Below are 72,089 nucleotides of genomic sequence, written 5' to 3'. Positions count from 1 at the left end.
AAATAGCCAAAGCAATCTTGAAAAAGAAAACCAAAGCAGGAGGCATCACAATCCCAGACTTCAAGCTATACTACAAAGTTGTAATCATCAAGACAGTATGGAACTGGCACAAAAACAGACACTCAGATCATTGGAATAGAATAGAGAACCCAGAAATGGACCCACAAACGTATGGCCAACTAATCTTTGACAAAGCAGAAAAGAATATCCAATGGAATAAAGACAGTCTCTTCAGCAAGTGGTGCTGGGAAAACTGGACAGCGGCATGCAGAAGAATGAACCTGGACCACTTTCTTACACCAGACACAAAAATAAACTCAAAATGGATGAAAGACTTCAATGTAAGACAGGAAGCCATCAAAATCCTCGAGGAAAAAGCAGGCAAAATCCTCTTTGATCTTGCTCGCAGCCACTTCCTACCCAACACATCTCCAGAGGCAAGGGAAACAAAAGCAAAAATGAACTCCTGGGACCTCATCAATATAAAAAGCTTCTGCACAGCAAAGGAAACAACCAGCAAAACTAAAAGGCAACAGACAGAATGGGAAAAGATATTTGCAAATGACATATCAGATAAAGTGTTAGTATCCAAAATCTATAAAGAACTTATCAAACTTATCAAACACCCAGTAAACAAATAATCCAGTGAAGAAATGGTCAAAAGTCATGAATAGACACTTCTCCAAGGAAGACATCCGGATGGCCAACCGACACATGAAAAAATGCTCAACATCTCTCATCATTAGGGAAATACAAATCAAAACCCAATGAGCTACCACCTTACACCTGTCAGAATGGCTAACATTAACAACTCAAGCAAAAACAGATGTTGGCAAGGAAGTGGAGAAAGAGGATCTCTTTTGCATTGTTGGTGGGAATGCAAGCTGGTGCAGCCACTCTGGAAAACAGTATGGAGGTTCCTCAAAAAACTAAAAATAGAACTACCCTACGACCCAGCAATTGCACTACTAGGCATTTATCCACAGGATGCAGGTGCTCTGTTTCGAAGGGATGCATGCACCCCCATGTTTACAGCAGCACTATCAACAATAGCCAAAATATGGAAAGAGCCCAAATGTGCATCGATGGATGAATGGATAAAGAAGATGTGGTATATATATATATATATATATATATATATATATATATATGCATATATATATATATATATATACACATATATACACACACACACAACGGAGTATTACTTGGCAATCAAAAAGAATGAAATCTTGCCATTTGCAACTATGTGGATGGAACTGGAGGGTATTATGCAAAGTGAAATTAGTCACAGAAAGACAAAAATCATATGACTTCACTCATATGATGACTTTAAGAGACAAAACAGATGAACATAAGGGAAGCAAAACAAAAATAATATAAAAACAGGGAGGGGGACAAAACAGGAGAGACTCATAAATATGGAGAACAAACAGAGGGTTACTGGTGGCATTGTGGGAGGGGGGATTGGCTAAATGGGTAAGGGGCATTAAGGAACCTACTCCTGAAATCATTGTTGCACTATATGCTAACTAATTGGGATGTAAATTTTTAAAAATAAAAAATAAAATTAAAAAAAAGGAAAATAAACAAACCTGCACTTACCTTTGAAAACCTTCATGGCTGGTGTGAGGGAGACAAGAGAGAGGAGGGTTATTGTGCAGGACGACTTTCACTATCACTAATGGAATCACTGCTGTCTAGTGGCTAATGGAATCTTTTTCTTTTCATGCAACTTTAACAAGGAGTCTATCCATTGACCTAGAATGAATCAAAGCATCCCTAAGCTTACTCTTATATGGAAAAGCAAAGGACTGTCAATAGGTGCTTTGAAGTGACCAAAAAAAAAAAAAAATACATCAGTGCCAGTTGTGGGCACCCTCCAATGTTCTGAAAAATTACTGATTTGTGCCAAACACCATGACCTGAGACTGAGCATCCAAAAAGGAGATGATAACCCGTAATCCAGCAGCGAGAGGCAGAGAGAGAGAGAGAGAAAGACAGAGAGAGAGGTAAGGAGGCAGAGAGAGAAAAGAGCTCAGTTGTGATCATGTGACATTTGGCATTATGTACTACTTGTATTGAAAGACATCGCTCGTTTATCAAGTTAAAATTTAGGAGAAATATTTGCTCATCTTGCAGAACCCTTGCAGAATAAGTTGTATGCAATCCAAGAAAAAATTCTATTGTTAAAAAAGACAAACACAAATGGTATAATGGTAAAGACAGAAAGGGTAGGTTCTACACAAAATTCAGGTTTGCAGTTTCCTCTGAAAGGAGAACAGGTATGTGATGAGGGGATACATATAGTGGGTTTCAAAAGCATTAGGTGATGGTATGTAGGCATCTTTATTGTTATTTTATATAATGTGTGTATTTTTAAAATTAATTTATTCAAATTTAATATAAACATTAAAAAGAAATTGAATGTGCAAATGACTTAATTGTATACCATCTTGCATTGGAAATCATTCACTTATTTTTCCTTTTATGAAGTATTGTAGCTAATGATATTCATAACTAATACTTAATAAACCCTTACTACATGTGAGGCGCTGAATAACTACTTTATATTTATTATGTCACTCAATTTTCTCAGACCTTTTAATCTTTAGGTCAGTAATGTAGATAAGTAGACTAAAGCACAAAGGCGTTAAGTATAGTCCCAAGGTTTCATAAATACTGAAGTGGCCCATGTTGGCTTCCTTGAGTTCACCATGCCCTAGTTTTCAGTATCCTGTGCAATTTCTAGCTGCTGAATACATATTCAGTAGTCAATGGACTAGCAGTATGGTTCCTATTGCTAAGAAAGTTGGGTAGTCTGACCCAATGATCTTCTGAAATGACCTTTAAGAGTATGACTCTTCCAAGTAGAGACTGATAACTAGTGAAATTCAATAGGAAAGATGTCAACCATCTTGGACACTATAAATAAGTCAATTCATAGAGTGAATCCAAAACAATACAGAAATGCATGGGTTTGTTTTCTAATAGGATTCTTGAAAAACACCCAAGCCTGCTGATCAAAGGAAGAATCAGAGGGAACCCCCAAGTATGGAGCAGTCCTTCCAGGTGATATTCTGTTTCTTTGAGCTCCCTCGTTTTATTTTCACATCCATTCTGCCATGGGAGTATTTTATTTTCTTTTATAGATGAGAAAACTGACACTTAGGCATACTTTCTGCCTCACCCATAGGGTGCCCCCTTAGCAATGAAGAGATGTGCATTAGAATTCAGGCCTGTCTGTCTCCACAGCATCTTTCCTCTGCAAGATCATATCAAGAAGGAAATACTTGGGGCATCTGGGTGGCTCAGTCAGTTAAGTGTCCGACTCTTGATTTCGACTCAGGTTGATATCAGGGTCATGAGATCAAGCCTGTGTCAAGCTCTGCACTGAACACAGAGCCTGCCTAAGATTCTCTCTCTCCTTCTCTTTCTGCCCCTCCCCTACTTGTGCATGCAGATGTACTCTCTCTCTCTCTCTCTCTCTTAAAAAATATATAGAAGGATGGGAGCCTGATTAAGTGTTCGACTTTGGCTCAGGTCATGATCTCATGGTTCATGAGCCTGAGGCCTGCATCGGGCCCTGTGCTGACAGCTCAGAGCCTGGAGCCTGCTTCAGATTCTGTGTCTCCCTCTCTCTCTACCCCTCCCCTGCTTGCGCTCTGTGGCTCTCTCTCCCAAAAAAATAAACGTTACAATTTTTTTTAATTAACAAAAAAGAAGGAAACACTATCAAGCCACTGCTATGTGTCAGTGTGTCCAATGGGTACAAAGTGGATTATCCTGGGACATCCCATGCCATCAGCTTTGGTGTCAAATGATATATTCGGGTTTGAATACAGAATTTACATGAACCACGATCTTTATAATTCTCATCTGGAAAATTGTAATAATTAACCGTTATAATAATAATAACAACAACCTTACAAAATTGTCATAGTGATTACAAAAACTATTACATATAAAATGTTTGACATCTAGTAGACGTTTATAGGGGTTTATGCTCTTACTCATTCTGCTATTCTCTGGGTAGGAAATTGGTCAACTGGGCTTGGATTTTCCACCAAATAGCTGAGAGGGCTTGATGAATTCATTCCCCTCCTCTAGGGATTCGTCATCAGCCCTAGGTGGTAGACCAGATGACATTAGGAAGATCAATCCCCAAGAGCCTCAGTGGACTAATAAAGTTTCAAACATGAGATGGCAGAGAGGGGAGAAAATGAATCCCAATCTATTCTCTTCTGATACAGCAGGAAACCTAACCCTCACCACCCACCTCGCTGGGATCTGGGAAGGATTAATGAGACATAATGCTCAGTGCTCTGCCGGGAGCTTTACTGCCTTACAGAGGGAAAAATCCCATTGTTGCCAGCAAACAAGACTGACAATTTGATGAGGTGTGAATATTTTTAGTGTAACAGTATGTAAACACGGCTTTTTTCATCTAAGTCATCACTCTGTGCACACACCCTTATGCATTTTTATGAGGCCATTTCTCCATGGCTGTAAATATTCTTTGCTTGCCCTTTTCTGGGAGCTTGAAGAATGTGCTGACCAGGGGCCCCCGCTGAACCTCTGAGCTGATTCCTAAGGCTCACCACATTCTCTGAGAGAAATGTTAATAGGCATATTCACATTTCATGCCAATGTGTATGCCTTCCCTCTGGCCAATACAAAGTGCATCGTGCAAGGTCAGGCACAAAAGGAGGCCTCTGTTGGAGAAGGTTCAACCATCCTACAGTGATGAATATGGGGCAGCAACACGATCGCCAAGATATAAATGTGGAAAAAAGGCACGATGCCTGATTCCAAATTGTGTCCCTGCCACATTGCTTAATACAGCAGAAAAGCACCAACTCTTCAAACCAATACCTTTTCAATAAGCAATCACACATTCACTCGTGTGCATGAAATTCATTCATTTCCGTGTTACCAGGCAGTAAGTGGCAGATGCTATGCCACTTACTAGGATGTGAAAGTGAATATGAGCCAGCTCCAGGCTTCACAGCGATCATATTTTAGTAAAGGACTTGACAAATAAACAAAGACAGCTCAGAAAGAAGCGCTTAGCGCATAGGTTCTCTTCCATGCCTTCCCTTGGGTCATCTCACCCCTAGTGGCATCTTCTTCTACAATGTCTTGGAAAGAAGTAGTTTGTCTCCTGTCTTCCTCAAAGGGGTACCCTTGGCAACTGTTTCCCACCTGATATTTTCTCCCCAATTCTCACGCTGTGGCTAGTTACATCTCAGGCTCTAGGTCCATCCATGGCTGTCTGTACTGTTGATGGGTTCAGGCACTGGGTGAATGAAGGGCAGGTCAGCTTTTGCCTCAACACCATATTCCCTACAGTACCACTGCACAAAGCCATATGCACCTATCTAATGTCACTGAAGGGTAGCATGCATGGAAATAAAAATACAAAACTTGATACTAAAAGCAGCAAATCCAGCCACGTCCACCCCCAAAACACCCCGAAACCAACCACTTCTCCTCACTGCCAATGAAATCGCCCTAATCCCAGCAATTCACAATTGCTTTTAATTTGACTAATTCAATAGACTCCTGATTTCTCAGATTCTACTCTTTGTCTTCCTACCCCCAAAATCTATTCCCCCTTAACAGTCAGAACAACTTTTAAAAATATAAATTAGAACAATAAATTATGTATTGCATAAACTTGCCAATATTTCTATGACACTTAAGGGTCACAATCTTCACTGTGGTCTTCAAGATCTGGCTCCTGCTGTCCTCTTCCAATCTCTCCCTGACTTCCCCCCACCCTTTACTCTTTAGATCCAAGCCACACGTTGTTTCCTATTGCTTGAAGATGCTCAGCTTATTATCCTGCACCCCATGGGGTGCTCCATAACAGTATCCACTTATATTTCTTGCATAGCTGTCATTAAGACCTGATTGCATCTTGTATATTTCTTTTCTTTTTTTTTTTTTTTTGTATTTACTATATGGTATGTCTTGCCCCACCATGTTTCTAAGTCTATCAGGAAATGCATTCTGCTGCCTACATTCTCTGTATCTCTAGCACAGAATACCTAACAAAAATCAGTGACTCAATTAATAAGTGAATATCCTTGGGGCACCTGAGTGGCCCTGTTGGTTGAGTGTCTGATTCTTAGTTTCAGATCAGGTCATGAAATCTGAGTTCAAGCTCCACATCAGGCTCTGTTATGACAGTGCAGTCAGCCTGGGGTCTCTCTCTCTCTCTCTCTCTCTCTGTCTCTCTCTCTCTCTCTCTCTCTCTCTCCCTCCTCCTCTTCTCTCTCAAAATAAATGAATACATTTTAAAAATAAGTGAATATCCTTATAATGCAAAGGAAAACTATAAGCAAAGTTGAAGTGTTAATATTTCTCAGACTACTCACCAAATTGTGGTTCAGAATACCATATTCTTTAAGCCTTCAGTGCCAATTCCTGACCCTTACCCACAAGGGTTGGTCTGTACATAGAATTTATGCCCTGCTAAGTGCCTGATCTTTTACTCTACCCCCAGGAGCTCTAGGACACACAAGCATCACACAGCAGTACATTTTCCAAAGTCTGAATTCTTGTGTCCAAAGTTGCAGCAAGATACTCCAAGATGAGCTCTGGCCTTCAACATTTATCATAATAGTTCAGCCCCCTCAAATTCTCTTTTCCTGAGTGAGGTACAGAAAAGTCCCCCTCATTCTTCATAATCATCAAATGAAAGACACTAATTAGACCAAGGAAATAAATACACATTTTCTAGGGGTAAGCATTAATTTCCAAACATAATGCTATCTGAATTCATCTTAAGTAAGGGGGACATTTTCCTAACAGGAGTGACATCTGCATAATTGGTATTGCCCATTAGTTAGAGCACCTTCCAATATTATGGAGAGCAATGGCCACTTGCCTTCAGACAATGTCCTGGGTCCTTTGTGATTTATGAGAATAAGGCTCCATATAGAACCATCTGTTCCCCTTGACCACCTCTTAATTACCAATAAGCAAGTAGAATTTTTGAAGCTATTTTAATTTTTTTTTTTTATTTCTTGCTCCTTGATCCAGAGCATTTCTTTGGTAGACTGTTTTCTTGTTGTCTCAGAACACAGAAGGCTATGTAAGAATCTATATATCTGCAGAAGTTGGTGGAAGGGGGCTGGGCTATTGACCCTATTTTGTTTGAACCATTTTTCTTTTTTTTTTTTTTTAATGCCGCCTACAAGAAAACCACTTTATTTATTTATTTATTTATTTATTTATTATTAATTAATTATTTAATTAATTACTTTTTAAAAGATGATTTATTGTCAAGTTGACTAACATACAGAGTACACAGTGCGCTCTTGGTTTTGGGTGTAGATTTCTGTGATTCATCACTTACATATAACACCCAGTGCTCATCCCATTTTTTCTATATTTGACTTAAAATTATATTGTTTTCATGATATTTTAAAAATATTTAGCCCAATGTTCATTAAAAACATATATTATGAAAAAGAAGAAGGAGGATGGGGTGCCTGGGTCGCTCAGTTGGTTAAGCATCTAACTCCAACTCAGGTCATAATTTCACAGTTTGTGGGTTCGAGCCCCACAATGGGTTTCATGCTGACAGTGTGGAGACTGCTTGGGATTCTCTCTCTCTGTGCCCCTACCCTACTCATACTTTCTTTATCTCTGAAAGAAAGAAAGAAAGAAAGAAAGAAAGAAAGAAAGAAAGAAAGAAAGAAAGAAAGAAAAGAAGGGAGGGAGGGAGGGAGGGAGGGAGGAAGAAGAGGGGAAAGAATCTGTTGTCCAAGATAGAGAGAAAGACTATTTTCCCAGGAAGGAGTTGTTCTTCTAAGTACAGATGACAGGGGTAAACCCTGAGTGTTTTGACAACTTGGAGGGGAGGCCATTGGCACAGCTCAGGAGTGACAGCTGGGTGTGGCAGAAATTGGAGTAGAAGGTTAGAGAAGGATTCCCAGGCAGGCGGTAGTGGTCCAGCCCTAAATAGTGAGTAGTTTGTAGGCATGGAAGAAAGAAGAGAATTTCATATAGAATCTTGCATGGGCAAAATCCTGAAGGCAAGTGAGAGCATGACACATGCTGAGAATCAGGGACTTCACGCAGCCAACGTACAGGGAGGCAGAAGCAATGACAACAGATGTGTCAGGAGAAGTGAGAAAAGCTCCTCTCATGACTAACCCAGTGACTACTAATAAGGCTGAATACTTCTGTGAAAGCCAAAGCATAAGAGTGAAAGGCTTTTAAGCAGAGGAGAGTGGAGTTTGGATTTCAAGATTTCATTTTGGCACTAGAGCTTGCTAAGACAACACCTGCCCCTCCTCTGCTGGTGGGTGTCATGCCAAGCCCTGTTCTCTGCCTTGTTGCCCTATACCTGAGCACTGACTCATCACCAGGTACTAGGATTTCTAAGAACATCAACCACAAGCCATTACCTGAGAAACAGGTTTGTGTTCATCACCATGGAAGAGACCTAATTGAAGTTCACAGTAATTAAAATAAGCAAATGTTACTTATATAATGGATTATTAATTAGACTGCTTGTATTTCCGAATGTCTTGTTGAAAAAGACCTTGATATTTAGAGGGGATTTTCAATGTCAGAGGTGTCTTTCTTGTGCCTTATGCGAGACTGTTGATCCTTATCCAAAACAAATTGAGGTCTGCTGGCTAATATTTATGCAATACACCTGACATTTTCATTCCTAAGGTTATTAATCAGTGGCTGTATACCAATTCAGGTTCATGTAAAAAAAAAAAAAGCCTAACATATTATCCACATGTATTTTTCAAGCCTTCTAAATATTGTGTGTGTGTTTAACCAGTATCCTTCTGCATAATGTTCCCAGCAAGCCAAGTAAAGAAAAGATTGGTGCTTTTTGTTGTGCTAATCTGTCTACACTCACCACACAATTAAAATATAGCTTTATCGTACAAATGGGAAAAAGAGTGATACACAGTAATTACAATATCAGGTGCTGAACTTTAGAGGCCCTGCCTGTTAGAAGAATAAGCATTAAGCCAGGGATCAAAGGCCTCCATTTTCACCAAAGCTTTCCTCCTGGGTTATTTTGTTACCTTGAATAAACTCCTTAGCAAAATGGGCAGCACGAATGGGGTCATCGAGGGAAGCTCCCCATCACGGTTGAGAGCAGATGTCCTAATGAGGAAAAAGTGCTTGTCATCACCACCATTACGCTACTGGATTTTTTAAGATGATTATTGGAGGCCAATTTTTTATAGTGTTTTCATTTGCCATAAGCAGGAATTCAGGGTTTGTTTCATTTTGCCTTTGACAGGAAAGAACACTGTATTGGGAGCCAGACAGAATGAGGCCCACACTCACCAGCTGTGTGTCCCCAGCAAAGTTAAGTAATCTCTTGTAGCCTCTATTTTCTCCTAAGCATGATATCCTCTACCCCGAAGAACTGTTATACTGATGAAAGACACCTCTGCACAGGGCTTGGCGTGTGCTAATGCTTAGTCTCTGTGTCCTATGGAAAAGCTCTACTGCAATTTGCCACTGGAACAAGCTAGTTGCCTTCAAGAAAGGCAACAGAATCAGGAAAGATGAGGAATACCTCTCTCTGGAGGCCTTCCTGGACCCTCCATCTGTCCTCTTAAGTGTTGCCTCTGGACACTGAGCTTCCCTTAGTATAAGGCTAGTCATATCATGTTGTAGTCTACTGTTTATCAGGTCATCTCCTCAACTGGACTAATAGTGCTCTAAGCAACTGTAAAGTAGCTGTATTTTTGTCACCATTGTCCCCTCAGGACCTTACACATTGTCTAACATGTTTATAATAGTATTGCCTGAAGATAACATAAAAGAAAAGCACTAAAATTCCTATGATGGCAAATTGCTGAGCAAGAGACTCAGTGGGTTGTGAAAACACACTTCCCAGGCCCTCACCAGGCAACCCCTCTCAGGAGCAACCATTGCTTACGACAGCTCACTTTCATGACTTGGGAGCCGTTGATTCACTGGGAGTGTCTCTTTGATTTCTCTTTCTTTTAGTAGATAAGCCGACCTACATTTTCATCCCATTTGATGGTTACTGTTAGCCACCTGGAATTCAGTCAAGGCCTAATACTTAAATAAAAAGTGAATTAGAACTGGGGGTACCTGTTAAGCGTAGTCAGTTAAGCATCCAACTTTGATGTCAGCTCATGTCATGATATCGAGGTCATGAGATCGAGCCATGTATTGGGCTCCACACTGAATGTAGAGCTTACTTGGGATATTCTCTCTCCCTCTCTTTTTGTCCCTCCCAATCTCACTCTCTCTCTCACTCTCACTCTCTCTCTCTAAATAAACTTAAAAAATATATTAGAACTAAAAATAATTCAAATAAACCATCCACTCCACAAAAAAAGAAACCTTTCCCTACGTGATAACCATAGACTTCTGCCATCATCTCTCCCTACTTCCTTCTGTCAGAATGGCTAAAATTAACAACTCGGGAAACAACAGATATTGGCGAGGATGCAGAGAAAGGGGAACACTTTGGCACTGCTGGTGGGAATGCAAACTGGTGCAACCACTCTGGAAAACATTATGGAGGTTCTTCAAAAAATTAAAAATAGAACTACCCTACGACCCAGCAATTGCACTACTAGGTATTTATCTGAGGGATACAGGTGTGCTGATTCAAAGGGACACATGCATCCCATCGTTTATAGCAGCGCTATCATCAATAGCCAAATTAAGCAAAGAGCCCAAACGTCCATCGACTGATGAATGGATAAAGAAGATGTGGTATATATACACAACGAAATACTACTTGACAATGAAAAAGAATGAAATCTTGCCATTTGCACCAACATGGATGGAACTAGAGGGTATTATGCTAAGTGAAATAAGTCAGTCAGAGAAAGACAAATATAATATGATTTCACTCATGTGTGGAATTTAAGAAACTCAACAGATGAACATAGGGGAAGGAAAGGAAAATAAGATAAAAAGAGAGAGGGAGGCAAACCATAAGAGACTCTTAAATACAGAGAACAAACTGAGGGCTACTGGAAGGAGGGTGAGTGGGGGGATGGGTTAAATGGGTGATGGACATTAAAGAGGGCACTTTTTCGAATGAGCACTGGGGGTCATACGTAAGAGATGAATCACAAGGTTCCACTCCTGAAGCCAAGCCTGCACTGTATGTTAACTAACCTGAATTTAAATTTAAATAAATAAATAAATAAATAAATGTAAGTGAATAAGTAAATAAGTAAGTTCATGGACTACTAGGTGCTAGAGATACAATGGACCCAGCTGTGGGCGTAGCCTGACTAGAGATTACACGACCCAAATAATCATACAAGTGTATCATTGCCCATGTTGATAAGTGCTGTAAAAGAAAAGTATTGAGTACTATGAAAGCATGTAACAAGGTAATCTAGTCTCTTCTCTGAGGTCAGGGACATTTGTTTCTTTGAAAGTATTGCTTAAACCTCAGTAAGTACAAACATCATTTGTATGTGCATGCCTGGGTGTAGGTTGATATGACAGAAGGAGGCTAACATTCCTAGGAAAGGATAATCGTAAAAAAAAAAAAGAAAGAAAGAAAGGATAATCGTATGTATTCATAACCCCCTGGCATAAGAAAGGATGTTTCTTGAACACTTAAAAAATCATGCCATATTCAACAAACATTTAGTGAGCACTTATTGTGGGCTAGGACTTTCAGGCAATAAGAAGAAGGCAAAAAATAAATACAAAGTCTCTGATTGATGAACAAAATAATAGGCATATAACAGTCATAGGCAATTGAGATAGAACAGTCATGGAAAGTAACACCAAATTTGTTTGAATTAATGTGTGCTCACCACATGCCAGATAGTGCTATAAGCATATTACGCCAGGGCATTATTTTATTTTCATAATAATTCTATGAAATAAATTCAATTTTTAATCCCAGCATTATAGATGAGAACACCAAGATTTAGAGACATTAAAGATATTGTCCAAGATGGTAAATGTACATGATGAATGTAAGAGGCAATCATAGAAATATTTGAGTTATAAGCTATTGTCAGAAGCATGGAACATACATTCTTCCAATGAATATTGATAATAGATACTGTGCCAAGCATATTGGTTCTTAACATTACCCTCAAGAAGCTCACCTATATTCTAGTGGGAGAGACACACATAAACCAAGATATACATTTGTTAATTATTTCCATCAGTTAAGTATAATTTAAATACAACAAAAATATACCAATATTAAATTTAAAATTAAATAGGTTTAGGCAAATAAATATAGTCATGTGACTACCATGACCCTCATGATTTAGAACATTTCCATTGTTCCAGAAAGCAACCTCGTGTCTCTTTTGAGTCAATTACCTACTTTACCCCCACGGCTCCTAGCAATCAGTAACCGAATTTCTGTCACTATAGTTTTGCTTTTTTTGTTTTGTTTTGTTACTTCATTTAAACAGAATAGTACAATGTATAGGCTTTTGTGTCTAGCTTCTTTTGTTTAGCATAATGTCTTGAGGCTTCTCACGCTGTTGCGTTTATCACTAATATCTTCCTTTTCATTGCTGAGTCTTATCCCATTGAGTAAATGCACCATAATCCGTTTCTCCATTCGCTAGTTACTGGACACTTGGGTTGTGTCCAGTTTTTAAGTTATGAATAAAGCTAAAATGAACAGACAAATATTTGTATGAACACATGTTTTCATTTCTCGGGTAGGCATCTAGGAGTGAAAGTGTTGGTTGCATAATTAGAGTATATTTAACTACCCAAGAAATTGCCCAGGTGTTTGTCAAAGTGGTTATTCAGTTTCACATTCTTGCTAGTGCTCTCCCTCTGGGCCTTTCATCCATCACCAAATCCTTCCCCACATCCTCAACCTCTTCTACATGCCGGTCACCTTGTTCCACCAATGTATACTATAGGACGAAAGGGAGAGGTAGAAAATTCTGTTCATCCCATTGCTCTTTCCAGACCATTTGTCCTCACTTGGCCCCCAGAAACTCCAGTTCCTCCTGAAGTAAAATCTTCCCAACAACCCTGGTTTCTGCAACATACCCACATTGCTCTCACTAACGCCCTCTGTATCACTGCTCCTATTCCACCAGAGGTGTTAGCACCTGCATCCCTGTCCTCCTTACCAGTATTCCTTTCGCCATACATATTCTACTCAACAAATATTTATAGAGGGCCCATTTTGTGTCAGGGACAGTTCTAGCTATTGGGGATAGAGCATTGGACAAAAAAAAAAAAAAAAAAAAAAAAAAAAAGAAAAGGTAAAAATCCCAGCCTACATTGAGCATGCCTTCTACTTAGGAGATATATACAGATATATACATACATGCACATGAGTACAAATACTACACTTTCCTCCATACTTTTAATACGTATATTCTATGTTCTATATTCTTCTAATATGTGCCCTTATTTTCATGTATATGAAACACCTTAGATGCCTTGGCCCATATCTGTACAGAACGTTAATGGCGCCACCCATTGTTTGCTCATGAAGTTCACTTTCTCCTCCTCCTCCTCCTGCCATTACACTCCACATTGCAAAGCCCTGGTCCTGTTAAATCCCAATTCCCCACTACTCTGTTACTACCCCTGAATATCGCTGCTGAAAAAGTCACAACTGACGATCACAAATATTCAATATCCACTCAGCCTTGCTTGAAACCCTAATTTATGTCCTTGATGACTTGGCTTGCTCACTCTTTGGGATGACCATTTTCTAACTTCTCAGATGGTTTCAAGTGTTAATTATTCCTTTCCCCTCTTCTCAGTTGATGGTCAGGTTTCTTACAAAACAGAAACAGATGTGAACCTCCTCATCTCTGTAACCTTAAATCTATCACCCTGCTCATATCTGTACCTATTTTTACTTGTCTCCAGTTAAAGAAGATGAACATCTCTGTTCCTTCTGGAAACCAGTTCTCTAAGCTGTATTCTTTCTCTTCTCATCTGGTAAGGAATTTTATTCTCATAATTGTGTTTTTCCCATCTGAATTGTTATTCCCTCATCTACCAGACTATTCCCAATAGCATGGGAGCATACCATAATAAAACTCATCCTAAAAAAGTGCCCACTATGGGACACCTGGGTGGCTCAGTCAGTTAAGCATCCAAACTCTTGGTTTCAGCTCAGGTCATAATCTTGTGGTTCATGAGTTCAAGCCTTGTGTCAGGCTCTGTGCTGGCAGTGCAGAGCCTGCTTGGGATTCTCTCTCTCTCTCCTCTCTCTCTGCCCTCTCTTGCTCATGTTCTCTCTCTCTCTCTCTCTCTCTCTCTTAAAATAAATAAATAAACTTTAAAAAATTCCTACTTACCCTGTAATGGTGAGCGTGTGCATCCTTGTCTTGTTCCTGACCATAGGGGAAAGGCACTCAGTTTTTCCCTGTTGAGGATGATATTAACTGTGGGTCTTTCATCCATGGCCTTTATGATGTTGAGGTACATTCCACCTATCCCTACTCTGTTGAGGGTTTTTATCAAGAATGGATGTTGTATTTTTTCAAATGCTTTTTTTGCATCTATTGACAACATAGTTTTTATCCTTTCTTTTATTAATGTAGGGTATCACATTGATTGATTTGCAAATATTGAACCGGTCCTGCAGCCCACTTGATCATGGTGAATAATTATTTTAATGTACTGTTGACTTCAATTTGCTAGTATCTTGTTGAGAATTTTTGCATCCAGTTTCTTCAAAGATACTGGCCTGTAATTCCCCTTTTTATTGGGTGGGGTCCTTGTCTGGTTTTAGAATCAAGGTAATGCTGGCTTCATAGAATCAGTTTGGAAGCTTTCCTTCCATTTCTATTTTTTGAAACAGTTTGAGAAGAATAGGTATTAACTCTTCTTTAAATGTCCGGTAGAATTCCCCTGGGAAGCCATCTGACCCAGGACTCTTGTTTGCTGGGAGATTTTTTATTACTAATTCAATTTTGTTGCTGGTTATGGGTCTGTTTTCTATTTCTTCTTGTTTCAATTTTGGTAGTTTGTGAGTTTCTAGGAATTTGTCCATTTCTTCCAGAGTGCCCAGTAGGTTGGCATATAATTTTCCATAGTATTCTTTTATAATCATTTTCATTTCTGTGGTGTGGGTTGGAATCTCTCCTCTTTCATTCGTAATTTTATCTATTTGGGTCCTTTCTCTTTTCTTTATCATAAGTCCAGCTAGGGGGTAATCAATTGTGTTCATTCTTTCAAAGAACCAGCTCTTGGTTTCATTGATCTGTTCCACTGAGATTTTTGTTTGTTTGTTTGTTTGTTTGTTTCTATATTATTTATTTCTGCTCTAATCTTTATTATTTCCCTTCTTTTGTTAACATTAGGCTTTATTTTCTCTTCCTTTTCTAACTCCTTTAGGTGCAAGATTGTGTATTTGGGACCTTTCTTACTTCTTGAAATAGGCCTGAATCACAGCATACTTTCCTCTTAGGACTGCCTTTGCTGTATCCCAAAGTGTTTGGACTGTCGTGTTTTCTTTTTCATTTGCTTCCATGTATTTTTTTTTAATTTCCTTTTTAATTTCATGGTTAACACATTCATTCTTCAATAGGATGTTCTTTACCTTCCATTTATTTAAGGACTTTCCAAATTTTTTCTTGTGGTTGACTTCAAGTTTCATAGTGTGATCTGAAAATATGTTGAGGGCTTATTTGTGACCCAATATGTGATCTATTCTGGAGAATGTTCCATGTGCACTCAAGTAGAATGTGTATTCTCCTGCTTTAGGATGAAATGTTCTGAATATATCTGTTAACTCCATCTGGTCCAGTGCGTCATTAAAAACCATTGTTTCCTTATTGATATTCTGCTTAGATGACCTTTCCATTGCTATAAGTGGGATGTTAAAGTCCCTTACTATTATTGTATTATTATCAATGGGTTTCTTTATATGTGTTATTAATTGATTTATATATTTGGGTGCTTCAAGTTGGGGGCATAAATATTTACAGTTGTTAGATCTTCTTGATGGATAGACCCCTTAATTGTGATATAATGCCCTTTTTCATCTCTTATTACAGTCTTTGTTTTGATATCTAGTTTGTCTGATATAAATATTTCTACCCTGGCTTTCTTTTGGCCTCCATTAGCATGATAGATTGTTTCCTATCCCCACGCTTTCAATATGCTTGTGTTTTCAGGTCTAAAATGAGTCTTTTGTTGGCAGCATATAGATGGATCTTGTGTTTTTATCCATTCTGATACCCTATGTCTTCTGATTGAAGCATTTAGTCCATTTACATTCAGAGTGATTATTGAAAGATATGAATTTACAGCCATGATGTTACCTGTAGAGTTGGTGTTTCTGGTGATGTCCTTTGTAGTCTTTGCTGCTTTGTTTTTTTTCCCCCTCCGCTCAAAGAGTCCCCCTGAAAGTTTCTTGCAGGGCTGGTTTCGTGGTCACAGACTCCTTTAGTTTTTGCTTGTCTGGGAAACTTTTATCTCCCCTTCTATTCTGAATGGTAGCCTTGATGGATAAATTCTTGGCTGCATATTTTTTCCCATCAGCACATTGACTATTTCCTGAAATTCCCTTCTGGCATGCCAAGCTTCAGTGGTAGGGTATGCTGATAACCTGATGTGTCTACCCTTGTAAGTTAAGGACCTTTTGTCCCTAGTTGCTTTCAAATTCTCTTTCCCTTTGTATTTTGCAAGTTTCACTATGATACATTGTGGTGTTGGCCTGTTCTGTTGATTTTGAGGGGAGTCCCACTTACCCTACATTTCCATCTACCCACTTCCCTATTTCTTTGCTTCTCTTTAAAATACAGCTCCTTGAGAGTTTGCTTTGAGTGATTCCAGTTTTTTACTGTCGTTCTCCCTTCAACACATTTTGTTAGAAACTTCCCCACCAAACCATAGAAACCACTCTTGAAAATCATTATTAACAATATCCATCTTGCCTAATTCAATGGCCAGTGTTCTGCCTGATGTTCCTCAATATCCACAGCATTTGACACAGTTGGTTTTCCCTCCCTCTTTAAAACACTTCCTTCCTTTGGTCTTCAGAGCACCACCCTTTCCTACTTTTTCCTCCTACCTTGAGATGATGACACCTTCTCAGTCTCTTTTTCAGGATCTACCTTGAAGTACCTCAGGCCTCCTCTCTCTCCACTGGCCCCCTTGGTGATCCCATCCTGCCCCAGATACCACCTATACACTACCACAAGTGTTCCCAAACACCACAATTATTTAGTCGCTTAGTTGCTTATTAGGGGTCTCCAACTGTATGTCTAATAGGCATCTCAGCCCAAACAAAGTCATAACAGAACTCCCGATTTCCCACCACTACCAGCATCCCTACAACCCAACACACACATCTGCCTTAGTCCCAGTCTTCCTTTAATAAGTGACACTACTACCCACCCAATTGTTTTAATAGATTGCTAGACCTACCATAACGAAGCATCACAGACTGGATGGCTTACAACAGAAATGTATTTCTCATAGTTCTGGAGGCCAGATGTTTGGGTTCAAGGTGTCAGCAGATTTGGTTCCTTTTAAGGTTTCTATTCTTGCCTCACAGATAACCACATTCTCATTTGTATCTTCACGTGTTTGTCTCCCTGTTCATGCACATGTTTGATATATTTATGGGTGCCCAAATCTCCCCTTCCTATGAGGGTGCCAGTGATGTTGGATTAAAGTCCACCCTGAAGACCTCATTTTAACTTAATCACATCTGTAAAGACCGTATCTCAAAATACAGTTACTTTCTGAGGTGCTGGGGTTAGGACCTCAACATTTTGTGGAAATAAAATCCAGCGCGGAAGAGTCGCCAAGTCCAGAACTTGAGTTTTTAAACCCTATTCCTCTGTTTTCCTACTCAGTCTTAGTCTTCTCATTCTTCAACCATATTTCAAATATAAACGCATATAATCTCTACTTCTAGACCCAAGTATAAGTCATGCCCATTTCTCCGCTGGATATTAGATGCTGGATATTGGAGTTGCTTCCTAACTAGTAGTCATGCTTCCACACTTGCCCACACACAGGAGCCAGAAAGATAATTAATTAATTAATTAATTAATGCATTAATTCATTCCATGTTTTCCTAATGCACTCAGAATAAATTCCAAACCCTTGCCATGGGTTGTGTGATCTAGCCACTGCCTCCCTTTCATCTTAGCACCCATCCTGTGCCCCCTTTATTACTACGTTCTACCCACACTGGGATTCTTGCTGTTCTTTTAACACACCAAATTAGTTCCAGCATCAGGAACTTTACATTTTCTTATTTCGCTGTGTGAAACACTCTTCCCCTCTATTTCTGCATGGTTGACCTCATCATTTAGGTCTTTGTCCCCCAGTGATATTCCATCCTTCTTACCCTGTCTTATTTTCTTCACAGTACATATCACATTCTGAGTTGTATTTATGTGTTTACTTATCTGTTGTTTGTCCCTGCCACTAAAATGTAAGGTTTGAGAAGACAGGGACAATCCTGTCTTACCCACTGCTATACCCACAGTGCTTAGAAGGATATAGCACAGGGGTACCTGGGTGGCTCAGTCAGTTAAGGGTCTGACTCTTGATTTTGGCTCAGGTTATGATCTCATGGTCATGAGATTGAGCCCTGTGTTGGGCTCTGTGCTGAGTGTGGAGCCTGCTTGGGATTCTCTCTCTCTCTCTCTCTCTCTCTCTGCCTCTCCTCTCTCTCATAAAATAAATAAATAAACAAACATTAAAGAAGACGGATATACCACTGCTATATCCACAGAGATAACTGCATATATTACATGTTCAGTACTTAGGAAATAGATGAATCAATGGATGAACAAATTATTATTATATTTCCTCCCATTTTGTAGCTTTGAAAACTTAAACTCAGAAATTTTAAGCAAGTTGCCCAAGGCCATATAGCTTTCAAATGGCCATTCCAGAACAGAAATACATTTAATCTGAATCCATATCTCATATATTCTCACCACAGCCCAATGTATAGCTGGGATTTACAACAGCCATCTTGGTTAAAAGGAAAAAGGGAGAAGGACACACTTGATACTAAATTATTGGCACTTCAACTTCTTTTATGTTGCCTTTTGACAGGCAAGTCTTTTCATAACACCAGAATGAAGACACGCAACTTATACTCCTGCCCCCAAAACAAAATCCAAGGAAATCATACCTTCCAGAGCAAAACAGAATTACATAGACTTTGAAAGGGCCCATCCTTTTCCCTCTGGTGTCCTGTCCAAGCAAAGAGAAATTTTTATTGCAGGGGGAAATGTTGTGGATTGGCATCTGCTTTTGTTTTCAACATTTTTTTAAATATATAAACTCATAAGACTGGATTAGCTTAGAGCACTGACAGTTAAGTGTAAACAGAGCAAACAAGATCCCTGCACAAAGTTGCCTAAATTCCAGGAAGAGAAGTGCATTCCTAACAGAGACAAGTGTACATGCCCTAACAGAGAACAAGCTGGACAATGTATCAAAGGAGGGCAAGATCCCCTATAACTCACTTGCATAAGAACCACCTAGCCTCACTTCTAAGAATAAGCTACCCACCCTTTTCCAAGAACTGTGGGAAGTAACTATTAAAGGAACTAATGCTAATCGAATATTTACATCTTGAAAGGCATTGTTTCAAATATTTTTCCCATGTGAATGTATTTATTCCTCGTAACATCCGCATGAGCTGGGTCCTGTTACTATCCCTATTTTACAGATGAGGGAACTGAGGCACAGAAAAGGTTGGAACATGTCTAAGGACACAAAGCTAGATGGTAAATCCAGGATTTGAATTCAAGGAGACTAGTTCCAGAACTTCTGCTTTTATGGAACACATTATGTAACCTCTATATACGAAGAAACAAAAATATAGTCCTTAGAAGCAACTCTGGCAAAATGTTAACAATCGTTGAATCTAGGTAGTGGGTTTATGGGTGATCACTGTTTTTTCAACACTTCTGTACACCAAGAAAGAGTTGAGGAAAATATGGTTTTTGAGAAGTTTCCAACAATGTGATTAAAGAGCGTGCATGCACGTACATGCACACACAGTCACAGTAATGTTATAGTTCAGTAAAGGAGAGTAAATGCTAAGTACCTAAGGCAGAGTAGGATTTATCTGCTGGCAGGTCCGAGTGTACCCTACCCCCAGTTCTAAGCTCTAGAGGGTAGGAACTGTGTCCTGTGACCACTGTATTTCCAACACCTAATACTAGATCTAGAACATGGTTGGTGAGCAGCGCCTGAGTGGCTCAGTCGGTTAAGTGACCAACTTCAGCTCAGGTCATGATCTCGCTGCTGGTGGATTTAAGCCCCGCCTTGGGCTCTGTGCTAAATGCTTGCTCGGAGCCTGGAGCCTGCTTCAGATTCTGTATCTCCTTGTCTCTCTGCTCCTCCCCTGCTTGTGCTCTGTCTCACTCTGTCTCTCAAAAATAAATAAATGGAAAAAAATTTTAGAACATGGTTGGTGATTAATAAACGCTTAATGAGCAAGCAAATGAAAGAAAGGGGGTCGGAGGTATAGTCTGCACAGGTAGGGAGGAAGTACAACTACGATGTATCAGTTTCCTACTGCCACTGGAACAAAGCCCCACACAGACAGGGCAGCTTCAAAGAGCGAACATTGTGTCCCAGTTCTGGAAGCTAGAAGTCCAAAATCATGGTGTCAGCAGGGCCATGTTTTTTCTGAAATCTGTACAGGGGAGAATCTTGTATTGCCTCTTCCTAGATTCCAGGAGTGGCTGTCAATCCCTGGCCCTTCCGTGCTTGCCACTGGATCACACCAATCTCTGCTTTTGTCATCACATAGCATGGTATTCTCACCATGGGCCCCTCTGTCCTTTTAATATAAGCACAGCAGTCATACTGGATTAAGGGCCCCTCCTACTCCAGCATGGCCTTAACTGAACTAATTACATCTGCAAAGACCTGGTTTCCAAATAAGGCACATTCTGAAGCACTGGGGGTTTAGGACCTCAAATATCTTTTGAGGAGTCATAAGTCAGCCCATAATGTAGGTATTGGGAGAGAAGCGTGGAAAGGGAGCATCCGTCTTGGAGTAGTTCACCTCTCTAAAATGTCCAGAAGGACACAAATCCAACCCGAATGCTCCAGCGTGTAAGGTGGAGAATGAACTTAATATATCTTCATTGACAATACTGACATTCCAAGGAATTTTACAACCTCCGCCAATCGAATGCCACCAACAGCTGGCTTCCCCCCAGAGCCAAGTCAGCTTTCCCTAAACAGCTTATGACTGGCTTCTCAGTGGCTGTTTATGTTTTCAGAATATTAAGCAGTGTTTAGTCACTTTCTCAGGAAGGGCTTCTCAGTGCGGTTTCTAAAAATGTGCTGAATGCGTTTGCAGAGAGGAAAGGCGCCAGAGGGCCTTTGGTGGGGCATGCTGAGCCTTGTAATCACAAACAGATGACAGAGCTTCCTGGCTCTGACTCCAGGGAACTACCAAGGGTCTTGAACACCAGCTCATCATCAGGCTGGATAAAATCCCCAGGGTTTATCTTAACAAAAATTTTCAAACAATTTCCTTGATTCCTCAGTTCTATCAAGTCCCTGACCCTCCAGGGGACTCAATTTTCCTATATGGTAAGGAGACCCAGTCTTCCCAACCTGACAATTGAAAATCCAAAAAAGAAGAGCCATGGCTTCCAGTTGAAATAAAGAGATCCCCAAAGGATTGCGCACTGAGCAAAGCCAGGGCTTTGGCCCCACGCTTTCATGGGACCCACTGACACTGGTGAGCTCTTCTTTCCACTAGGGTTCTTGGAGTATGAGCAACAGAATCTGACTCCTTTAAAGGGAGAGAGATACTTCTTGGATGGACACCGTGGGAAGCCCGAATAATCTCAGGCCTTAGGAAGACTGGAACAGGGAACATATTAGGGCCCGAAGCAACGAGAGAGTTCTGATTAGAGCATCCTCATAGTGGATGATCCAAGAGTCCTGGGTGCCTGGGGGTGTGTGGTCAAGATTCCTATTCCTAACCTAGATGGAGTCATCTGCCTTCCTGGGTAATGAATAACTTGGGGCTGGGGGGTATGAGGTGGGGAAAAGCACTCTTAAGATGAAGAAGTGCTGTTTTCAGAAGAAGGAAGAGATTGAAGAACACTGAGCAGGGAGAGGAAGCAGCTCCCGTGCAGTGCAGAGGACTCACTGAGTCTGGTTCCAAGGTAGGTCTACTGCAGCCTGCTTCTCAGACCACATTGCCTCATAAACTCAATAGCCGCTGAGTCTCTTATGCACCCAAACCACGGGCAATAAGTCTCAGATGAAGAATGACCCAAAGAGAAATATATCTAGAAGGAATTCCTAAAAGAGAGCCTACTGAACAAGATCAAGGCCCTTTACTGTCCCTGTTCTACCATCTAAACCTATCACCTGCAGAAAGCAGGAAGCCCAGGGAGCCCCGCTGTAGTTCCTACGGGAGAAAGATCAGCTTTTTTAGTCTGGCTTTGAAGACCTTCTCTGACAGCAACTTTCTAAACCCAGGATATTTTGCAGAATGTGCCCTTGGCTTTATTCTGGGCTTCCATAATACCTTGAACCTGGGATCATCTCTGCCCTTAACACAAAATGAGAGGGGCCAAGCCTGGGAGCACTCATCAAATGCAAGCTTCCCCAAGCAAGTAGAAATTCCCCTGATTCTCCAAGTAGTAACCATTATATGGGCAAAGAAGGGAAGGGAGTTTGGTAGGCAAAGGAACAGTACAGTCTGGGGATCACAGTACAATTTCAAGATCACACAAGAAATATCAGCAACAGAAAGGAGGTGTAATAAGGGCATTGTGTTTGTTCAGAGAAATAAGAAAATCCTTAGCCAGATTTAAAACTATAAAGTATTTTTAAAATAATAATAAATGTGGGTCACCTGCGTGGCTCAGTCGGTTAAGCGTCCGACGTCGGCTCAGATCACGATCTCATGGTTCGTGAGTTCAAATCCCATGTCAGGCTCTGTGCTGACAGCTCAGAGCCTGGAGCCTGCTTCAGAGTCTCTGTCTCCCTCTCTTTCTGCACCTCCCCAGTTTGTGTTCTCTCTCTCTCTCTCTTTCAAAAATAAATAAACATTAAAAAAAAATAAATGTGACCATAATAAAAAATAAAAACCAAATTTTTAAATACCTCCCACTAAAAATCCACAAAATTAAGACACAAATAACAAACAGGAAAATAAATACATGCAGCACAACTATATCAAAGGGTGTTATTATTTTTTTTTACTCTCTAAAGAGTCCATTCAGACTAATAATAAAAGAAACAATTGCACAACAGTTTATTTAATTGTTCAACAAATATTTATTATACACCTATTATGTGCTTAGTTCAGAAAAAGAAAAACAAATCCCTCAGAATGATATGAACAGAAGCTTAACCTCACATAGTGATTTAGTAAATGCAAATTAAAACAACAGGATATTGTGTTTATTTTTACTTAACAGATTGGCAACAATTAAAAGGATTACAAAACATGGCGTGGGCAAGATTTTGCAGAAACAGATATTCACATGGTGGTAATGGGAGTATATATTGGCATAACCTCTTTGAAGGTCAATTTGGCAAAAGGTCAATATCTATTACAATATACTTTAGCTCAGAAAGTCCCCTCCAACGATTTTTTTTTTTTTTTCCTATAGACATACCCACATATGCACTCAGTGATTTATGGCTAGGGATATTCATCCAGTATTGCTTGGAAAAGAAATAAAAAAAATTAAATGCTGGAAACAATCTACCTGTTCATTAATAGGTGATTATGGATATAGATTCAGATGCATTTATACGATGAAATGCCTTGAGCCATGAAAAATAATGTGCTAGAATGACATAAAAGGAATAGTATGTACCAGTATGAAAACTTCCACAATATATATTAAGATAAAAGAAATGGGAGGGACAGAACAGTGTTTATAGAGCCCTTTCATCTGTGTGAATGTATCAGATGGGAAGATAGGGTTGTGAGTGTGTCTGGATTCTAATTTATTTGCATAGGAATCATGCATAATACTTTCTATTTCATTTTGTTTACTTTCTATCAATTGTGTGAAATCCATGTCTTGAAATCTACAGACTTTTACCCGATTACTTTGCTTTGGGATCATTACATACTTGTGGACTATTTTGCTTTCTCTAGAGCATCTTCTTTTTTTATTTTTTCAACTCTTGTTCCATATTTTTTATACCCTCACATCGTAATCCAGCTCTGAAACATACTACACATCCTAATGTTTCTTGAACAATCCAGAAAGTGGCGTTCAATTTGTGATTTGGTTGTTTTTTTTTTTTTTTTCATTTAAATGAAAGACCTTGTATTTGGAATTATTAAGTCCAAGGACTGGATGCTCTGACAGAGGGAAACATCAAGATGGCCTAGAGAACTCTAATCCGTGTACTCTAAGCCAACCCTTGTGCACAATACTCAATGAGCAAAATCCCCAAAGTCACATTGGCTCTGTCTATTGGGTCTGGCCCATTTTTCTGATAAGCACACCGCAGGAGACGAAGAAAATATGGTTGGCCATCAGGTGCGAGCAGGTCACTGCAGTCCTAGAAAAATACTCACCAGAATTCAGAAAAAAAAAAAAATTAAGCATCCGAAATGTCCAAAAAGAATATCACACTCGGTTTGTTCTTCCTCCACATCAGCTCAGCCTCCCAGGTTCAACTATCAGTTCACAGTTCACACCATTTACACGGGACACCGCAGACCATTTGTTTCAGAAGTTAGGGAGCTCCCCAGAGGCTGGCAGTCCTGATGGGAAGACAGAGCAGCTGGACAAGGGGCTGGCGTCCAACAGCCTTCAGAGAACCAGCAGACAGAGATTCAAGCACCAGAACCACAGAGACAGTGTCTGAGCTGGTGCCGGAAGTCATGACTGCAGCTTACACGTTAGCCCTCTCCTCAATCGTGCTGTTACGAATGGCTACAAAACATTACAGCAGTCGCCCTGCATCACCAACAGGCCTTGTGAAAGATGCTATTAGCCCACCCAGCAGACAGTTGTCCAATTAGAAACATAACATTCCCGCTCGGCTAAGATTTTGGAAATCACAGTGGGAGGGAGCACACCAGCAAGCAGCATGTCCCGGGAACCACACACAGGACACAGGCACCCTGGAGGTTCATTATGCCTTTTCCGGTGGAAGCGGAGACCTTGCCACAGGTCGTATATTGAATAATAAAAAATAACAACAGCGACAAGCACTTATGTTGTGCTGCCTGTGTGACAGGCTCTGTTCTAAGTGCTTTTGGGTGATGCTCATTTAATCTCACAATAGCTCCATAATCCCTGTCCCCATTAACGCCAAATGTCAGGCAGGAGGCTGAGGCCAAGAGAGACAGAGCCACGTGGCAAAGGCCACACCGCTAGTCAGTGCGTGAAGGTAGGTGACACTGGAACTCCAGCAGGATGGTCACCCTGACCATGAGGCTCTATTACTTCTCTATAACTTAACTACATGGCTTCATCGAGGCTTCCCTTCCTCCTCGTCTCAGAGCAAGTACCATGGGCACCGACTGAGATTTCACCTATTGCCTTGATCACTTTTGCATAACGTAGAAAGATCACAGGCTGTGGAATCAGGCCTCTGTTTGGAATTCTCTCGGCCCCTTGCTCACCATGGGACCTTGAGCTGGGTATCTGTTATCTTTGACTAAACTTTCTTCGTCTGGAAAGTGAGAAAAGGAATACTCACCATACATGGTGTCAGAACTAAGTGAGGTGTTTGCAGTGGTCCTCGGTGCATACTGGTTCCTTCCTCTGTCTTAGCTCTTCCTGCTTCAAAACCCTGTCTCTTATTCACCTCAGAATAGGACGGTAATAGAAAACCTCCTTTCTTTTTTCAATAGCACTAGGTACTCCTTGGCTTGAAATGTCAGCATCTCGGTCTCTGTCTCCATGGTCACACGGCATTCCCTCTCTCCTGCGTGGCTCTCTCTTCACGTGGTGTTCCTCTTTTTTTTTTTTTTTTTTTTTTTTTATATAAGAATACGAGTCACAACTGGATTAAGGCCCATCCCAACGAGTTCATCTAAATTTGATGACATGTGCAAAGACCCTATTTTCAAATAAGGTAACATTCATCAGGGCTAGGGGTCAAGAATTCAACATATTTTGGGGGGAACACACTTGGACCCATAAGAGGGACGTAGACATGGCAAATACAGAGTAGCACAGCATTGTGCCGGGGTAAACAGACAGAGAGCTAAGGCACATGCTTGGAACTTTTGGTAGACTTGCTTCTCTCAATCAGGAAACATGAATCAGCAACCAACGCACTTTATGGGGGCGGTAACAATGGATCAGGAGACCAGAAGTACGGGAGGAGTAAACTCGCTCCCCTCATGTCTACTATATACTGTTCCCCTCCACACCACCGTATTTAATCCCTCCAACACCCCTAAGAGGCTGGAAGTCAGGGAAGTAAACTGACACTCATAAAAGATTAAGCAACTTGTTTAACATGAGACCACTGGTAAACTTCAGCCCTAGAATGTAAACCCAGCTCCGTCTGGCTCCAGAGCCCGAGAACTTGAGAAAGCCACTGGAGAAAAAGTCCATCACAGCTATTCAGTGTTATGTATACATAAGGGATTAAGATAATTACAATATCATTGTGGGCCTGTCATTACTACTGTCACATGGAAATGGCAACCACGAGGTGTGGGTAAGCTCACCAAGGGGACCCAAGATAACTTATTTCATTGACCTGATTTCTCTAACCATCCTTCATCTTCCTCCCTTACCCTCAGATCCCATCTTATCTCTGGGTCCAGATGGGGTAATCCCTGAGGCGTTTGTGCAGTTGTATCCCATTGAGACTTCCATAAATTGGCCACAGGGTGGAGTGCTAAGATGTTTTGCAGAGTCTGAGTCTAACCACACCTGAGTTGACAATCCTGCAGTCCTTAACTAGCTCTGTGACCTTAGGCAAGTGATCTAATATCACTGAGTGTTTATTTCCCCATTTGTAAAATAAGTACAATTATGCCTAGTCATAGGGTTATTGTGAAGAATAAATTAAATGTGGCAATACATGAAAGGCACGTGGTATAGCACCTGATACCTAGTACATATTCAACTAATTATGGTTGATATCATGACTTTCTTACCTTTATAAGCCAATGGGCTCTCCCATTTTAGTTCATTGCACTAGACTCCTGTAATCTGACCCAAATGGAAGAGTGGAATGAAAGAGGACTGGAACTATAAAACACAAACACAATGAGATTTTGCCCAAGGGCAGTCATACTTCGAACCAGGTGGTGCAGGGTACAAGAAAACACAGGAGTCATTAGTTTCCTAGGGCAACCATAACAAAGTGCCACAGACTGGGAGAGTTAAAACAACAGAAATGTATTGTCTCACAGTTCTGGAGGTTGGAAGCCTAAAATCAAGGTGTTGGCAGGGCCATGTTCCCTCTGAAACCCCTAGAAGACAATCCATCCTTGATTCTTCCAGTTTCTAGTAACCTCAGGAGTTCCTCAGCCAATAAATGCATCACTCCAATGTCTGCGTCTATCTTCACATAATCTTCTCCCTGTGTCCCTGTGTCTTTACATGACTGTCTTCTTTGTAAGGACACCACTCATATTGGATTCGAGGTCCCCCCTACTCTAGTATGATCTCATCTTAACTATTCACCTCTACAATGACCCCATTTCCAAATAAGATAACATTCTGAGATCCTAGAGGTTAGAAAATTAACGTGTCTTTTGTGGGGGACACAATTCAACCCAGACAGACCACGCAAACCAAACTCCAAGAAGATGGAGTTTCTACCTTCCCCTCCAGGGTGCAGGCTGCAGTCTGGCTGATGAGACCACTGAATCCTCAGATTCAAGAGACTCCTTGTGTGCATCTCTTTCCAAGTCGACATTCAGACAAGACTGATGAAACCAGCTATGGTGGGAGTATTCACACTGATGACCAGCAAACACTGCTTAGAGAGTCTGTTGTTCAACCTTTATCAGCCCACAGCTGCCTGAGGGAGTCCCTTAGTTCCTGTGGTATTGAAAAGAGCCAGAACCCATGGGTTTCACATTAAAGTGGACCGAAGTGAGGAGAAGTCTCCTATGGGAACTGAGAAAGTCAGTTCACTTCTCCAAGGAAGTGTGTAATGGAGGTCAGGATATTTTCCATGCTACCCCATAGCCCTATGGTAAAGATTATAGGATTACCATGTTGTACTTTTCTGGTAGAGACTTGTCTTATTCACCTCGAAAAATAAATAAGCCTTAGGCATGGCACATGGTGGGTGCTCAGTATTTGTTAAATTGAAATCCTATCATCCCAGTCAGAAAAGCAGGTTTTCTGCACCTTGCTCCAATTTACCTTTGGTAAAAGAATAAGTAAGTCTAGGATACTGGCCAGCTGCTAAGCCAGAATAACTTCTTCTAGAAAGACCTTATCAGCAATTCGCCTTGACAACAATTCACACAGCAGTGGCCAGTGCTTTCTCATCTGTCTCCAGCTGGAACCTGGAACGGAATATCCATCCCCTGTGTTCTCTCCTTCATCCACCCATACGCCCATCAACCTTGTGCACAGCCCCTGTTCTAGGGCCTTACTTGGACTGTGGCATTATGACATCAGTATCACAATAGGTCTTCCGGGCTTCCATCTGCTCCACCTACTCAACCATCTTTCTACCCTATGCCTGGGCTGCTCTTTCTAAACATACATCTGACCATTTCATCTTCTAACTTAAAACCTGAAAACGATTTCTGCCACCCTCAGATGCAACCCAAACTCCCTGGTGTCGGATTCAAGGCTTTGGGGTATTATTTGGTTTGGGTATGGGTAGGATACCTTCTTCTCCTTTTGTAAACAGACCCTGACCCCACCAAACATAAGGCTGGCAAGTAGAGCCAGCCAGATGTTCTCATGTCCTGGTCACTGTGATTGGTGATCCAGGAAGGTCACATGACTCAAACAAAGCCAACTGGTGTTCCCTGGGACTTATTCTTTTTTAACAGAGGAGTTCCTTTTACTTAAAGCCATTAGGTAGCAAAGAAATAAACCTAAACTTATATATGACCATGTTCCTTATCACATGAGGAAATTCCATCTTGGCAATAAGATGCCTTTAACCTCGGGTCCAGTTTCTCTGGGGCCAAGCCCTTTCTTGCCCACACACAAGCTATGCCACATAAACCCACCCCCATTTTACTCCTCTGGTTGGGTTTCTGTGATGAAAAAGAATCCTGACTAGCAGGACAGCCCTTGGCACTCTGTCCCAGCTTGTCTCTCCAGCCTCACCCATCTCCCTACCCCGTGATATCACCAGCAGACTCCTGGTCTCAGATCATGCCATGCTATCCACATTTCCATCCTTTGGCACAATCTGATGTCTCTTTCTGGAATTCTCTTGTCCACTGGTTTAACATCTGCTTTTTTTCTCCTGGTTATTTTCTTTTCTTTGTGTGCTGTTTGTCTATCTTTCCCAGTGTAGATAAACTTCAAAAAATAAAAGTATAAATTCACTGCTCTGTCCCTGCCACCTAGCTAGGGCTGGGTACATAGTACATGCACAATACTTTGTTGAAGGAATGAATGCATTTATCCTCAAGATGGGAGATAATGTGGTCATAATAGAAGATCACAGACTTTGAGGTCATAACCTTGCTAGACTTTGAACTTGCTGAGGATAGTCCCCAAGTATTACCATTTCTAATGCCCCAGCCCTGCAGACAGTGCCTAGCACAAGGTGGGTACCTAGTAAAACTAGACCAAACTTAGCTTGTAAGCTTTTGTGGCCTGAGCCAAGACTCAGAGTCTCCTAAAGACTCGAGGGCACTCACTAAAGCTGTGTTTAGATGTGGGTGACAATTAATCTAACTTCTCTACTTTCTCACCTTTTTGGAAGGGATAATGAATTACCTTATTGTTGATAAAATAACTTACATTTATTTTTGTCTTACTAAATTCAATATGTTTTATGTCATTTAATCCTTATAAGAACCCAACATCATAGCTGCTATGTTTTTTCCCCCCTTTTTACAGATTAGGAAGCTGAATGTCACAATTGTCAGGCAATGTGCTTGGAAGTCCATGGCTATAAGTGTCAGAGCAGGACTGAAGCCCCAGGTCCACCTGACAACACTCCTGTGCCCTTGATCATTCCACCATCACCTTCACTTAGCTGAGACCCTGTGGAAGGTTCCATGCTCATGACGGACAGAAAAGTCAATGGGACACCACCCTGATCTTCAAAGAGCTGGGGACTCCTGGAAGAACAGATAATGACATGAAGGTAGGCATATAAAAGTAAAGTATAGGAAACAAAGAGTTAATCCACACTGAGGGAAGACTGAGGGGACCAGGGGAATCAGAAAAAGCCATTGAGACTGAATTCTAAAAATGAGTGTTAGCCAGAAAAGGAAGCAGAAAGGAATACAGAAGAAAGGAGAAGGATAGCATGCGCCAATGAGAAAGCAAGTGCAAAGGGCTGAAAACAACAGAACATAATACAAATAACTCAAGATACACTCAAGAACTCATAATACACTCAATATTTGAGACAGAGAGTGGGGAGAAGGAAGGACCAGATCATCAAGATACCAAAAGCATGGGCTTCTCACCAGGAAGTTAGCCTATCTTGAAAATTCATACATAGAACCAATATAACTCAGTGTCCTGGGCATGGGCTTCAGAATCAGACAGATCTGGGTTGATTCAAACTGTGTTCCATAGAAAGAAGAGCCAAAAGTAAGGGTCTACGCGACATTTCTTTATTATGATCTAAGAGAGCAGAGTGAAAGAAAAGGGAGAAAATAGGAGGGTGGGCCAATTAAAAATACTTTCTCAAGTTGGCTGCCACAGGTACAACTGGTTGTCTGACACTGAGAGACTGTCCTCCAAGAAAATATAAAATATGAGCACCGCACAGCCTATCCCAGGGAGTAAAAGAGGTGGAGGAACATCAATCCGTCTGTTTCCCTCTCGCACAAGTCGAACGTTTGCCCTATGCGGCATTAATTCCCCAGTTCTGAGCTATGTATGCCCAGGTGACTAGGGGTACCGTGGATTCAAAGCCACAGAGCGGTCCCAGGACAGGAGACAACAAGCACACTACAGAGGGTGCCCAGGGTGAGGTACTGGCAGATCCCACCTGCCGGAAGTTGGTGGAACTGGTGCTGAGCTGGTTACTATAGTAACCCCTGGACCAAAACTCAGGTGAGGCCTAGAGGATCTGAAGAAGTACACACATCTAATGAAGACTTTCTCATCACTTACTAGCTGTTGTATCTCATGTGCTCACTAAAGACCACTCTATACTTCAGTTTTCTCTGATGAAATGGGAATAATAATTGTCTGACCGGTGAGAAAATTCAAGCGCTTAGGATTGTGTTTGGTATCTAGAAAATGCTCAATAAATGGAAGCTATTCTTCCTATTACTGCCATCACCACCAACAACCACTTTATTGAATGACCTTTCTTTGAGATTTCTACCTTGAGTCACTATGGGTTTTTAACCTACTATTATACACACAGGAATATATCATGGAAAAAAAAGCAAGAGTAACCTTGATTTTTAAAAATAAAAAGCAGCACTCTATTTTAAATCTTTCTGATCTCTTTCCCTGGAACCAAATTGATCCTTCTCTCTAGAAACCTGACTAGAAAGTACTGTTTGTTGAGCTCCCAGAAGATATGGACCCTGGTTTCATCCTTGCACACGAGCTGCATGTTCTTGGACAATTCCATTTGCTCCAGCCCACTAAATGCACTGACTCTGGGCAGACCCTGGGCTTTGCCCCAGGGATCACAGACTCATCTGTTTTGGCCTTCTCAGAGCTCACAGTCTAGCAGGGAGATAGAGACCCTAAACCAGCTGAATGTGGTGTCAGGCAATAAAGTCTTTATAAGCATATAAGAATCCCAAGAGGCAAACAGAGAATCACACTGGGCCTCTGGGAAATTGGCTTTGTCATTGGTCAACAGAATGCACCAGTGTGTCCCAAAATGTATATCACAGACTTCTAGTAAATTGAGATGAGTTAGGTGGTACACAGGACATTAAATTATATTGAATAGTGTAAGGGAAAGCTACTCTTTTTGCAATCCTTCTGTTTCGTTCAGGAGAGATCCATAATCTGTGGTTTGCTAATCTTCATTTTTTAATTTTATTTTCTTAGAGAGAAAGAGGGCAGGGGAGAGAGGCAGAGAGAGAGGGAGAGAATCTTAAGCAGGATCCACACTCAGCACAGAGCTCAATCCTACAACCACAGGATCATGACCTGAGCTGAAGTCAAGAGTCGTACCCTCAACCGACTGAGCCACCCTGGCACCCCTGAAATTTTTATTTCTAAATATACATATTTAAGTTTTAAAAAGTAGGTTGATTTAAAAACACATTATGTAAAAATCATATAGATGGTATGAAATGTAGGGAAATAACTTTTTCACTACATGATTGACTATGAAGTAATTGCTTGGATGGATGACATTGAAGTATAGTAAAAATCATGAAAGAGGAATCAAAATGTATAAAGGTTGGGAAACAATAGAGTAAATGACCTACAAGTTCTCCTACTTTTTAAATACCCTATTGTCTACTACACAAATATCTTATAGAAAACATTGCTTGAAAGACTCTTCAAGGGGAGGTGACTCAACTAAGATGACTTACCTGTTTTATCAGTCTGTGGCTTGGAATAAGGATATGATGCACAGAGCTAAAGTAGCCATTTTGGATCATGAGGTGGTCTTGAAGATGGATGCCAAGGTCTTGGAGCAGAAAGATGCTTGGGACACTGACGAATACAGAACCACAAAAGTGGTCTTAGGCTAGCTACTGCTAGACTTCTTTTATATGAAACTAAAATAGACTTCTTTCTTGGGTATGCCACTGTGATTTTAGAATTTCTGTTATAGGTAGCAGGACCTAATCTTAAACGATGCAGAATTTAGTTCTGGAGAGAGAGGTACTATAAGAAACAGAATCTAAAATATGGCATTAGACAACACACCAGAAGCAAACAGTAAGCATATTGCAATTCTTTTTCTGCTGCTTCACTATTGGTGTATAGAAATGCAACGGATTTCTGTATGTTTATTTTGTATCCTGCAACTTTACTGAACTCATTTATCAAAGGATATTGCAGCCAAGAAATCTGGCACCCCATGCCATGTGGTGGCAAAGCATTTGGCCAACTTATTGCCTACTGGTAGTTGGAACACAGACCATACACTCACTGAGGCTGTAACATTTAAAATAGAAAAAAAAGGAAAATTCCAGAATATTAGTGTACTAATTCCATATTGCTGCATAACAATTACCTGCAAATTTTAGCAGTTTAAAACAGCAAATGTTTATTATCTCATATTTTTTGTGAGTTAGGAACCCAAGCCCAGTCGAACTTGGTCCCTTTTGATCAAGGATTCTTTTAGGATTGCATTCAAGGTATCATCTGGGACTTCAGTCTCATTGAAAGGCTCAGTTGAGATCCATTACATTTCCCCGCCCTCCTTGCAGCTAGGTAAAACAAGGTGACTAAGTTCTTTTCAATGAGATAGAAGTTGAAATGGTGTGGAGAGCCTCTGGGAAAACTCCTTAAGGAGAACTGACTCACCTTTTCCCCAACACCCTGTCTTCCTCCTGATGCCTGAGAAAGGAATCTGATTGCTAGAGCATCATGGAACACGAGGTGACCTGGAGTACAGAAACTAGTACTTGAATAATGAAGCACTTGACACTGAGGGAGCCTAAGTCTCTGATGACCACAGACAAGGTAACTTCTACCTTATCTAAGCCGCTGGTATTTTTGCTGTTTACTGCCACATGGTGCCGAACTGAAGCAAGTGTCCAGGTCATGGCCATTTCTATGAACAGAGAAGCTCTTAGAACAGGGCCTGGCACACAGCAAGTGCTAATACCTATGAGATGTCATTACCACTCTAATGCCACACATTGGTGGACCCATTTGGCCATCCCAACAACGCTAGAGCACATGGGCTTGATCCGATCTTCACTTTCCATGTGTGAATTCTGAGGCACATTAACCCCAGCGAGCCAGTAAATAACAGAGTAGAGATTCAACCCAGGTATTTAGGCAGCAGAATGCACGCTCTTCAGCATTGCCCCCCGCAATGCCTCCTAATCAAATTGAGCTGTCACTGTTTTCACAACCTACATGCCCATAGATCCATCCTACACTTTTTCTATGAACTATAGTGACATTAATGTGCAGTCAGGGGCTCTCTGAACTAGCTGAATGTACTATAAAGGGTTAACAAAATACGAATTGTAGGAATGTGTTTCCTGCTACGGTGGACGACACCTTTCTGCACACATTCTGTTTCCTACTCCTGGTAAAACAGGTACTCATCTTTCCTTTTGACCAGTCCAGAGCTGGCTGCATAGAGCTGACCTCTCCTTTCCCCACCCTGACCCTGACCTTTGGCTATTAGAAAACCAGAGGCAGGAAAAGACAAGGAGTGGCTGTTAAGTTGCTACTAATCTAATTAGGTGTCAGGGTGGAGGCCATGTTAGTGTTGTTTTAAGAGAAGAAGGGGGACACACAGTCCAAAGAGTAGAGGCTCCGAGAGGAACTCCTCCTTGGAAGCTGCCACCTTATTTACACCTTTGTGTCAACTGTTCTTCTTGGTGAATCCCCTTGCACACGGCTAAAAGGGCTGCATTGCGGAAGCAGCTGAAGTAAAGCAGGAATTATTGGAGATCAGAGGAAGAAGCGGAAGCTTGGGACAACTAACTCAAAGGTCCTGGGTGAGCAGCTTCCAAAGGGAGTGGAAAAGGTTAAATGGACACACCCTGCCCACTGTGTGGTATTTTTGATCCTTAACAACAGTCAGGAAAGTAAGGGGTCAGGTTAAAATTTCAGGACTGATTTGGAAGTCGGGAAACTATGTTCCTCCAGGCTGAGGCCATCAGTCTGTTGTGGAGAGGAAAACCAGAAATGGGAACCTGAAGGTGAAAGTATAGAAGGAGAGAGCAATCCTCAGCACAGCCTGACAATTCGAAAAGCAGGATGATGATGATCGTGACTATGACTCTGATTACGTGTGAGCACTGTTCTAAGCACTTCACATACACCACTAGTCACTTACCCTTCTCAACAAGGGACACCAGGCATCCCCATTTTACAAACGAAGAAATTAAAGCATGGGTAAAGTTAAATAACTTGCCCAAGGTCACATAGCAGGACGCCAATCAAAGCATTCAGTCTCTAGGGACCATGTGCTTCATTACCAGTTCCTCCGAACCAAAGTTTTCAAGTCAGCAAGATGGGAGGAGGTGAATCAATTAATGAATGACCAAATTAATGAATAAGTAAATTACTGAAAGAATCAATTTACAGACGAATGAACTGAGTAAGTGAATAAATGGATGCCACCACTTTTGTGAGGATTACATTGGATTTGTTAGGTCTCCTTAGTCTTTCGCTCGAGAATACATTTTCCAAGAAATCTTTGAATCTGAATTTCATCAAAATTTCTATGAAGGGAAGGCAGGCTGTTATTGGTGTCTCTGTAGGTACAGTAGGGGAGGGTGATCCAGTGTAGGAGAGAGAAGGGAGGCCATCAACACGGCTTTATCTTTCCCTCCAGGCCCAGCCTTGGTGTCTCCCATTTCTCAGAAGCCAAATCACCTGTCCGTTACCTCCCAAACAGATTATATTTTTCTCCTCCCAAATACCATTATAATGAGATTCATCCGAGTTTCACAAAATAACACAGGCTGGAAGTGTGCTATCAACATTCATACTTCATCATTCATTTATTTATTCATTAATTCATTTGTTCAAGATTTATTAAGTCCACCTATGTGATCTGTGTGGACCCAGTCCTGCACTGAGAGGAGAGAAGAGTCATTATCCTAGCTTTGATTCTCCCAGAACTCTGAGGCCCAGGATGGGTATGCAAGAGGTTTATTTGGAGGTGATCCCAGGACAACTGGTAGAGGAGTAAGGGAGTGAGACTGGCCGGAGAAGGAAGGTAATATAGGCCATGTTACTATGCTGGTAAATGCTAGGCTCAGCCCCACCTGAGAACTCGGGCACGTGTTACAGAACTTGCCTTCAAGTGATCCTACCAAGGGGTGGTAAAGTTGGGCTACTTATCACCTTAATCTCATCCAACTTCGGTTGAGGTGAGGTACTCTCAGGGACTGTAACCCTCTTGAACTTCTGGATTTCTCTGCCTACAGATGCAGAAAAGCTACTCAGGCAGAAAGTTGCAGGTTCCCATTGCAGTATGCTATGGGCATGCACTAGAATAGTGGGTGCCAACAGGTTATATATAGGTGGGGTCCTATGGCATCTGCTACAAATGGACATGCAGATGATTGATGAAATCAGGAGCTCAAATAGAAGCATGACCAAGGGACTATAATAGCAGACAGGAGGGAACCATAACTTCTTCTCCAATGGGTTTCCCTGATTACCCTCCATCACTCACTTTCTCTCTCTCTCTCTCTCACACACACACACACACACACACACACACTCACACACCAACTTCAAGGCTGATTAAACACCTTTCCTGGTTTCTTTCACAGCTCACAAGCATTCCTTACTAGAAAATTTAACACAACTATTCCTTTTTCCCTTTTTGCAACAACAAAGGACGTTTGAGACCCCCAAGCTTGGAAAAAATCATAGTCCCTTTTCTTCTAATATCTAACTCAACATAAAATCACTCCTATGCATTAATACATGTAGGAAAGTTCAAGACCGTTATATTTTCCCATGCTGATAACATAGTTGTGTATATGTAAAAGTATCAAATTATGTCCTAACAATTTCTTGGTATTCCTTCTTTGTTGGTTCCCAGGCACATACTTTGTCAGCTCACTGGGCAGTCTCTATGCTCTTCCCAAGACTTAAGTAAGCATCACGAGGAAGAGAGGGACCTTAGTAACCAGTTTAAAATCAATGGTATCCTCAAGATTCGGTAACATCACGCACAAAGTAGGAAATCATCAAATACTGTATGGATGGGTGGATGGGTGGATGGGGAAATGGGTGAGTTCTGTTTGGATAGAGAGAAGTACCAGGACATGCCAGAGGCTTGAAAGAAGAAAACTCTGAGCCCAACCTTGGAGGATGGCCAGTGGAAGTCCTCAGACAGAGATTCAGGGTGGCAAACAAGCATATCTTGACTTTTTCTCCAAGTATTATGAGCTACCATTTAACTTAACTGAGCTCTGCTCACAGGTTGGAATCCCTCAAGTCCCTGGGGTTAGAGCCTCTCAGGTCCTTCTAGTCAGCTTGACATGGAAAGACCTCATGGGTGGTCTCTGAAGTTGTCAGCAGCTTTGGCCACTGCCACAAATAATTTATTCCTTCTGCTTCGGCTTTTGCTACTGAGAGGGACAGGCTAATTGGGTCTTCCTGGCAATTCACGTCAGCTAGAAGCTTCCTGCTAAGATCCCTCTACCTCTTTTCCAACCTTTCTCGGTGCCAAGGCATAAAGAGGAGGAACATTTATAAAGCACATGCCTGCTGAGAATACCCTCTAGTGATTGTTTTCTCCAATCCAAGCATTCCCTGCCAGCTACTTCAAAGGCTTTTGAAGTCACTGCTAATTTAAAAGCAATAATAAGATTGACACTGAAATGCTTCCCAGCTGGTTTTTCTGGGCAATAACTCTCACCAGTTCCTTTACAACCTGCTTTCTGTTACAATTTGGGGTTTGCAAAACATGACTTTTAAAACACATTCAAACAGAGCAGAACAAGTTTCTAAAACAAAGAAATAACATGGTCCTAGCATGAATGTAAACATGTTCTTCTCCATTTAGGACATATTTCTTAATAACGAACCTCACTGAATGCACGTTTTAAAGGCAGTGAATCCTAAGCTCAAAACCAACTCTCCCATTTATTAATCGGACAAGCTATTTAACCTCTCTGAAACACCAAGTCCTTCTCCAAAAATAAGGAATGAAAGTACCTCTCTTGAAAGCTGGCCAGGAAAATAGAAGCCCTGGGAATGGAAAATGCAGGTATAGGATGCAGATCAAACCTGGGGTCAAATCTCAGCTCTGCCACTTTTCAGATGGTATCTTAGGCTTGGTTAATTCACCCAATCCCTCTGAGATTCAGCTTCTTTATCCATCAAATGGAAATGATAAGATATATCTCATGTGGTAGGGATAAGGATTAGATTTTATGACATATAAAACATGGCTGAGTAAATGTTCAATAAAATGGTAGGTTTTGTGGATGGGGAGATGAAGAAGAAAAAGTGTGCAAGATGCTGGTACATGGCATTGCACAGCACGCTTAGCCAGCATCATCTATTAAAAAAAAAAAAAAAAAGCTGTTGTCATTGGAGTGTATCAACCGTTGCTTCATAATCAATCACCCAGAGCTCAGTGATTGATTTTATTACTCTTTTTATTAGTTTTACAGTGTTTCACTATAAACACTTTATCAATGTTTGAGCCCAGGCTTAAAACAACAGTTAAGCGTGGCTCATGATTCTACACTTCACCTGCAAGTTGGCAGTTCTCCTGATCTAGGACGGCCTCAGTTGCAATGGTTTGTCTCCACTAAACATGGTTTCTCATCCCCTGGCAGGCTAGCCTCAGCTTGTTTACACAGGGGCTGGGCAAGGTCCCAAAAGAGAGTGAGTAAAAGCTTGGAATTGGCACTTCACAACTCCTGCCACGTTCATTGGCCAAAGCACATCACCAGGCCAGCCCGGATCCAAAGACTGGGGGAAAGAGGGTACCTTTTAATGGAAGGAGTTGTAAAATTACATGCCAAGGAAGGGGAAAGCATGCCCATTTTTACAATCTACCTCATTTCCCCAAAATAAATTATAGTGGACATTTTACAACAAGTTTATCATGGGAATTCATAAGCTCTATCTTCAGGCATAGGTTCAGAAACAGCCTTTCAGAAATGATCAGTTACAAGATTTCCTTTTGAAAAAAAAACTTGTCAGGCAAGTGGTTTGCATCATACGTCCTTGGGAGAATTAACCTGGCTTTACTCACATGCTGTCAGTAAAATAGTTTACCATCTGATGGCACCTTCCCATGCCTGTGGTAGGACAGATACATTGTCATTGTGCAGCTCTTACCAGAGCTAGGAGAGGATAATGGACAGGATGCAGCTCCTGAATTCCAACCTTGTCACAGGCCATCCAGTTCAGGGTGGGTAGCTTTGCCCAGGACCTAGAACTTGTTGGGGCTACAAGAAAGGCTAGAGCCAGTGCCTTCAGGGATGGGAGGGGATCAGTCATAGCAAGAGTAGAAATTCCAGCTTATTCAAGGAGGGAGAGAAAATTGCTCTTAAAGTTTTGTCTCATTTCCAAGGTTTTATAGAGAATTTATTTTTCAAGAGCACAGAATTTAAAATTAGAATTTGGTATGAATCCCAGTTCTGCTGTTTATTCACTCTGTGACCTTGGACAAATTGCTTACCACTCCTGGTTTCCATTCTTCCCAGCTCTAATATGGGGACAACAATACTTAATTTATAGTGATGCTATAAGGACCATATTAAGGAAATACCAGAAAGGGCCTGATATAAGCTGGGCTTTCAACAAATGTTTGGTCCACATTCCATCAAACCAGCAGCCTCCCAAAATTAAATATTAGTAGCAAAAATCAGAGTGAAGTGTTTGAGTAATGAATGTTGCATATCTTCTTTCTGACATAGCACGACTGTGCACCAACTAGAGATAGTGAAGAAGAAAGTGACCCAAGTTGAGACTTCAAAAAACTGGGCTCCTAAAAATACCACCTCTACCTTTCAACCCATTCATCCCCACCTGTGACTTCTTATTCTTCAGTTTTTCTCTTCTAAGTTGATCTGGGTGGTCAGCTTAGCCAGAATTACCTGTACAACCTTGAAGCCAGAGAATAATGGGAAACATGGGATTCTGAATCCCAGCCTTCTGTTTCTATATCCAGCCATTCAGGATAGAGAGAGAGGTCAAAGTCACCTATCATGCAGACCAGGTCCTAGAATTTGATCTATCACAGGCCCAGCCTCAGTCATCCATGGCTGGATGTTACGCTGGAACATAAGTTGCATTTAACACAAGTGTCAATAATTTACTGAATATGTAATATGTGCAAAAGTAGGTGTTATAACAGTACTAATAACTAGTACTTACTTGGTGTCTACCATGTATCACACACATGAAATATATAGATACATATTTAGATATAGGTATTCTAGTTCTTACAATGATCCTAAAAGAAAAGTGTTGTATAGTTAGGGTGAGGTTTGGCTAAAAGTAAGGGAGACCAGAAACTAAGAGTGCCTTAAGACAAAGTTTATTCCTCTTTCATCATAAAGTTTAAGACAGAAAGTGGCAAGCTATGTTGACTTTGCTCCAAAAATTTCTTAGGAACCCAGGCTCCTCTGGGTGTGGCCTCCATTCTCAAAGTCTCCTCATGGTCCAAAATGACTGCCTTAGCTCCAGTCATTATGCCTGCATTCCACCCAGCAATGGGGAGAAAGGGAAAAAGTAAGGGCAAAAAGTATACACCTAGCTGTTTTTTTTTTTTTTAAATCCAAGTAGAGACTAGTGACATATTACCATATACTGTATATCACTGGACAATACTTAGTCAAGAGCTGTGAGACTTGCTGGAACATATGGAAAATATAGTCTGCAGTCTGGGTGATGATTATTTCTAAGGAGGAAGGGGAGAATGGATATTGGAGAAAAACTAGCAGTCTATGCCATTGTCATTAAAACCCCTTTATACAGAGAAGGAAAGAACCTCAGAGATGGTGTCACTTGCTGAATTGGTAAATAGCTAACCCGTATTTGAGCCCAAGATTGCGCGAGTTTCTACATCCCACTCTTTATACTAAATTATATTGTCAAATTCTATTATTCTAGGGGAATCAAGACACTGGATCATGTCATTAATGAGGATATTAGTGTAGTGTAGTTCCATAAATGCCCCATCCAAGACTTTGTACCTCTTCCTTCCACTGCCATACAGCAAAGATAATGTTTAAGGATTATTGCTTTATGCTGGTGAAACCATTTACTAGCTGAACAATTTTGGAGAAAATCACAAAAATGCATTGCTCTTTTGAGTTTCCTCGTCTGTAAAATTGATATAATAATACCTATCTACTAAAGTAAAAATCCAGGGCTTTAATATATGTGAAAGCAATATACAGATGAACACTACAAATAGATATTAACACTTTTTTATACAAGGCATTGGGGATGTTATTTTATTTAAGTGTGTTCTCAGAAGTGAGGAAAATTTACTTCTGCTTGGGCCAACTTTTGTGGATGTTGCAGCATTTTTATTTATTTGGTGGTCAGGAAAGTGGAGAGGAAGGTGCTCCAGGCAGAGCCGCCCATATAGGGACATAGAGTGTTTGAGAAACAGTAGGAAATGAAAGGAGAATGAATCTCCATGGATGTTTGGTGAAGGTCAGTTAACCTTGCAATTATGTGGCCACACTGTGGATGACCTTCATTCTCAAGGCCACCTTGTGGTCATGATATTAGGTGGCTGCCCTAGCCACCCTGGTCACCATTGTTTTGTCCAGGGCATCTTTTGGAAGGAGAGAAGGCAGGAGGAAGTTGGCAGAGGTTGTGGTAACTCTGGAGCCAATTCCCAGAAGAACATCTAAGAGATGGGCCAATGAGGGATTAAAAAAAGACCCTGGAAAGAGGACATCTCACCCCATTTCCAAATCAGCAAGGGCCAGGATTATGCAGTAGATGCTCTTATATTAGCTCATACCCTGAAGATCCGAGACTTTGATGTTATTATTCTTTTATCTTAAATCTAACAGTAAAAAATCAGAAGAATGCTTGTGCTTCTTTAGCAACATGATAATAGAAGGAGCAGCCATCACATCATCCACAGCAGCCGGAACATAGAGTACCACCTGAGGCATGAAGGAGGGGAAGAAACAGGTAGGAGCAGGCAGGCTGCTCGTAGAAGCCAAAGGATAAGTTCATAAGAGTCACAGTGGGTTTTCCAGTGCTGGAGCCCCTGAACTAAGCCTTGGCCTTCTCCCTTAGCTTAAAGCTAAGATTCATAGTTCATTCAAATACATGTCTACACTTCTTTCCCAATGCAGAGAGAAGGCTTTGGGCTGTGTAGGGCTTGAGGCTTATGCAACTCAGGAAACCTCTGTGAGAAATAGAATACAGATTTAGGATTATCGACTTAATTTTGCAATAGACCTGTGCAAAGAGAGTGAAGGGGAAAATAAGGTAAAGAGAAAACCAGTTGGTAAGGAAACATTATCATGGGATTGGATTTTAGACTTGGCTCTAGAATCGCTAACCATCCATGGGACAATAGATGGGTCACTTGCTTCTCAGAGACTCAGCTTTCCTTCTGGAAAATGAAGGTGTCCCCCAACCCCACCACTCCATCAGGTAGGGTCATGGCAGGAAACAAAGGATTCCTTCACAATGGGTCATAGCAGAAGGATTCAGTTGGGGAGAGCTGGGTGAGGATAAAGCATAAAAGGTGCTGGTAGAGCAGCCAGGTTTTGCATAGCAGACAGTTGCCACCAACACTAGTTCCAGAAAGACAGGCAACTGAGCCCCAGAAAAGGTCAGTAACTGCGTGGAGACAACCTCTCAACGGTGTCCTCAGAGATGTAGCCCACACTGAGTAACCTCAAGGAAAGAGACTGGGAGAATAAATACCCCATCATCATTCACCTACCACCTACCACCTGCCAGGCCTCCTTGTTGGAGAAACCCACTCAGAACTCAGAAGGTAAGGGAAGCCATCAACGTGGTCCAAACAGGTCAGTCTTCTGAGGCACAGGGGAGAAAGAAAGATGGACATGGTCTGGAGTAGCAAAGACACCTGCGAGAGTTCCTGGTCTCCTCATATCTGACATTCTGGTGGGCTGTCTGTACAGAAGGTCTCCACCCATTTCCTGGCTTAAAACAGAGTTTAAAAGCTTTATCTCCTGATTTTCACTCTCCACCATAAAAATGGCTCTGCCCAAAGATAATAAAGGCAGCTATAACATGGTGTCCCATACCCCCTGAAAATGGAATGCTCGAGCTAGACTTTAAATTCTGGCTTTGGGCCCATCATGCCATTTCTTAGAGCCTCAGTCTCCTCATCTGCTTCACAAGATCATTGCAATAACCAAGTCAGATCATAAGGTTTGAGCTTTCTAACCTATAAATCAGCATGCTTGGTCTTTTCATCAGGTCCTATTCCTGCTACGGTTTTATCCTCTGATTATATCAAAGGGCCCACCTTCCCTGAGATTGGCATTTACCTTTTGCCTTTGGGCCCCTGCATGCACCATTCCCTCTGCCTGGCTTGCACTCTTAATCTCTCGAGATCAAACTCAAACACTGTAAGCCAGTTCCAACGTCCCTGCTCTGCCCCCAGACATGACCAGTGTTGCACTGCCCCAGAACTCCCTACATCCTCTATTATAGAGTTTCAGAGGGTGACCACTTACCCGTGTCCCTCTCTCTGCTCTAGATTCTGAGCCCATGTCACATACCTCCTGGGCTGAACCCATGTCTTGGCATATGATGAAGGGATTCTAGGGGTTTGATGAAAGATAAAACAGGAAGCAAAGGAAGGAAGAAAAGAGAGGAAGGAGAGACAGGTTGGGTCACCTTATGCTGCTGTGGATCTGGGTTTCTAAGGCTACAGAGTTGGTTCACACTAACCGCCGATACAAAGATTCTCCCTTCTTAGATTTTGTCTCCAAAAGTTTGTGAAAACACAATCTTCCTGGTTTTTTTGGGCTGAACCCATATACTTCTCCACTGAGGTGAGGTTGTATTGTGGGCTTGCAGGTGGTGATGTAAGTCAAGAACATTTATTAGCCTCAGATCAGTTCTGGAAAGCATCTGCCATCTTTCAAGCCACCAGGCAAAAGATTGTTTCAGAGCAAAACCACCTTCTCAACAGCAACCAAGCTTTTAGGATTGGCTTCCCTAACATCACAGGTGGAGGGGCTGGGGAGGAATACAAGACAGGAGCACTCTTGGAGTCAAAGTTGGGGAGTACATTGTTACCTATAAAGTATGAGTTCACTTCATTTGCATTTGCATGACATCTTCTACCTGCCTGTGTGTCTTTGAAGCTATAATCGCCTGTTGCTGTGGCTTTTCACGAGACGTTTGATGAGGATTTTGTGAACTGAGAGAAGTCAGTGCTGAAACATGTGAAGGATGAGTACCTATCACCTCTCTATCACCGAGATAGGTACTGTTGGCATTGTCATTCTGGGGAGGCAGTTGAAGGGTCTAGGCCCCATAGTTATCAGCTATAAGTGGCTCCCAAACAAAGACAGGTCCATGACCTTACTTCCAGAGCCTGTGAAAGTGACCTCACTTGGAAAAAGTGTCTTTGCAAATGTGATTTAAGTCGAGGATCTTGAGATGAGGGGGTCTCTGGAACTATTTGGGTGGGCCTGAAATCAAGTGACAAGTGTCCATATAAGAGACACAGAGAAGAGACACAGGGGAGAAAGCAATGTGACGATTGATCAGAGAAGTGGCCACAAGCCAAGGAATGCCAACAGCAGCCAGAGGCAGGGAGAGGCAAGGGAGGACTCCTCCTCTAGAGCCTCCCGAGAGAGTGTAGACCTACTGGCTCCTTGACTTCAGACTTCTGGCCTCAAGAACTGTGAGAGAATACAATTCTGTTGTTTGAAGTCACCAAGCTTACAGTCATTTGTTATAGCAGATTCAGGAAACTAATACAGTGTTGAAGCCAGGACTCAGACACAAGTCTGCCTGGCCCTGCTCAATAACTTGGGATTTACATTTCAGAGACCTCATTTCCTAAACTATAGAAGGGAGCTACAGCAAAGATTAAGCAAGGTAATGTGTTCATGTTAAGTACCTGATACACTGCTTAGGAGGGAGACCTCTGCCATACCTTAGTGGAAATTTATGGAGCCAGCGGGGCACAGAAGGAGACGAAACTCAGGAAGCCTCAAAGCTTGGGTTCAGAAGACCTGAGAATATTTTCTGCCATTTCTTGGCTGTGGGACTTTGGTCAATTTCCTTAACATCTCTGAGCCTGAGTTTCCTCATTAGTAAAATGGAGAAAATATCTACCTTCCAGGACTGTTCTAGATAGCAAATAAGAGCAACTTGAAACATGGCATAATAAAGATTAGCACAGTGCATGTTCCTTTCTTCCTTCTTGGTTGCTCAGAATTAGTAACATAAGCCAGTTTCTCTGCTTAGGACATGTTAGATATGTATAAGGGAAGGTATGCCTACATTGTTTTCAAATATTCGGTGAAAAGTCTAGCTCTTACAACCTCGGATTGAGTCCACACTAAGCTAATCGCTGGAAATACAGAGTTGAATACGGATGAGCAGAACTCATTTCACCAACTTAAAATTCTCTCAGAATTCATGATTTGAGCACTCTGAACTGAACTTGAACTCTTTGGCATTCGAATTGCCTTATACAGTTTTGATTGCAAGAAAAGAGAATTTTAAAAAGTCATTAAACAAGGTGAAAAGCCTTATTGGACACGAATTGGCTCTTAAAGAATATTACAATGATATAAAGCTCAAATGGGTCAGAAATTTATGAAAGTCATTTCCCTTAAATAAAACATGATTTTAAATATTCAAGGGAGAACACTTTGCAAAATGTACTTGGTGTTTAAAACATCTGAAGAACTGCAAGAGTTTTTGCTCATTCCAAAGACATTGTTCTGGATGTCAGGACAGCTGCATCAGAAGTAGGGCTCTACTGGGCCACAGCCTATGCACCGAGCAACCTGCACAGTCCAGCTGGTCTCAGGAGAACCACACTAGGCACTCCTTGTCTGCCTAACCCAGAAGGTCACTTAAAACCTGGGCAATGGATACACAGATTGGAGCCCCCGTTAGTACTGGATATAATACAATGGAACTGCCTGCTTGTCAAATAGAATGTGCATTTCTTAAGAATAATTAATAGGCTCTTTTCACTGTTACATTTTCCAACACTTAACAAAATAAGGTAGTCAATAAATGAGGGATAGATGGCTGAGTGGATGAGTAATTAAAAGAAAGAGGGGATGAAAAACAGTTATAGATAGATAGATAGATAGATAGATACATCCATCCATCCATACATACATACATACATACATACTTGGATGTATGTATGTATGTATGTATGGATGGATGGATAGATAGATGATAGATGATACATACATACATACATACACACTTTGACGTATGAATGGATGTATGGGTGGATGGATAGATAGATAGATAGATAGATAGATAGATAGATAGATAGAATAGATGGAGTAGATGTACAGAAGGATACATGGATAAAAAGATGGAAGAATGGATGATGAATGGATGAAAGGAAGAAGGAAAAGATGGGTGAATGGGTGGACAAATGGATAGATGAAGATAGTGCCTACCCAGGAATTGAGGCTTGAATGAACTAACAATACCACACTTGAAGATTCTAGTTCCAAATTTTTATTTCACTTCCAAAAGATCACATTTATCATTTAAAATGGTGGTCTGTAATGCTTTAATCCCCAAATAATACATGACATCTTCTAGTTGTTCTTTCCAGTTAACAAAGAACTTGTAAGTGGCAATGAGGAAAGGCAATTTGGTGGTCACAGAATCTATGCTCCAATCTAGAACCCGGCACCCACAAACCAGGTGGCCTTAGCTAGGTCACTTTACGTCTCTGAATTCTGTGTCATTTCTAAAATAAGGATGGATCCAATACTATTAGTTGAGTATCAAACGTCCCCCTTTTACTTGCTAACAGTATTTTCATTTGATTCAGAAGCAATTTTCCCAATCCCAGAGGGTAAATCCTGACTGGTTTATGTCACAGAATCTCATTCACATTTGCCAATTACCCAATCCTGGCCAATGAGAAATAAGAGGAAGTCTAGAATTTCTGGGGATTTAAAAACAAACAAAAAACAAAAATCAGCTGACTGAGGAAAATAACCTGGACCATCATCCCTCCCCTCCCTGTTTTGGGTTGTGTTGTATGAAGCCTTGAAGCTTGGAGCTCAAGCAGCAGCTATTTTATAACCATGAAAAAAAAAAAAAGACAAGGAATTTCAACAATTCTGACCCATACTTTTTTTTTTTTTTTTGAGAGAGAGAGAGAGAGAGAGAATTCACATGCAGGAGCAGGGAAGAGGGGCAGAAGGAGAGAGAGAATCTTAAGCAGGCTTCATACTCAGAATGAAACCCAACATGGGACTTGATCCCACAACCCTGGGATCATGACCTAAGCCAAAATCAAGCGTCAGAGGCTCAACCGACTGAGCTACTCAGGCGCCCATACTCTTGACATTGTTGGAGCTGATAATTCAAATTCAGAATCTAGGTATGTTCACCTTCTTGCTGTCCTAGACCTATAAAAAATAGGTATCACATATCATACTTTCCATATGTCAGCTAGTACTGTACATAACAATTAACTTATTTACCCCTCACAACTACATCTATTATTACACCTGTTTCACAGATGAAAATAACAAGACACAAAGAGGTTAAGAAACGGGCCTATGATGATGGCTAATAAATGACAGAAGTTGGATTTGAATGAAGACAATGGTCATCATGTAAACATCCCATCATACTGCTTTCTCTTGTTTGCTGTGTTTAAGTTTGGATGCAGCCAAAGCCATACCAAGTAATACAAAGCCTATCTTTCTATCTTGCATGATTGTTGTGTGCAAGTGTACAAAGTAATCTTGAAAACAACTTTAAAACATATCTAATATTTTTCTCAAATGTATAAATTAGGAAAATGTCGAATACAAAGGTTGAATCATCTGCCGAAGGCCACACAGCAGGTAAATGGCAGAGCTGGGATAGAAGAGTCCTGGTTCCCCTGGCCCTGAAGCTGATTCACTTTCTATTTCTGTGCCCTGCCTTCCTATGAGATGCTCATTTCTTTGCACAGTGATAAGCAGGCCCAAAGGAGTCGTCAGCGATGCTAATGAAACCTGAGTCCTAGGTTGAAAATAGTGCAGCAGGCCAGTGAGGAGATTTGGGAGCAAATCCCAAAGGGGTGTTTAATACTCTCAAATGCTCCTACAGTCTACACTCCTCTGATCCAACTCCTCAAAGGTCACTTCTTGCCCCTAGCTCTATAATTTAGAAAGACATGTTCATCCTTGGGGACTTAGCACTTACAATTTCAGAAACCCTGGTTCTTCCTCAGCATGGGTCATTTCAGTCTTAATGCTGAGAAACACTACCAGCACCCATGTCATCTATAAACCAAATCGGTTTCCACAGTGCCTTGCGATCAGCCTGTTGTGTTTGGAATGGACTGTGATGGAGTTAGAGAGGGAGTAAGTCAAAGGAGGATGCAAGGCATGATGAGTGGCCAAGAATCAGAGACCTTGTGACCTAAAAAGATGTAAAGATCATTTGGTCTAACACCTTCAATTTACAGGCGGTGAACATGAGACTCGGAGGCATTCATTCATAGTTGCAACTATCATCCACACACCATCCACTGTGGTGTTTGAATTCATTTAATCCCTACAAAAATCTGAACAATAGGTGATATCTCAAAGATAAAACTAATGCTCAGAAAGAACAGGTGAATTAGTCAAGGTTGCAGAGCTAATAAGTGGCAAAAGCATACGATGCAGGCAACATTTCTATCCTCAGACAACTGCTTTTTGTAGTTACTGAGCTTGTTGAAGCCCCTGAGGAGGGGCTGACATTCACAAAAGAAATCAAGGAGTGATGAAGGGGAGAGTCTAAAAGGACACTGAGAATGGAGGAGGGACTCAGGGCTAGGCTTGCTGGGATGTGCGGTCCCCAAGAAATGCATGCACAAAGATGTGTGCTGGTGTGCATGACTGGAGAGGAGGAAAGGCACCAAATCTTTAGCTTTAGCGGATTCTCACAGCCGCCTATTAAAGTCTGTTAAGCACACTGGTTTGGTGGGATTTGGTGGGAGCAGCAATTAGGGAATCTCTCCAAGTCACAGGACAAAGTAGTGATAAATGAAATTACCACTCTGTGTGTGTGTGTGTGCATGTGTGTGTGTACCCTTGCTTTTCCAGTACACAGTCTGTGTTTTTTTCTAGTCTTAGAAAAAACTTAGTCTTTCTAGTATTTTCAGAACTTCAAAAAGTTCTGAAAAATTATCTGGGAAAAGAAGGGAAAAAGAAATTACAAACAGAAATATGGCTGCTGTGAATTTCAGAAGGCACTGCTGTGCATTAGTCGTGTATGGCAAGTAGGCTGAAGGAAACACTATTCGGCTCTTGGTACGCGCTTTTGGTGCCTTTTGGTGCTGATATTACAAAATAGTCAATCCACCTGTGAGCTTTGTTCCCACTGAAATTAAGTTGGCAGTTAAGTTGGCATCCCAGCCAACTTTTTCTTCTTGCTAAGACAAGTTTAGCACGGAGGAAGACATGAGTGTGACAGAGTTTGAGATTTAATTATAACCTTTTAGGTACTGTTCTTCCACTCCCTTGTGGTGATATTGGTAAGCCATGCCATGCTCTGAGGTTGTTTTTCATCTCTAAAGTGGAGAGAGATGATAACCATATCTGCTGCCTTTCTTTCCTCTTCCCTTCATCCATGCTGGCTTTCCAGCATGCTCAGGCATGCCTTCCGACTTCAGCCACACAACTTGGGCAGGCACTACTCCTTCGGTCTGGAATACTCTCCCCAACACTGCCCTTATCATACGGTTTCCTAGATATGTCTCTTGACCCTTGTAGACCCACACAAGTTGTCCTTTTACGTTTATCACAGGAGCTTCTTTTTTTTTTTTTTTTATATATAGGAAAGGATAAGCTTTATTCGAAAGAATTATTTGCAAGAGGGGAAAGGCCTCTAGCAATAGGGTAACCCCTCTGGTTCAGAGTTCTGCAAGTGTTCTAAGACTAGCCAGAGAAGGGCTTTTCTGCGATAGGGAGGAATGAAAATGTTCCCTGGGTATGGGGAGGTGGACAGGACAGTGGATCAGAGATGTTGACCCTGAGCTCAGTTTATTCTCAGGAGGGCCCTTTTGGGGGGGGGGTTGTTTGGGGTAAATGTGGGTCAAAGTTCAAGGGCCTGGGGATGGAGAGAAGTTTCAAGCTTGGTCAAGCCAGGTATTGTGCAGATTGGCCAGGGGAGACAGAGTTCAAAGAATCTACAAGACAAAAATGGGAATTGGAAGGTTGAGTCTGGCCATACTCTTGGCTTAGAAGTCAAAGAAAGGGAAGAAGAACTTGGGCACTTTATCTAACCAGGTTTTGATTTGTAGGAGAAAGTGCTTTGGTGAAAGCACCACGAGATCAGCTCTGACATTGCCATGGCATCTCTCATCCATGAAGACTGAAACATCCCCCAAGATAAGGGGATCATGTCAGCTTTTGCTTGTCATTATAAGGGCCCATGCCCTATGCCCTTCATGGAGTGGGCACTCAAAAATGCATGTCAGATTACTGAGTCTCTTTCAAAAGGTTGTCTTAAGGATCGAAGGATTTAATGTATCTAAAGGAGCTGTGTGAAACTCTTCCTTTTCTCATTTTTTAACACCAAAACAATGTGAATTTTGATAATTATCTTGGAGAGAACATGGATACAAATGCAGAATCATATGGTGTGGGGTTTTGCCATGAGCCTGCCACTCTCTCCTCCCATGCCTGGAGTCAGATGTGGAACATTCCAGTCCTGCCTCTTTGACCTTGAGCAGATGAGGCAAACTGAGAGAGTGCCTGAGAAGTCATGGACCCTCCATGATAGTTCTCTTTTTGTCCATTTGGTTTATGGGATGATTGTGAAGAAAACTTCAGATGATGGTGATGCAAATTCTTTAGAGAAGAGCTATCATTTGACATGACTGTTATTTTCTGAGGACATGCCAGACTCCCTTTCCCTGATTTCACACGATCTACCAGAGACCGTGCACCTTCTTTAGCAGATAGAAAGACCCCCACACTCTGGTTTCCTTTTCCACCTTCTCTCACATAGTTGCTGGCAGTAGTCCATTGGTTTATTGGGTGGAGCTGATCTACAATAGCCTCAAGCCCTGGGGATTTGGCATCTCTCTTCCCTTCACAATCTGAACCAGTGAGAACAGTAATTCAAATTAGGGGATCCAGCTTGTAGACTCAAACGTCACCAGGGGGTGCTACCCCAAGGCCAAGACAGGAGTCGGGAGTTAGCAAGACCATTTTCAACCTCCCTCTAACGTAGGTTCTTCTGCACAGACTATCAATAATAAATCTAACATTTTGGCTCCCTCTCTCTGCTGATTCTTTTGCCTTTTTCTCAACTGTTTCAAAACTCAGCAAAGAGGGGTGCTGGTTCTGGACAGAATCACAGACCATCAACACTGCCCCTACCCCCTGTATCTCATTGTCTAACACAATGCTGGGCACACAGTAACCACTCAGTTGGGGAATCTAACAATTACTGAAGTCTTATCATGTGCTAGTCACTGTTCTGAGTGCTTCACATATTTTGCTTTGCTCTGGTTTTCACTTAATCCTCATAATAACCCCTTGAGGCTGATTTTAGTATTAGAATTCTCATTATACAGAGCAGTAGAGGCAGAAACAGAGAGTTTACATGACTTGCCCAAAGCCATCCCACAAGTAAGTGTCAGGTGTGGGATTTGGGTCTTGTCAGAGCGACTCCACAGAACGCATACTTAGCCACTATACTCTTTTTTTTTTTTTCAGAGATTTTCCAATGACTTTATTTTTTTTTTAATATATGAAATTTATTGTCAAATTGGTTTCCATACAACACCCAGTGCTCATCCCAAAAGGTGTCCTCCTCAATACCCATCACCCACCCTCCCCTCCCTCCCACCCCCCATCAACCCTCAGTTTGTTCTCAGTTTTTAACAGTCTCTTATGCTTTGGCTCTCTCCCACTCTAACCTCTTTTTTTTTTTTTTCCTTCCCCTCCCCCATGGGTTTCTGTTAAGTTTCTCAGGATCCACATAAGAGTGAAAACATACGGTATCTGTCTTTCTCTGTATGGCTTATTTCACTTAGCATCACACTCTCCAGTTCCATCCACGTTGCTACAAAAGGCCATATTTCATTCTTTCTCATTGCCACGTAGTATTCCACTGTGTATATAAACCACAATTTCTTTATCCATTCATCAGTTGATGGACATTTAGGCTCTTTCCATAATTTAGCCACTATACTCTTGAGTGCTTGGTTAAAGACGACATCTAACAATGCCATTTGCCTTCCATTGTAGTGCAAAGAACCTGTAAAAGTGCTCAAGGAAAAAGAAATGTTTGGTTTTTCGTAGAATCACAAACTTGATGACTCAGGAATGGGGGGTGAGAGTGGGGTATCCAGTCATTTAGTATACATTTAATTATTTAGCCCGACATGATGAAAAATGGGGTAGTTGAGAATAGTCCCTGCTTTACACTCTTTTATATAAAAGTCATAGGTAGAAATAATAAGTATTAGGACAAGTAAAGTTATCCCCACATCCCAGGATAACTGAGACCAACAGAAGTGGCTTGCCTGACAGCACCCTCTGGCTCTGCTCCTTTCTGAGACCGCATACTTTGAGCCTCACCCAAAGCTTCTCCTGTGCTTAAGCACATCCATGCTGAAAACCCCAACAGCAGGCCTGATCACTTTTAGACAAGGGAACCGTAGATGATCGGACCAGTTGTCAGCCATGCTTTGTCCTCTTGCTCCCCCAGGGTTTTTATCTCCCTAGAACTCATTCATTTACACCACACCTGGTTCAGATCAACCTTTTACAACAATCTAATGTCGTGGGCCTGTCGTTTTACTACAGGATTTTAAAAATTAGAGGTGCCTGGGTGGCTCAGTTGGTTAAGCATCCGACTTCAGCTCAGGTCGTGGGTTTGAGCCCCACATCAGGCTCTGTGCTGATGGCTCAGAGCCTGGAGTTTGCTTTGGATTCTGTGTCTCCCTCTGTCTCTGCCCCTCCCTGCTCATACTCTGTCTCTCTGTCAAAATGAAATAAAAAAAAAAAACATTTTAAAAAGTTTAAAAATTAATAGGTATCTAAAGCCTCTTATAGCTCAGGAGTTTAAAATTAAAACCAGCCATTTACTGATAAATACCTACTACATGCCAAGTATCTATGATACATTCATCTTACTTAATCCTTATAATAATAATAATAATAATAATAATAATGTATTATTCCAATTAAGCAAGTGAGAAAACCAAATCCCTGGACAGTCACGTGACTTGCCCAAATTAACACAAAGGCAGGATTTGAACTCAGATCCTTTCCTGACTTTATGTCCCTTCAACAGTATGCATTGTTGACTAGATAGGCAATGACTTGTGTTCTGATTCAATGACCAAGGGTAACCCTGCAGTTGCTAAAACAATAAATGACAATCATTTCACTTCAGACAAGCCTTGTGGCCCACAGTGTTATCACTGGCTAGCATCTGGCTTGTTGGTTAAAAAAGCAGTCACATGACTTTGTCATTAAACCTCATCTAGGATACCTGGCTGCCTATTTTCCAAGAGTGGGGCTCCAGTCAGCTCCACCTGGTAAGCCAGTTACTCTTCTCGTCATTAAACCCTTGTGTCATTAAACCTCACGGTCACCAAGTCTCATGAGCTCAGGAGCATGTGGCCCTGGCTGATGGAGAGTTCAAGTTAACGAAGTACCAGATGACTGAAAGCTGATTGCACGCTGCAGACATGAAAAGCCTACAGACAGAGAAAACTGATACTCTTAGTGCTAGTGGGAGCATAAGAACAGTTTGGTCAAACTGAGCAAAATTATAAATACAAATACTTTGACCCATAAGATTCCTCTTTCAAGAATTTACCTTATGGATAACACACATGGGCATGGAACCACGTACACATTAGCATTGCTTGTGAGAACAAACATTGGAAACAATGAAAATGTCTATCAGTAGGGGCAGTTTAAATGAAATAATAAATGTCCACAGTTTCTTACCCAGAACCCTCAGAGTCAGTTTTGACTCAGAATACAGATTCTTTTTTTATTTTAGTAAAGTTATACAACCCAGGTATGTTATATACTCCCATTTCCAGCAGACTCTTAGCAGCACCCAGCTATTAAATATACTCATTCTCAGGGCGCCTGGGTGGCTCAGTCGGCTAAGCGTCCGACTTCGGCTCACGTCATGATCTCGCGGTCCGTGAGTTCGATCCCCGTGTCAGGCTCTGTGCTGACCACTCAGAGCCTGGAGCCTGTTTCAGATTCTGTGTCTCCCTCTCTCTCTTACCCTCCCCCGCTCACGCTCTGGCTCTCTCTGTCTCAAAAATAAATAAACGTTAAAAAAATTAAAAACAAATAAAAATTAAAAAAATATATATACTCATTCTCCCAAAGCATACCCCAGGAAGCCAAGTGGGATTACCAAAACGATAAATATTTTCATATAAGCTCAAGTTACTTTTACTGCTAGATAAGTTTGGGTGTCAAATATGGTGTGAAACTAAGTTTTCAGGGCTTTGGGGATTTGGGAATTAGAGGTCATTGTTCTATACCTGTGCTGGAGTATTATAAAACCAGCTAAAAATAAGTAGGGCAAGTCTATTACTGATATAGAAAGTTCTCCAAGAAATCGTAAAGCAGAAAATGTTATATGTCAGGCAGTATAGACAGAATGGTATCAGCAGTGTTGTTGTTGTTGTTTTAGTGTTCATTTCTTTTTGAGACAGAGACAGTGTAAGCTGGGGAAGGGGCAGAGAGAGACAGAGACAAAGAATCTGAAGCACGCTCCAGGCTCCAAGCTGTGAGCACAGAGCCCAACTCGGGGCTCGGAACTCATGAACCGCGAGATAGTGACCTGAGCTGAAGTCAGACGCTTAATCGACTGAGCCAGCCAGGCACCCCAGTATCGCCAGTGTTTTCACACACAGACGCACAGGATCAGAAGATATCTCTGCAAAAATACACAAAGGAACCAATTTTGGTTTTTGTCTCCGGAAAGGAGACTGGGGAATAGGAGTCAAAGACAGACCCTCTTTTGCATTGCTTACACACTCTGGAGTATTTTACAGTTTATGGGGAGGGACTGTGTTTCCAAATCAAATTAAATGCACACATTAATTCTCTTGACCATCTCTGAACACCCGCCCACCCACCCCCGCCATCATGCTCGGTCACAGCCCTGTGTTTTATTTTCTTCCTAGCACATTCTACCAGTCACAATTTCTTCTTCGCTTGCTCATCTTTGTATTGTGGGGATCTCTCTATAAAAGGAAAGTTTTTTAGCCACCCCATTCCCAGGATCTAGATAGTGGCTCCTGTTGAATTATGAGGAACTATGAATCCTGCACCAAGGGGCAGGCTGAGGTTCGAAGTTCAGGGTAAATTATGCCAGGTTGCATAGCAAAACCTGCCTTTGGTATGCAGACAAAGTTGGCCTTTCTGGTTGTCCTTAAAGGACACTTTTTAAATTATTTTCCATTAGAGATGGAATCTGGAAGGCTAGCCACGTTCTCACCTATGACCCCATTGTAACCCAAATTTTGAACAGGTCTCGTAAGGCTAAGAGGTTCTAAGCACATCCCTCTGTCTCTTCCTGTCCTCACAGAAAGAAGTCCACACATCAGCACCTGCCTACAAACCTCCGTGCAGCCCATCTGCCAGGAGGTCCATTCACAGAACCCTTTGCCTTGAAAAACTCCACACCCCCTTTTGTGCTATATGGGCCTCCTCCCTGCCCCTTCTGCTCCTGAACCATCTGCCCAGCAGGCCCTTCAGCAGGACCTGGTCTTTCCTTTAAGGTACAACTTGAAACACCATTTCCACCAGGAAGTCCTCCCAAGTCCCTAAGAACAAACCAGTGACTTCTTCCACTGTCCCCCCAGGCACTGGGATGGGCAGCTCACTTTAGCTCACCTGACCTGACGTTAAAGTCAGCTGTTCTCAGGGCACCTGGGTGGCTCAGTCAGTTAAGCGTCCAACTCTCGGCTTCAGCTCAGGTCATGATCTCCCGGTTTGTGAGATCGAGCGTCAGATCTGACTCTGTGCTGTTGGCGAGAAGCCTGTTTGCGATTCTCTATCTCTCCCTGCTCCTCTCCTGCTAGCGTGCTCTCTCCCTCTCTCTGTCTCTCTCTCAAAATAAATAAGTAAACATTTAAAAAAAAAGTCAGCTGTTCCCATGTAAACATCCCCAGGAGAGTCTCGGAATGCAAAAACCCCATCTGAAGGGACAGTCTTCTCTTTATTCCCAGGGCTCACAGTTAAAATTGGCACATTCTTAGAACACCATTTGTTTTAACTTTTAGGTCAGGGAACACAGGCCAGACAATAAGAATATTCAAAAGCAATAAATAGCCCATGTTGTGAAAAAGAGTAAATGCTTTGGAATTCATTAAACTGATTTTCAATCTTCGCTCTGATACAATTCTGTAACCTCAGCTGTTCTCTTAACCTCTCTACACCTCAATTTCCTTGGCTCTAAAATGGGCCAATAAGACCTACTTTGCAGGAATGAGGCAGAGATTAAATGACAGAAATGTGACAGAAGCTGCTTAGAAGTTTATTTAATTTGAAAGACAGAGCCCGAGCAAGCTCAAGGGGGGAAGGGGCAGAGAGAGAGAGATAGAATCTGAGGCAAGCTCTGCACTGTCAGCACAGAGCCCAACACAGGGCTCAAACTCATGAACCATTAGATCATGACATGAGCCGAAACCAAGAGTCAGTTGCTTAACAGATTGGGCCACCCAGGCGCCCCTAGCTTCTTTTATTATATGAAAGAAAGAACAGATGAGTAAATGATCACCCATGGAACAATAATAATCTTGATGTTTACTGTTATATCACGTTCATAACTGGGCCACAGACAGGTTCAACTTTTGGCCTCTTTCCCCTAATCTCAGGTCCAATTTCAGTTTGTTTAGGATCACCGCCATTTAAAGGGATTGAATGGATCCAGAGGAAGAGTGGATGGCCTCAGCTGCCTTGCGCACAACCACTGCTCCCACAGATGCAGCCATGAAGCCCCTGAGCTTTCAGACCAAAAACGAATTCTTCTAAAATCCCAACCAGACAAACTTAACATGTCAAGATTTCTCCAATCTTTGAGGAAAACCAAACGTGGGACGGCAACTGTCCCACTTTTGGGGACATTTTGTTCCGGATTCTGATTCTCTCTCCCACCAGAACCAGGTGAAAGTTCAAGGCAGACTAAAGAAAGAGCCCTGCCCCGAGCAGCGTCCCTCAGCATCTCTGGGAGGTTAGCATGTATTTCTTCTGTTTATGTTGTGCTACCAGCTTGTCCGTTGACCTGTCCCTTGGTCCCTGCTCTTTCTGCCTTCAGTTGAGTCTGAGGGAATCAGGTCCTTTACAAATGAGAAACATGAAAAAATTGGAAGGCAATTAAATGACCCTGCGCTTGCCTAGTCCTTCTTATTACCAATCCAAGAGTCCACCTGAGTTGCCATGGACATGAAGAGTTGCCACGGACATGAAGAATTAAGTCAAAAGTACCTGCCAGATACACAGATAAACTTGACTATGTGGGTCCAGAACTCTCCTTAGTTGTGAAATTTGTGACATGTCACAATGCCTGCTTTGAAAACAACATGAAATTCTAGCCTGACCTTCTTTGGGCTTTCTCCCTAGGGGGGAGGGAAGCATTATCCTTCTGAGGCTCCTATAGATGCACCACTTCTTAACCTTTAAAGGATCTTAGGCACTCTTATTTTCAGAGGCCTCCCTGCATACTTCATTACAATAAAATATATCCACAATATAACTATATTGATTCATCTAAGAAAATACTAAGGATTATAAAACTACTTCTGAATTTGTTTTAGTATAAATCATTGGCTTTTTTCCTTGTTGTTTAGTTATATATATATATATATATATATATATATATATAATGCATGTATACATGCATATACACCCAGATATGTATACACACATATGTATACACACTATATCTATAAGCATAAATATTTTATATGTGTATATTCATGTGTGTGCTGAATCACACTAGGTCAGCTGACATAATGTAAAGTTTTATAAATATTTAACTTAGCATTTATTTGTTTTTTTTTTATTTTTGAAGTTTTCTTTTTGCCCTTAGGAGCTGTTTTGTTTTGTTTTGTTTTTTCTCAAATATCAGATATTTGTATTTAAGTCCATGAAAAACTCACAGGTCCAAGATTCCCTGCTCCAAGCATCCAACGAATGAACTGGGTCAGACCACAGTCCTTTCCCCCTGGTATGTTGGAGGAAAGTCCGTTTTCATGGAGGTTCTCCATTTGACTGTCAATCTCTCAGGACAGGGTTTTATGTTATATTTGCAACATCTGTAGATTCAGGGGGCCTCCGCAGAGTGGGAGGCCTTTGGACACTGTTGCAGAACTGAGATTCACCCAGAATGTTCCTCTCGCATTCTCCATTTGAGATCCTTTCTAGTTTTCACCAGATGGGAAGCATCGCAAACCTTGCTACCTGTGTCTTTTTTTTCTCCTTCACCAAAAACTTCAACTCAAATGCCACTTCATGGTAGACTTAAAATATTCCTTTCAATAGGGCTGGAATGTGAAGGTTGATACAGAACTTCAAACTTGGAATGTTATTTTCTGGGGCTGTAGCTCAGCCATGAAATTTTGCTGCAGGCAGATTTCAACATGCTAGGTCTGAGCTGGAAGATGAATGTTTCATACCTTTATTTCACTTTAAAACCAGAAGCTTTTTTTTAATATATTATTGTTTTGTACATAAAGCTGGGCAAAGACTGTTCTACAAGATTCTCTCTCAAAATTGGGTCCAATGGAGCAGTTTAGAATCTTTTTTTGTGGGAATAAAACAGACTTTGTTAAAGAACTATTACGTATTAGGCACTGGGCCGAATGCTTTTCACGTATGTTAGTGCCTTTTTAACCTTGTAACAACCTTGAGGAGGGTAGATAGCATTGTTCTCACTTTACAGATAAGGAAGCTGGAGTTGGGAAAGGTTAAAATCTTGACCAGAGTCAAACATCAAAGACTCATCAAAGCCTGCATTTGAAATCAATTCTTGCCACTCTACGATTATACAAAGCGCCTCAAGAGATGATTGAAGAAAACAAGACATTAAAAGGAAATATATTCTGTATGTTGTACCTGCGGTTGTATCAGTTCTGAGAGAATTTTCCCATCAAGAAAATGAAGACAACATAGGAGGTCCAGTAGATGGTGACTTCAGTGTCTGCATTCATGCTGGAGAGATTAATTCTCCTGATTGTCATTGCAAACCCTTCTCAACTCTCCCTCCCTTTTTACTCTTACCCTTATTTCTAGATTTTTGTTTTAGTAATTCCTATGGTTTTTACAATAGCTTTGATTCCCAGTACTTTTTCCTTCCTCTGCCTTATGTCTTTTTTAGATGTCAATGTTAGATCAGTCTCCCTACAAAGGGGACACTACCCAGATGGAATGGGGCGGTGGAAGTCTTGCTATCCCAGCCTGAAAGTGCTGAGGGCAGATGCCTGTATCCCTCAGACCCTTCAGAGATGCCTCAGCTGCAGAGATACCACCTCAATCAAGTCTGCACCCCTTCCTGGGAGCCCCACATTCAGTGACCGATTAAGGTGAGATCACGAAACCTCCCAGCCATGTTGGCCTAATTCAGAACAACTCTGAAGAGTCATTCTAGCTCCAGAGCTCTTTTGAGGGGTGGGATGAGGGTGTCACATAGCACAGGTCAACTTGTCCCCATGCCCAGTCCTGCTCCCTTCCTCGCTCTCCTCCACGTGTTCCTCCCAGGAGAACTCTTCAATAATCACAGTGTATTGAACTGTCCTTCAGAGTCAGCATCCCAGAGAGCCCAGCCTGCAATGCCTTAGCAGGGGGGAGGGGAGAAGGGAGAACTGAAGTAAGCAGGATCACTCATTCTCATGAACTGCATGTTTTCTCCTTCCAGAACTCCCAGAAACCCCACTGCTGCCACTATTTTTAGTGTTAGACCACATCTTCTCTAACCATTCATCAGTCAAAAGACATTTGGGCTCTTTCCATAGCTTGACTATTGTTGATAATGCTGTTACAAACATCGGGGTGCATGTGCTCCTTCGAATCTATATGTTTGTATCCATTTCTGATTACCACTCATAAAATTATTTAGCCAGGTGTGGCAGAAAGAGGAGTATCTGTTCGGACCCAGACTGGATCGTTCTCCCATTTTGCCCTGACCAAGTTCTGTGCCCTTCTGTATCCTCATGCTTCCATGTCCCTCTACCCTGTGATGTCCTTTCCTTGTTTCAAGGCCCATCCTCCCAGTTTAGTTCCAATGTTAGTTTATGAGTCATTGGAAACAACTGCGTTAGATAACGTGGTCTGTGCAGTGTTGGACAAACCTCTGAGAATGGCGGTTCCGTTTGCTTGGTTTTGCAGCCCACTGAATGCATTTGTCTCTGATTTGAGCATTTCGTGTTCCGAGCGCTATCTCTGTGCTGCATGCCACACCTTTGACTTCAACACACACACACTACACAAGTTGAAGCGACTCACTGCTGGAGGTCTGAGCTCATGACGAGTCCTCTATAGACAGAGACAGATGGCATGACACTTTCTTGAGTTTCAACACTTGCATCCCCTGGCTGTTTAGCTGGGGATTAGCTTAGTCTGGGGACTGACATTTAGGAACTCACACTCATGATTGTGCAGGTTATGCTGGTTTGTTTTTTCCCACTGATCATCCCAAAGCACATTGACTCTGTTTTGCTTTCCTAATTTCTCAGCATGAATCTTCTGTTCTTCAGACACTAGGACTCCCGGTATTCATTGACCCGTGCTTTTCTATTCAATTTAAATGTGATCCTACAGGGGTTCTTAAGAGGACTCAATAGACAGCTACCCTCTTCCTTAAGTTCAAAATTAATGGATAAATAAAACAAAGGAGGCAGGCAGAGGGGGCCAAGGTTTGATCATTATTAAGTTAGTATTAGAGAATTGGGCTTATATCCACAGTCATTTGAACCTCCTAACACTGAGTCCCAGAACCAGTCAGCATTATCCATGCATCTCTGGGCCAGAGCCAACCTGAATCTGGAGGAGCTGAGTCACACACATGTGCTCCAATAAGCCCCTAAGAAGAGAAGCTTCTCTGCACAACCAGATTCTCCCTCTAAACACTACAATGAGGGGTTACTCCTCGGCTCTGGGGGAGAAGGTCAGGTGTGATACAGCAATCCATGTTTCTCCACATCAATTAAAAACACCAAGAACAGCTAACACTTGTATCTAATAACTGACCCTAGATGTATCCTATGTGACAGGCACTATTCTAAGCCCATTACGTATTTTAGCTCACTTAATCCTCGTAAGAATCCTGTCAGTTAGGGATTATTTCTAACCTCCACTTCAAAAGATGAGAAAACTGAGGTGCAGAGGCTAATAAGCTTGCCTGGGGTCACTCTGACAGTAAGAGGTAGAGCCAGGATTTGAACCTGAGAAGTCAGATTCTACAACCAAGACTCCGAACCGCTGAGCTGTGGTGGGTTCAAGATCCACTAGGCATGCAAATTTGCTCTTTCTTAACCCTTCCCTTCTCTACAGTCCAACTCTGCCCACCTTTAAGGAAAGGTACAAGCCCGCATGCCTCCAAAAGCCTTCCCAATAAAGCAGCTCCTGAGGGTCTCCATTAGGCTTGCAGGACTTTGGCGCCCCATGAACAGCCTTCATCTTTAAGCCCATTCCTCACAGCCCGAACACTGTAGACTTTCTTCAAGTGTGGATGAAGCCAGGGATACAAGGGTGAAGCCGAGAGATAAGGTTGATTTGTTCTGATCTGTTATAACAGGTGAATGAAATGATATAGAGAAAAAAAATAGCAAGGAAGTACAGTCTGGTTTGTATCTTGCAACTTAACTGTGTGCTCGATATTCTACCACTTTGTGGCATTTGTATGAGTGCTGGCTCTATGCTGGGCACTGTTCTTCGACCTGGGGAGAGAGAGCTGAAAACAAAACACACAAGCAAGCAAGCAAAACCTCCCTGCTCTCAGGGACCTTACTGTTGGGTCAGGAGGCCAGTTGAATTCTGCAATCACATAAGCGTGCTACAGCACGCTGGACTAAGTTTTGGGAAGAAAACAAAGAAGAGGTGAAACCACCATGTCTGGGGCACGAGATGTCAAGAAGACTTTCCCCGGGAGCCATTTAGCTTACAAGTTGAAGGATGAGAGGCCACCCATGGTTTGAGTAGAGCAGGGGGCACATTCCAGGCAGAGGGGACAGGGGGGCACAGAGATTGGGGAACAGCAGAGAGTGGAAGTGGCAGGCAGCTCTGGTGGCCAGTGCCCAGTGGAGGTAGAATTAAATGAGGCTAGAAAAGCATGGAGACCATATGAGGGAGCTTGGGGTTTATTCTAAAAGCAACGAGAGGTTTTGCTTCATGTGTAATTCATTCACTGACTCATCCACTCAATAGATATGTTTGCAAAATCTGAAAGGTGCCAGAATCTGTGCTGTGGACATTACAAAGCTGAGTAAGACAATTTGTCAGTTGGGGGAAATAGATAAGGAATGATTAAAATACATTTTATTATGTATTTTACATAATACCTCAAGAACACAAAATGGAATTTTAACCACATGCACTAAAGGAAATCATGAAGGGTGACAGGGAACCAACCAGGCTCTGCCCAGGAGAGGGAAGGGCATATGCCCCAAAGAGCCCTGTGGGTCAGGAATCCTAGTTATGAGTAGGTGCAGAAAACAGCCATGGATGACCTTCAGGTGAATGGGAATAATAAGGAAAAGGCCATGGCATGCCATTCTGACGTGTCCAGACTTTATCTCCTCGCATTAGCCTGTTTGGGCTGTTACAACAAAATACCACAGGCTCGGTGGCTTAAACAATAGTTTATTTTCTTACAGTTCTGGGGCCATGAGTCCCAGGTTAACGTCTGGTGAGAGCTCTTCTCCTGGCATACAGACAGCCGTCTTCTCACTGTGTCCTCACACTGTAGAGAGGGGGCTTCTTAGAGAAGGTGTCTTCCTGGAAGGCTGATAATCCTACTGGAACACGACCCCACCCATATGACCTCATTTAACCTAAGTACCTTTTTTCATTGATTTTTATTTTTTTAATGTTTATTTATTTTTGAGAGAGAGACAGAGTATAAATGGGGGAGGGGCGGAGAGGGAAGAAGACATGGAATCCAAAGCAGGCTCCAGGCTCTGAGCTGTCAGCACAGAGCCTGACACGGAGCTCAAACTCACGAACCTTGAGATCATGACCTGGTCCAAAGTCGATGCTTAAGTGACTGAGCCACCCAGGCACCCTGACCTAAGTACCTCTTTAGAGGCGCTACCTCCAAATACAATCACATTGGGGGTTGGGGCTTCAACACATGCATCTGTGGTAGGTGGGAGAGGGGGGCACAATCCAATCCACAGTGCTCCTGATGTGCAAAGAGCCACTGAAAGATTTTAAACGTGAAAATAATACAATCAAACTATTAATTTAGAAAAGTCGCAGTGGTCACTGGGTTGAAACTGGATCAGAGCAAGGATAAGATTTGGGACAGGGAGAGAAATTGTGGCGCTATTTCTCATCTTCTAGGAAAAAAAATGAGGAGGACATAGGGATGGAGAGGGGAGGCTAAGTTGCAAAATGGCTAAGGAGATGTTCTCAGCAGGAAGCGGCGACTCCCAGGTTTCTGGTTGCAGTGATGGGACAAAAGTGGTGGCCCTCACTGAGATTAGTCGCGCCGGAGAAGCAGATCTGGGGACAGTGGTGAGTAGGAAAGGAGTTCAGGCCTAGGAATATTGACTTGGAAGCAAAGGTGGATATGCACAACATTGTAAGCATCCATTCTGATGTCAAAATCATTACTGAGTATAATTTTTTTTTTAATGGGGATTTTGTTGGTCAATTGAGAAGTAAACTTAAAATTCATAAGGGATAGAGACTTTGCATTTCTACAAAGAATATCTCAGTCCTTAGTCCAGATCCTGATTCTTGGTTCAGCATGGCCTGGCGTCTTCCTATCAAATTTCCACTCGTGAAAAGTTGAAGCTTTTACTGTAGGGCACTGCATTAACACTGATTGTATTTCTTTCTAAAGAGCATTCGGTGGTTCGGTTTGGAGAAACAAAACTGCAGTCAGCCTGGGTACATGTGCCTTTGGAAAAGATATTAGTCACCATTTACTGAGTTCCCAGCACTGGACACTTCCCTTCAGTTAGACATACGTCCGCAGAACAACTCTGTCATTAGCTAACATATGAACTCCAAGATAACCAGCAGGATTATGAGCATCTTAATCAGACAGCCTGGATATGGCATTTTATAGATGAGAAATCTGAGACTCAGGAATTAATTAACTAACCCGCCCAGATCACAGAGCTGAAATAATGGAGTCAGCTTTCAAAACCACATGGCTTGGTTCAAAACCCATGCTCTTCCCCTTTCCCAAAGGAACCGCACCAGTAGAATTTTCACTCTCTTGTTTTATAAGATATTTGTTACCATTTTCTCAGTTTGGACTGTGTTTTCCTGTGCTTGGATGGGGCCCTGGGACAGGGCCACCTTTACAAGCTCCACTCCCCCAGTTCTTGCCCCTCCCCCCACCCATGCACTACCAAGCATATTGGTTTCCTATGGCTGCCATAACAAATTACCGCAAACTTAGGGGTTTTAAGCAGCACACATTTATGATCCAAGGTTCTGCAGGCTAGAGGCCCAGAACCTGTCTCATTGGCTAACATCAAGGAGTCAACAGGGCTGCAGTTCTGTCTGGAGGGTCTAAGGGAGAATCTGCCTCCTCGCTGTCAGCTCCCCCTGCCTCCCCTCGGGGTTCCTCCATCTTCAAAGCCAGCAAATCAGGTTGAGTGCTTCTCACAGGGTCAGTTTCCTCCACTTTTAAGGACCCTTGTGATTATCTTGGGCACCTGTGGCTAATGCAGCCTACTCTCTCTCTCACTTAAAGCCCACCCGATTAGCATGCTTGGTTCTACCTGCAGCCTTAATGGCATTTTGTCCTGTAAGCTAACATATGCACAGGTTCTGGCGTGGACATCTCCCAGAGTTCTTATTGTGCAGACCACACCAACTACCTCCAGGTTCTCTGTCGGCTGAGGCTGTGTCTGAGGATAGGGACCGTGGAGATGGTTCTGATTGACTTATTATGAAAAAAAGGGGGGGAGGGGGAGAAGGGCTACCTAAGGCATATAGGATGGGCATTGTAGACAGGAGGGGAGGATTACCCTTAAGAAGATATCGCTGAATTCCTGAGACCAACCAGGCTTCTTCAGAGTCTCTCCCCAGCCCTATCAAGCCAGTTTGGGTCCTCCTTCCCAGAAACCCCTGTTGGGTTTCTGAATGTGATTTGGGGAAGGTGCCTGCCTGCCACAAAGAAGGGCATAGACTTACTGCTGGATAAAGAAGTGTCTCTCACATCCCATCAAATGCCTCAAGGGAATGATGGACGGATGAAGAGATTTCAGGCTGTCATCACAACCCCTCCCCACCCGTGTTGCTCCTTCCCACTCTCCAACACCCACATTGTCCACCCTGAAATCTCCCCTAACATGTTTGTCACCAGAATCTGATTCGGGGTCACTGTGAGCACACGTGCACACACAAGCTCAGACACCCCAGGCTGTTCCTGTATGGAATCTTTCTTCCATTACAAGTTCCCCCTGTTTCCTTTTAACCCAATTTCACTCAGCCGTGTGTGCTGTGGAGAAATGTGATTGCACTCACGCTGACTTACTGAATTGAGCCTCCACCCACACCCCTCTGTCTAATCTTTAACCTCCCTGGGCCTCAGTTTCCTCATCCGGAGAGTAGAAATAATAACACCCAATTCACACATTTCTAATACATAGTAAATTAAATTCTATACATGGAATTGTTTAACCCAGCACCCGACACATATTTGATGTCAGTATCTCAATGTCTTTAGCTTCTGTTCTCATCCCCTACAAGATTCATGAGATGATAATACTTAGAGAAATAACTCAACAGCAGCAAACACTGATTATGTGTTTCTATGTGACAGGCACCACCCCACATGCTTGACATGAATCATCACATGTATGTAAGCTTATATGTGTTGCACAACCATCCGACAAGGTATGAGCCTGTTATACTAAAACCCAGAGAGGCTGAGTAACTTCTCCAAGGTCACAGGTGAAGGAAGGTGGAGGGGGATTTTAAACCCAGATGGATCAAACAATGAGGACGGCATTCTTACTTAGGAGGAGCCTGGCTTACAAATATGACAAAGGAAAAAAAGACGTTAAAAAACCTTTCAAACTTTCCATGCCTTTTCTGGCCTTCTGTCTATAATTAGCACCCCAACTTCTGGCCACCAACCAGATTTTTTCTTCCCCAAGGTTTTCTACCACCTGGACTCCACAGCCCAGGAAAAGAGGAAGCATGCTGGCCTGAGTAATCTGGATGGTCCCTGAGCCTTCTCCCATCAAAAGGCTGGCTTTCCAGGAAGCAATTAACACCTAATTCACAATTGCTGGTATCTCTGTATCTGTTCTCCAGACCTGCTGACAGTTCTTCAGCGTTTTATTGTACATATCTTCTTTGGAGGCCTTTCCGGGTCTATAGTCTGCTGGAAAGAGCAGCTCTGGGCTAACAGGCAGGGAAGACAACCCCTCAGAAGTCCTGTCTAAACTCACTCTGGCAGAAGCCAAGGAAGCATCTTCAACCTGGGAAGGAAAGTGTATAACTGATTAGAACCCAAGATTGGCAGAGCAGGTGAGTGAGCCCCAATAACCTTGAGCACCAATATAGACTTTGGTTTGGCTGCATATTAGAATAATCTATGAAGGTTTAAAAAAAAATACTAGCGTTTGGGTCTCAACTCAGAAAACTGAATCAGCATCCCTGAGGGTGGGCCCAGCCATCACCAGCAGTTTTTGAAATCTCCCGAGGTGATTAGTGTGTTGCTAGAGTTAAAAGCCAATGTCCTACTGCCTCTTTCACAGATGAAGAAACTGAGGCCCAGAGGAGTCATCCTTGCCTCAAAGTGACAATTGCCACCATTTGAATTGTAGCTGCTGCTCACTAATGTGTAACCAACCTCAGGAAGCAATATATGATGGGAAAAAAATAAAGTTAAATATGAAAATTAGAGAAACCAAAGTACCCTCTATAAGAAGATGCATTTGCAAATAAAAGTACTCTAGCACTGCCTGCATTTAATTTTTTTTAATGTTTATTTATTTTTGAGAGAGAGAGACACACAGAACATGAGCAGGGGAGGAACAGAGAGAGAAGAGAGAGAGAGAGACACACAGAATCTGAAGCAGGCTTCTTGTGAAGGTGGAGACGGAGATTGGAGTGATCCATCTAGAAACCAAAGAATACCAAAGACTGGTGGCCACCACCAAAAGCCAGGATGAAACCAGGAAGGAATCTTCCCAAGAGCATTTGGAGGGAGAATGGTCCTGCTGACACCTTGATTTGGATGCCTAACTTTCAGAATTAAGAGAATTAGAATAAAAAAAAAAGAAATTTCTGTTGTCCTAAGCCACCCGGTGTGTGGTACTTTGTTATGGGCAGCCCTAGTGAGCCAACATGGCCATTGACTCAACAGCATTCCTGAATTCATCTTTGAAAGTGAGTTCTGGAGACAAAATGTTGGGGTTCACAAGACACCCCCCTTCTTACGAGCTGTGCAACCTTGGACAAATTGTGTAAGTTCTCTAAGCCTCAGTTTAACTACCTGTAAAATGAGAATAAAATAGCACCTACCTCACAGAGTTGTTGTGAGGATTGATTGAGTTAATATATCTGAAGTGCTTAGCATAGTACTTGTTCTATAATAAGTGTTTAATAAATGGTAACTAATATTGTATTGGTGACATCCCAGATCTCCAATACAATAGTTGCCTGGTAATACCTCTCAATGCCTTGTGGCATTTCTGTAATAGTTAGCCAGGGCCTCTGGACCACATGAAGTCTGATTTCACTTTCTAAGGGTCACGTTTTATCCCATCACTAGATAGGAAGCTCTTTGCTGCTAGTGCCTCACCCAGGTCCCCTTGGCCCACCCTCGAAGCCACCTGTAGACAGTTCAGCACACACTGAGGGGTCATATGTCTCTTTGCCTGAGGGTGTTCTCTAGCCACAGAGCATGCCCAACACTCCTGAGGCAGGTTAGATGGGCTTAGGGTTGACCAGAGGGAACCAAATCACTAAACACTGAGGGAAGGGATTTGTCAGATAAACAGGTCAGCTCTTTTGCTCCTCAGTAGGACAGATGGAAAAACATGTATTTCCAGTGATTCTCCAATGTGACTGAGCTTCAGTTGTCCAGAGGAGGGACCTTCTAGACCAGGGGTCCTCAAACCATGGCTTATAGCCCCAATTCAACCAGTACCTATTTTTATAAATAAAGTTTTATTGTAACACATGTATCTGTATGTTCTTTTATCTATATGTCATCTATGACTGCCTTCAGGCTACAAGAGCAGAGCTGAGGAGCTGCAACAGAGATTGTATGGTCCACAAAGCCTAAAACACTATCTGGTTCCTTTACAGAAGTGTGCTGACCCCTGCTAAGATTCATTGGTTTCCTTTCCTTCCCTGACTCACTTCCCCACTTATTTGCACTGCTTACAGAGCTCACCTCCCAAGTAAGCTGTGCCCAAATCCTTGTGCTGTGGTTGGCTTTTGGAATAACCCAAACTAGGACCTCTGTTAAAATAACTTCCCCATCTCAACACTCAACTCCGTGCCAGCATAGAGCTCTCAAAATGTTGTTGTATAGATAGATGGATGTTGTTGTATAGATAAATGGATGGAAAATATTAAGAGGCTGCAAGGCCACCAAATTAAAGAAGCCTGTGAAAGGGGGTAACTATTTGCCAGGGGCCCCTTCCCTGCTCAATTACCACCCTTGGCTTCTGAAACCCCAAGATCTCTACATCGTAAGTAAACTTGACCCTTGCAGGCACATTCTCTGAAAGGATAAATACTCCTCCCAAGATTAGGCATGTGGTGCACAGACCCTAAGTCTGGACCTCAGCACAGGTGCTTTGATAAATTCATTGCCTAAGCAAATGACGATGACTGGAAGTAAAGTGGGGAGGGTACAGAAAGAAGAAAAGCCAAGAGACGTCACATGCTCAGCCCTCACTATGTCTGGCATTGATGTCTTATCAGTTCCCTTAGTAGATAAAAATATTTTTGAACACTTGCCAAAAGGAATGTCATATGACCAGGATTTGAGGGCAGATATGCTCTTTCCTTCATACTCGAGCCCCTTCAAATGTTTCTTAAGTGTCTTCCTCTGTGCCACTACACTCAGCATCTTATACTTAGCCAATGTGAAGGCTTTGTTGCTTCCATTTGGCGTAGAGGGATCCTGCCTCCCAAGTTTGGGGGATGGTATATCACCTCATATCCAAGTGGTGGAGAGTCACTTCTGTGCTAGGAACTGTGTAAGGCACTATGGTGCCATGAGGACATACTCACATACCTCCTGAAGCTAAAGCTGCTACACCCGAAGTCCCCCTCATTGACACTGAAGACACACCCCTCACAGGCTGCCTTTCCACTATGACAGAGCCCTGTGTGGACTCTATGCCTGACCCCTTTCTGGAGACATGGGTTCTGAGACTCCTTTCCTGACCAGCTTAGGTGCAGGACTTCCCTGCAATTTGGTCAACCCTCCCTTAAACAGTAGTCTTGGATGCTTCCATACAACCTCCTCGCCCCCTCCCCTTTATATCTGAGGCTCTCCCAGCCTTCCCAAACTCCCTCCCTATTTCCTTTCTCACGGGAATTTCTCCCAATAAAATCTTTGCATGTTTAATCTCGTCCTGGTGTCTGCATCATGAAGGACCTGAACCAACTGGGTTGGCTCATTTAAGTCTCATGATTTCTATCTCTAGTTTTTATTAAGTCCTGAGAAATTAACTAGCCCACAGTCAGGTGGTCAACCAGGAAAGGCTTTGTGCTTAACCTCAGTTTCTCCCAACTCAAACACGTCACAGTCTACACCATTGACCTTCCAAAATGGACAGTCTCCTTCCTGCCCAGAAATCTTCATGGAGATTGGTGGAAGGCATCAGGCACTTCCTGCATTACTCATGATAAACACAGAAGATAAGAATAAAATACACAGAGCCTTGAAATAATGGACTATAAGGGTAAAAAGACAAGATGAGAGGTTTACCATGTATTGGGCAGGATTCTGTGATGGAGGGAGAGAGGACAACCAACACACCCACTAATGCAAATGACACAGTGACTGAAATGCTCAAAACTATTTTGGGGATTCTGTTTAACAAGAAACTGTAAAAAAATATCTGTACATTTGATGGAAAAGAAAACCTTAAAACACCATTTTTAAAAAGCAAGAGAGGGAAAAATAAAGCTGGATTCAGATCCTGGTGATAAATTTAGGATTTTTGTAAACCTGGTAACTTTGTCCTAAACTTCATAAACAGGCGAAATAGGCAAGTGGCAAGACTGGATGATAAAATACAGAAAGCCTCTGTAGAGCTTTCCTGTCTCATCCCCTAAGGCCCCTGGAAGCAGCAATGGAAAGGTTAATACACGGCAAAACTAATCTCTAGGAAACTCTCCAGCATCTTGACCAGAACCTACTCTGATTGGTCCAGCATCACCATAAATAGGAAATTGTCTATCAGATCATCTTCTACAGAGAACCTTCCTGACCCCCTAAATGGCATCAGCTGCCCCTCTCTCTGTCCCCTGCCATAACTCCTCTGTTAATTTCCATCACAGTCTATGCCAACCTGTACTGGCTACACACTAAGAGCACACACGCATACACATGCGCACACACACACACACACATACGTGGCAGGAATTATATCTATGGTTCCCTTGCCCCATGTTTGGCACATCGTAGGAGCTCCATTTAGCCTAGCTGAATGGTTAAATGTGTAGGTGGAAGGAAGACCTGATGTATCACTGGAAATGGCACTTTTTGGTTTGTTTGTTTGTATCCTGACCAGTATAACCAAAGCATTTTCTGAAGTAGTTATTATACATCTGGATGCATCTTTCCCACGTAGTTAAATATAAAACTCTTGTCAATACACCTCGTTTATGGCCGTACCCATACTAGTTTTGAATCTTAGAGCCAATGACTTAACCTGTCCAAATATCACAGAGGCCATGGTATAATTCAGACTTTACAAGACAGCTCACATGCATGTCCACTAACAAAGTCACAACGCAGCCACAAAAGACAGGCCATAGCTAAAATGCCACTACACTGGTTTGGGAGCATTTGCTGAGTGCCTACCATGTGCCAGAGACTTTTCACTTAATCACATTACCTTATCCTCATAACGATGTTATGAGGTAGTCATCATTATCCCCATTTTACAGGTGAGTAAATGGGAGCTTGATAAATCTTACCCAAGGATAAACAGATAAGCATGACCAGGATCCTGATCCAGGACTGCCAAACTCAGTTGAATGCCTTTCCACCTAAACCCTAAACCAGGTCTTCTGACTCAAAGGCAAAGTCTGGTCTTCTCTGTGACAAGTGGGTGGCCTGGGAACTCAGACTCTCCTGAATATTCCCTGAGGGGTGTAGAGTTGCAGTTCTGAGTGTGCAGAAAGAAGAGCGCAGGATGATTCTAGGAGATACCACCCAAACACACTGGGCTGGAGACTAGCTGCTCTCATTTGCTTGATGTCCAAGAAATGCCTCCAACACCTTTTGCCTACAGCCCAGAGGCATGCAGAGTTCAGAGATGCGAGAGCACATACTCCCTGAAGACCGGGACCATGCCTTGCATCCCTCTGTCATAAACACCAGGCTCAAAAATTGTACATGGACTTCAAACAAACTATATTTTAAAGCCAGTGCTTTTCAATGTAAGTGCATTTTTCTAAGCAACAAGGAAATGGGAGGAGGGAAAAGAACAAAAACTATGAAAATTGGAGAGGGTCCAAAGTGAGTATGAAGAGATTTATTTAAGAGAGAAAAATTAAAAGAAGCCAAAATGCATGACTTGGCTAGCAGACAAAACATAAAGACTGTAAGAGCCTAGAGATATTGGAAAGGCACAAACAAGAGGAGCACCATTTCATACTTTGTATTCAAGCACAATAAGCATAGCGTTCTATTAGTTTCAGGTGTACACTCATATGGTTTTTAATGTTGTGGACAGTTGGGAGTAACCAGGGTAAATGGTCTGGGATAGGAAATGGACTAGCCGGCAGGGTCCAGAAACAGAGAAGTGGTTTGCAATGGCAAATTTAGAATCCCAAGCTTCCCGATTTAATTCTCAACATGATCTTGGCAAGC

At 42.0% G+C, this 72,089-nt stretch overlaps 1 long non-coding RNA gene across 2 annotated transcripts; it reads left to right on the top strand.

The window, feature by feature from the left end:
* The first annotated feature begins 28,624 nt into the window (after positions 1-28,624).
* Positions 28,625-41,822, top strand: LOC122237776. 2 transcript variants are annotated; one of them, XR_006216417.1, is made up of 3 exons: positions 28,625-28,729; positions 29,955-30,204; positions 41,705-41,822. It is a non-coding gene; the product is annotated as an uncharacterized LOC122237776 (long non-coding RNA). The 2 variants fall into 2 exon arrangements; XR_006216418.1 differs by lacking the exon at positions 28,625-28,729 and adding an exon at positions 29,543-29,658.
* The last annotated feature ends 30,267 nt before the right edge of the window (positions 41,823-72,089 follow it).

The sequence above is a fragment of the Panthera tigris genome, chromosome B1 (genome assembly GCF_018350195.1).
Source record: "Panthera tigris isolate Pti1 chromosome B1, P.tigris_Pti1_mat1.1, whole genome shotgun sequence".
In the NCBI taxonomy this organism is placed as follows: Eukaryota; Metazoa; Chordata; class Mammalia; order Carnivora; family Felidae; genus Panthera; species Panthera tigris.
This window is presented reverse-complemented; position numbering and strand designations above follow the sequence as displayed.